Source organism: Thrips palmi, unplaced genomic scaffold, assembly GCF_012932325.1.
Source record: "Thrips palmi isolate BJ-2018 unplaced genomic scaffold, TpBJ-2018v1 HiC_scaffold_17, whole genome shotgun sequence".
Lineage (NCBI taxonomy): Eukaryota > Metazoa > Arthropoda > Insecta > Thysanoptera > Thripidae > Thrips > Thrips palmi.
The window spans coordinates 10123670-10193638 of NW_023144626.1; the positions used below are offsets into that span (position 1 = coordinate 10123670).

At 53.9% G+C, this 69969-nt stretch overlaps 3 protein-coding genes across 12 annotated transcripts in view; all 3 read left to right on the top strand.

Annotated features, from left to right (window-relative positions):
• Nucleotides 1-2184: 2184 nt before the first annotated feature.
• Nucleotides 2185-11737, top strand: LOC117643380. Its single transcript, XM_034382232.1, has 10 exons — nt 2185-2528; nt 2662-2865; nt 3019-3138; nt 3451-3492; nt 4492-4617; nt 4920-6442; nt 6991-7238; nt 7562-7790; nt 7873-7985; nt 8070-11737. The coding sequence occupies exons 1-10, from the start codon at nt 2391-2393 to the stop codon at nt 8558-8560; spliced, it is 3234 nt and encodes a 1077-aa protein (XP_034238123.1). The 5' UTR covers nt 2185-2390; the 3' UTR covers nt 8561-11737.
• A 7992-nt stretch (nt 11738-19729) lies between these two features.
• LOC117643745 (protein lin-28 homolog) lies at nt 19730-33703 on the top strand. Of its 3 annotated transcripts, none has more exons than XM_034382817.1 (4): nt 19730-19900; nt 26952-27094; nt 29709-29881; nt 31366-33703. In XM_034382817.1, exons 1-4 carry the CDS (start codon nt 19819-19821, stop codon nt 31871-31873), a joined length of 906 nt encoding a protein of 301 aa, XP_034238708.1. In that variant the 5' UTR covers nt 19730-19818; the 3' UTR covers nt 31874-33703. The 3 variants fall into 3 exon arrangements, with proteins under 3 accessions (XP_034238708.1, XP_034238707.1, XP_034238706.1); XM_034382816.1 differs by lacking the exon at nt 19730-19900 and adding an exon at nt 24669-25063 and having other exon boundaries at nt 31369-33703; XM_034382815.1 differs by lacking the exon at nt 19730-19900 and adding an exon at nt 24670-25063.
• A 9524-nt stretch (nt 33704-43227) lies between these two features.
• Nucleotides 43228-69969, top strand: part of LOC117643234 (protein still life, isoforms C/SIF type 2) — a 98594-nt gene continuing 71852 nt past the window's right edge. For 6 of the 8 annotated variants that reach the window (XM_034381970.1, XM_034381973.1, XM_034381974.1 and 3 more), the window contains exon 1: nt 47755-47989. The gene's annotated coding sequence lies outside the window, so the exon portion shown is untranslated. The other 2 variants (XM_034381971.1, XM_034381972.1) reach the window with 2 other exon arrangements.

Here is a 69969-nt window from a genome sequence, read left to right on the forward strand (position 1 = left end):
GCCAACATCGCCGTGACATAAGAGCGGGGGGGATTCGGCCGGCAAAACCAGTAAAAGTGTACACACGAGGTGGTGTACAACACCGCCTGCCTGCCGGCCGGCCCGCCGCGCGGCCTTGGGCCCTGCTGCTGCTGCTGCAGGTCCTCTGTCTCTCTCGCACCCCGACGGGCCGCCCCTAGAGTGCGAGAGGGACAGAGCGACGGCGGTTCGGGTTGGGGATCGGACGGGATAAGATAGGCCGCCTTGCAACGCGATGCACCTTCTTGCACACGGCCCGCGGATGCACCGGCTTAATTCGAGTGAGTGCTTTGCAGCTATTTCGAGGGGAGAGGGAGAGAGAAAGAAAGAGAAAGAGGAGGAATGGAGGAGAAGGAGAATCAGGCGTGAAGGAAAACTACAGCCGATAGAGAGGCTCTTTCCGCAAACCCATACGACGTGCTTTGTTTTGACTTTGTCCTGCTGGGTGCGGTTTACGAGTAGTTTCCAATCCGCACAAGTTTCCTCTGTCTTTGATTACGAACAGAACCGAAGGGAGGGGGAAGGGGAGGGGAGCCTCGCCCCGTCCGTCCCGACGGTGTGTACAGAATTTGAAGCACTCATTTAGAAAGTTCGAGAAGGGCGAGGTAGTTTCGATCTGCATTTTGAAGTAGCGGACCGTTGGAAATTCAGAATACCATCGTCGTTACGTAATAAATTGAAGTGAACGCGATGGCCGCCACGGCTCTCGGGGTGCCGCCCCTGCCGCCCTGCCGCCCCCCTCGGCCGACCTGATTGGCGCTTGACGCCAAGGCCGAGGCCCACGGCCCCACCCCCGCTCTCCACTCTCCGCCCCCCGCCCCCGCTGGCCCGTTTCCGCTCTCCGCCCTCCCAGCCCTCCAACCCCCTCCCCACCCCACCCCCGAAGTACGGGGCGCGGACTCCCCCAACAACAGCGCACCGTTCAGCTTACAGCGTAGTAGCCTACAGCCCCCATGTTCCTGCGTTTGCAGTGGCGGATCCAGAGACGACTTAAGATCGGTCAAAGCAGTACTTTTTGCCTACCCACCACAGGGGCAAAGTGTTGCTTTTTGCCTTCCTTTCAGGTGGCTCATAGGGGTCAGGGAGGGGCAATTGTTCTTTTGCCCCCCCCCCCCTCTGGATCCACACTTGTGCGTTTGCTTGTCGGACCAAATTTTCGCACTCATGGTGGGGGAGAGAGAGAGAGAGGGGGAGGGAGGGGAGAGAGGGAGAGAGAGGGAGAGAGAGGGAGAGAGAGGGAGAGAGAGGGAGAGAGAGGGAGAGAGAGAAGAGAGAGAGAGAAGAGAGAGAGACGCGGGGCGTCTGAAAGGTCATCGGTCGCAACCGGCGAACTCCTCAATTATTAGCCCGCTGGCGCTGCTCGCTCGATGCCCCCCGCGGGGGCTCTGCTCTGCTGACGAGCGAGAAAAACGGGGATCGAAAACTGAGAGCGAAAAAGAACGCAACGTCAAACGAACCGCTTGGCGTGCACGGCATGCGTGGCCCGATCTCGTGGCACCTTGTCCGCTCTGGCCGGGATAACACGTCCCTGGACAGCGGCCACCTGTTCTATCGCGCTGCGATCTGGCGGCGCGACCTCCAACCAGCGCAGCATGCAGCCATTCGGCGCATCCATTTTGCACGGCGTGTGACGCCGGTCGCGGGGGCCTGATGACTGACTAGGAAAATGGAAAACTTTTTTTTTGTCGTGAATGTGCGCTTGAACGCGACACACAGTGGGCCAGAAGCCGGTGGAGGCGGCCAAAACTCTAGACGCGTTTTGAGCTCCAGAGTCGCTAAATGGGACTCGAACCGAACGTGTGACACCACCAATGGATTCCTCGTTCGGAGAGCTATCCATTGGTGGGGTCACACGTTCGGTTCGAGTCCCATTTAGCGACTCTGGAGCTCAAAACGCGTCTAGAGTTTTGGCCGCCTCCACCGGTCTTCTGGCCCACTGTGCGCTATGCGCTTGCGCGCCGCGGCCCTGGCGGGTGTCACGCTGCGCTACGGTGCGCTAGTGGGGAAGGTCGTGCGTCTGATAACATCGCTGCAGACCGCCTCGGCTGTCTCTCTCGCACCGCCGCGGGACGCGCCGTGAGTGCGAGAGAGACGGGGCGACACAGACTGCCGTTCGGAGCGGGCCCGCGGCGCGGCGTGGCGCCCCCACTGCCAGGATGCACTCAGACTTGGACTTTCAGTTTGGCGGGCCGACTCATAGACTACGACTCGCGGTTCTAGCCGGTCTAGCCCGCAACACACAACTCTCGACCTACCGCATCCGACTGCACCGCCGCCGCGCACGCTCCACGCTCGGGCCGCGAGTTCGATACTCGATCGATCTGCTCCTTCTTTTTTCCTGCCGGTGTTTCGTCCGATGCGAACACCCAGCCATGCTCGCTCTGGGCAGCCAGCCGCGGCCCTGGTGCAGCGGCTCTGATGCGCGCCCCTGCAGGGCGCAGGCAAGGCCGCAGGCCCGCTGGCCGCGCGTCCGGGACACCCTCCAGGACGCCGTCGAGTGCGCCGTCGAGGTGGGCGGAGGAGACCGGCCGGCTGTCTCTCTCGCACCCATAGGGACGCCCCGTCAGTGCGAGAGAGAGAGCGACGAAAACGACTCTCGGAATCAGTCTGCAGTGCCTTGAACCTTGACCTTGCCTGTTCCAGGACACTGCCATGGACGAGGGCGGGGGCCACGGGGGCGGACGGCCCAGCAGCCCCGAGTGGGACCCGGCGCTGCTCCGCGAGGAGGACTTCGAGGACCAGGCCGTGTACCAGGTGCCCGACCAGCCCTGCGAAGGCCTGCAGCCCCGCGCACAAGCCTCGCTGCCCCGGAACCTCGTGCTCAAGCCCTCGCAAGCCCTCAGTGACGTGAGTACCTTTTGCCGGCTGCTGGCCGTAATTTATCAATAATCTGATGGCGCAGCCTCTCGCTAAAAAACATTTATATTTATTTGTCGATTTGACTTAACTTTTTTACGGTGGCTGTTCTCCAGAGTCTGTATTGTTCCCTCCGCGTTGCAGGTGCTTGGCGTGTGGAGCACGGGCTACATTCCCAGAGGCACCCGATTCGGGCCTCTCGTAGGTGACATTTATGCCAAAGATGCCGTCCCCGCGACGGCGAACAGAAAGTACTTTTGGAGGGTAAGTGTCTTCAAGCCTCTCTTCAAGTAACTTTGTGCGAAACAGAGTTTTAATTTGCAACGGTGGTGGCTAAGCGAAACTAAGATGACGTCACAGGCAAACTGGCGCCTAGCGATGCGCTGTTGGAGTAGGATAGGCCCCCGTGCAGCACCCCCTACAAAATAACCCATTACCTTTAGTTTAGGCCTCAGAAATGGGTACCCTCTTCCCCTCCAGTGTCGATCAGGTGACTGGTTTGGTGCCTCTTCTAAACCTACTTTCTGTTTTCTTCTCTTTATTTCATGTCGTCTTGTAAAACAACCACAATCACAGGTGCAATTGAAAGAAGAGCGGAAGACGGGGCGAATTCGCAAGGTACGGACACGAAACTCGCTTTCCCATGTTCATTTCTGTCCGCAAGCCAGAAAACTCCTTCCCCCTCGCCACCTTGGTCGACCTTGGTCCTGGGCTGGAACGGCTGGGACGGTGCATGTTAGCAGACAGGAACGGAAGCTTGGTCCTACTAGCGCCCAGAGCGGCACGAACCTCTTCTCTCTTCTCGCACGTCTCTGGGGTTTCAAAACCCACCCCTGTTTCCGCTTTTTTTGAAAATTCCGGAGAAAGAATTTTTTTTCTTTTTTGACTGCTACTCCACGCGAACGGACTCCAGTCGGAATGTGTGCTTCCTGCCTGCACTCTTTGTCAAAAGTTAAAGGAAAACGGCAAAGTAGGCCACCAACTCTACTGCGACACGAAAACTCAACTAAGCTTTCGAGCTGCAACGACCGTGAGGGCATGCGGTGGGGGCCGGCTACTCAGTGCTTATCTAGCTGATGAACTGAATCCTTTTTCTTTTGTTCCCTCCCTGCTTTTTAACGCTTTTGTTCTAACAACTTTGCCACTGTGGCGGGAAACCTTGAATATATATGTATAAAAAATACTGACAAACTTGGAACAAACTCCTTACTTCTCCCCTTTCTGAATAACAAACTGAATTGATATTATATTTTAGGTGAACAATGTTCCACACTTCTCGACGTAATTTCAAATCTCAATGCAAGAGTTTTTCAGTGTTCGTAGAAAAGAAACTATCCTCTGTCCAGTGACTTGGGGGACCATTTTTACAAACACTTGTTTGAAGTTCTTTTTCTGATTGTGTTTTGTTTTTCGTGTCGATGAAGTGTCCTATGAAGTGTCCAATTTTTGCATAGGCAGTTTCACTGTAAATACCCACCAATTTCTTAGCCTTCGGAACTATGGTGCTTCACCGACTGTCCATCTTTGCATGACCACGCTCGCCAGGATCTAGGGCCAAGCATTTTTGGGTCGTGACAACTTTGTAATTGGGGATGCTTTTTCTCTTTTTACTTGTAGATTTACAAGGAGGACGAGCTGTTCTACTACATTGACGGGTATGACGTCAACAAGTCCAATTGGATGCGATTCGTCAACCCCGCCTACTCCTCCGTCTCACAGAACCTGATAGCCTGCCAGTACAAGGTACAATAATTTTTAATTTTTAGTCAAATTTTGCGGTATTTTTTTTATAATTTTTTAATTTTTAGGGTGCAATCTTATTAAGAAAATTAGAAAAATATGACAGGACTTGACATTCTCGGATTATAACAAAATTTGGTGGGCATGTTGGGTCCCGAGGTGGGAGTTTAAAGCCAAATTTCGTCAGAATCCGACGATGCCAGGTCCTGACTTTTTAAAATAAAGCTGCTCTATCTATTTTTTTCTGTGGGATTTTCCAAAATATTACGGTTTTCCCTCACCTTTGCTATTTTCTCCCCCCGCAGATGAACATCTACTTCTACACCATCCGGCCGATCCTGCCGAACCAGGAGCTGCTGGTGTGGTACTGCCGCGAGTTCGCGGAGCGGCTCAACTACCCGCTGACGGGGGAGCTGATGCTGCAGCGGATACGCGAACAGGTGCAGCAGTCTGCACCGACGCCGACGGCCACGCCGACGCCGGCCCCCGCCCCCACCAGCGTCATCAGCCAGCCCGTGTCCGGGCCGACGGAGGTCGGGGCCGTGACCACGACGACGCACTCGCCGCCCGCGGCCAGCACGGCCAGCCCGCAGCCAGCCTCGAGCTCGTCGCCGGCCGCCGGCGAGGCCTCGCCGCACAAGGACAGCCAGGGCGGCGGCTGCGGCGGCTACGACGCGGCGGGCGCGCGCGAAGGGTCAGTGCGGTCCGACGAGGGCTACCACTCCAACGGCTGCCACGACGAGGTGCTGACGCCGCCGGAGGACTCGAGCGACTCGGACTCGGAGGGCAACTACGTGCTGGACTTCAGCAAGAAGCACGAGCGCCAGGAGCGGCACAAGCAACCCTCCGCCATCCGGATGGGCCCCGAGGCCGCGCAGCGGGGCGCCAACGAGTTCCGGAAGGTGAAGATCAAGATGACGCGCGCCTACCACTACAAGACGGCGGGCCGCGAGGGCGAGCCCGACGCGCCGGAGTGTCCGCGCAACTCGGCGGCCGCGGCGTCGCCCGCACACTCGCACTCCCCGGCGCACTCGCTGTCGCCCGCGCACTCGCACTCGCCAGTGCACTCCCACTCGCCAGTGCACTCCCACTCGCCGTCGCCGTCGCCCCTCGTGACGGCGCCCGCCAGCCCGGACGGCCCCGACGGCCGGGGGTCGCCGATGATGGTCATCATGGAGCACCCCGCGCGGCCGGAGTCCCCCGAGCGGCCGCCCTCCCCCGCCTCGTCCACGACGCCGTGCAAGCCGCACTACGAGGACCTGCCGCGGACGTCCATCCTGGAGAACATCCTGATGCGGAACCGCGACCGCGAGGCGGCGTCCGGCGACCAGAACAACAACAAGGAGGCGCCGAGGCACGCCACGCCGCCGCCCGCGTCGTCCTCGCCCACCGAGATGGCCTACTCGTACAAGAAGTCGCACCGGTACGGCGCCGTGCCCTGCAGCCCGGACTCGTCGTCGCACGCCGCGCCGCTGCCGCCCCTGGTGCCGCTGTCGCTGCCGCCGCACGTGCCGCTCTCGCACGTGCACGCCCTGCACGCGCTCAGGAGGTCGCCGCACACGCCGCCCATGTCGCCGCCCTGCCCCGCCGGGCCGCCCTACGCCGACATGGGGTACCCGTCGCAGGGCGCGCACAGCCCCAGCCCGCCGTCGGCGCACAGCGCGCACAGCGCGCACAGCCCGTCGCAGGGGCCGTACTCGCCCCCGCCGCCCTTCCACTACATGTACCCCGCGCCCCACAGCGCGGCGCACCCCCCGCAGCAGCTCGTCAGCCTGCGGCCGCCCTCGCCCACCGGCTCCCTGTCCCCCGACGACGGCTCCTGCACCAGGTAAGCATCAATTTATTTTTGTTGATTTATTTCTTGGAACGGTCCCCCAGGCTCGTGAAACAGGGCGGGGGTAACAAATGTTTTGGGAGTCTGTATTCTGTGTCGTTAGCAGTGGAAGCTAAGAGCATCTCTCATGGGTTCACTTGGTTTTAGAATTGAATTTCTGTGTTGACATAAGTAAGTTATAACGCGAGTCTCCACTGTCGTTATCGACGTAGTTCCCCGATGAAAGACCCTTTCACTCGTCGCCATGTGAGGAACAAAAGCAATCAAAAAGCCAGGAACCGCCAGCGTGCAACTGTCAAAAGCTGAACCCTGATTGGCCGCAGCAGCCGCAAGGTGGTGCCCTGCTGGTTCCTCCCTTCTGTTTACTTTTGTCCCTCACGTGGCCACAAGGGAAAGGGTCTGATGCCGCGAACGTCATTTCGTTACGGCCCCTGGGCCGAATTCCGAGACTCCAGTGGAGCCGGCTTCCCTGCGTTTCCCCCGGGTTTCCCCGGGTCTCCCCCTAAATCCTCTCAACTTACAAGACAACCTCTGTCTTGCAGGTCGGGATCGCCACTCAGTCCCAATAGCCACAACTCCCGCGGTTACAGATCGCTGCCGTACCCGCTGAAGAAGAAGGACGGTAAGATGCACTACGAATGCAACGTGTGCTTCAAGACGTTCGGCCAGCTGTCCAACCTCAAGGTGCACCTGCGCACCCACTCGGGCGAGCGACCATTCCAGTGCAACGTGTGCACCAAGAGCTTCACGCAGCTGGCGCACCTGCAGAAGCACCACCTGGTCCACACAGGTGAGTATCACAGTGTGGTTCCTCCCACCCGCTGCCACTAACCCGCCCCGCAGTGGGCCAGAGGACCGGTGGAAGCGATCAAAATCCCGAACGCGTTTTGAGTTCTAGAGTCGCTAAATGGGACTCGAACCGAACGTGCGGCACCAACGTGTGCTCTCCGGAGAGCAATCCATTGGTGGGTTCACACGTTCGGTTCGAGTCATGTTTAGCGACTCTGGAGCTCAAAACGCGTCTAGAGTTTTGGCCGCCGGCGCTGAGCTTCTGGCCAACTGTGCGCCCTCACCTCCAATGTCTAATTTGTGAACTTTTTTCTTCGATCCCAGGCGAGAAGCCCCATCAGTGTGATATCTGCAACAAACGGTTTAGCTCGACGTCGAACCTCAAAACCCACCTGAGGTTACACTCGGGCCAAAAGCCTTACGCCTGTGATCTGTGCCCCGCCAAGTTCACCCAGTTTGTCCACCTCAAGCTGCACAAGAGGCTGCACACCAACGAGCGCCCCTACACGTGCCAGGGCTGCAACAAGAAGTACATCAGCGCGTCCGGGTTACGGTAAGACTGCCTCATTTACCGACTCGATTTGCGTTCCTGTACACTAGACTTGTATTCAATCGATTTGTTTTTGGTGCCGCAGGACGCACTGGAAGACGACAAGCTGCCGCCCCCACAACATGGAGGAGGAGCTGGCCCTAGCGGCCGGGTCGCCGCCCGGCTACTACGAGTACGCCGGCTCGGACGCCAGTGTTGGTAAGCACGCCCAGCCTCCCACAGTGTCGCATCCTGGTTGCCTTTCTGGTGCCGTTTCCTCAACCCACTTTCCTCTATTTGCAGGGAGCATTGAAAAGGACCCCATGGACGACTCGAGAGACTCGTTCGAGGCCCACCACATCCCCCTGCAGCCTCTGCCGCCGCAACCGTCGCCCTCTCACCAGGCGCCACCCCCGCCCCCTCACCAGCCCCACCCCCACCCCCATCACCACCAGCTGCTGCAGCTTCACCAAAGTCATCCCGCGTCCCTGCCCCCTCACCACCAGGCCCTTCACCAGCCGCAGCATCACCTGCAGCAGCACCCGGCGGCTCCCTCAGGCCCTGGCCAGCCCACCAGTGTGCTGCAGAGTCACCAAAGTCACCACCAAGGCACCCACCACCACCTCCCCCAGGTAGTGCCTCAACACCTGCCCGGCAGCCACCACGTCCAAGGACATGGTCACCACCCCAGTCACCCCGCTCACCATGGACACAGTAACCATGGCCACCCCACGGACCAGCCCCGACCCTCGGTCATAGAAAGCTCCCAGCCGCACATCATTGAGTGCACTTAAAACTTTACGTACAAATGAAAATTTCTTTAGCTAGTGCTGTAGATGAGCCGCTTTGTTTTGTTTTTTCTTGTTCTTTTTCAAAATGAAGATTGGCGCCTATTTTTTTTATTTAGTGTGTAGTTAAGATGGTTATTTAAAAAAAAAAGAAGTGTGATATTGAGGGTGTGCTAGGGGCGGTCGGTGGCTGTAAAATGTGTAAATTGTGTAAAGTGACTGGACTGCTGCCTGCACACAACAGTTTTAGTCATTGTTCCTCTCCTTTTTTTTGTGCTCTGTGTTGTTGCTTTTTGTTGTTGTTTTGTTGTTTTGATGGTGAGAAAGACACTATAGTGTGCAATAATTTACTATTCAATTGCCGCCAGGATTTCATGCATGAATGTGCTAAATTTATACAATCTCATAGTTTCAATGTGCTAATGAGAGATTGCAATTTACGACAGGGTGCGAAAGCTTCACCCTGTTTGCTCCCAATAACGGTACTATCTAAGGCGCTTTTGCCAGTTCTTGTACATAATATTACTGGTAATTGATAAATTCTCAACTACCTTAAGACTTACTTCTTTTTCTTTTGAGAATGCTCTGAACTTTTTCATTTCGACTCTTGGCCCGTTGATCAAGTTGATGGACTTATTCTGCTGTATGCTGCTCATGTAAATTGCATATTTCTTACTACTTTGCTCATTTATAGTACAGTTCAATTCATCTCTTTAATAGTGCACAGGCTTTTGATGTGTTAAAACCAGATTGTAAATCCATTTCATGGATCTGTAATGAAGTAAAATATTGTGTAAGATTACAGTAAAAGGACATGTGCTTGGTCTATTTTTCATTCAAACTATTTCAATGGTATTTCCTTTTTAGGATGGTTCTTTCTTATTGCTGTCATATTTGTAGAAATTCATTGTATTTTAATATTTTAGCTGGTTCTTCATCCTACTTATGATGCTTGTCATAGACCATTTAGGAGTGTTTTTTTATTAAGAGTATACATCAACATTCTTTAAACTGTAAGTTTTTATGAATAAGTATAAAAGTACAATTTTCCAAAGGCAGAAGTATTTGCAGTTTGTTTCAAAATTGTCCTATATTTTTTTCATCAAGCCCCTTTTTCTGGGATCATTAATTTTATACAACTTTGTTACTGTGAGTCTACTCATTTCCCACTCATATTAAAACACAATGAAATGTCTGATCAATGTTAATTTTAATTTGGCTGACTATAAGATTGTTGTTCTTGAGGCAAAATTTTACTGGTTCTTGTAGAAGTTATGCATGTATTCCATTATATCAAAAAGTTGTACTGTCTACTGTTTAAGATCATTATCCTGGAGCCTTTGTTCTTTATGGTCTTTATTGTAGAATTTTTAAAGGAGGTTATTATGACATTGGTGTGTGAAGCTTTAAATGCTTGTAGTGCTGGTTTGCCTGTCTTTGGGTGAAAGGACCTCATATGTCAATGCCCACTTGCCAGGATTTAAGATTTCCTTTCATTTGAAAGGATTTCAAATCAGCAGGTAAGGTGACAGTATAGACTGGAATAGGTCCATATTTCCTGAGGGCTCATGTTCCTAGATTCATGTCAAGTGGACATGGAAATCACAACTGCACTCTATGATCTCAACCTTATAATTATGTAGTGTGTGAGATGAATTAATCCCAGTTCATTTGATATGAAACAATGTGAGAGTAGAAAATGTAGAATTTTACTGAATAATATAGTTAAGTGTGCTTTCAATTTATGTTCAAAATTTGTTGAACAGTTTAAGAAATTTAATGTTCAACAAAAGTAGATGTGCAACTGACATTTTATGTACAAACAAGCCACAGGCCGCAGATCAATTTGTGCGTTGCTCAAACCCTATTTCTTATTTTTGTACTGAGCCAGTTGGTGATATATGTTATCAACATCTGGACCGTTTCAAATGCTACATTGCAAATGACTAATTATTGCAGAAGGTGCCCAATTATAGTTGCTTTATTGTCACTTACATGCTACTTGGGTTTGAAATTTAACAAACCTGCCTAATGGGAAAATATTTTGACTTCTTTTCAAATCAATTATGCTGAAAACCTTGAAATTGCCAACGTTTAAAAATCCTGTTGAACTGTGGACTGCTAGAAATATTTCCTCTGCATTGTAATGAAATTAGCAAATACAAGAGTGACATCATAGATGTATGTATTTTCTAATAAGGCGCAACCATAATTCAGATATGCTTGAACTCTACGGGACAGAATTGACAGTGCCTTTACCAATATTATAAGCTAGAACTATGTACATGTAACTGGAACTGACTGTGTTAAATTTCGTTTCATCACTTGAAAATGTTTCATGGTTTTATCATTACCTTCTGCATTTTTACTTTAAAGCTGTGTGTATTTATGTAAGTAACTTTTCTCTTTGGAATGTTTATTTAAACATAAAGCTTAACTGATTGTATTTATTTTCAACAGAGATTTGTAATGGTGCAATGAGGTGCAAGAAGGATATTCCATATTCGTGTATTTTGGTCTTCCCATAGTACATTCTTTGCAACTTGCCGCCAATGGTTACAAAGCAATGCTTTGTATCAATCATATGTATTACTGTGTCTGAGATTCTTCAAACTTTGAAGTCTGTGGGTATCCTTGTACGCTTTCTTTTTCTGTCAGTACCGTCGTACCATAAATTAATGAATTGGCCCATGCCAGTATTTTTAAAGATTTTTGCCAACCCAACAGGTCTGATTTTTTTTAAGTTTCTGTACTGTTGAAAAATTGTGTATCTTTGCATTGTACAAACATTTGCTTTGTACAGTGTAAATTAATCTTGGATATTAGTAATGTATGCATAAATCATAATCCTCCAATTGTCTAGAACTCTGTTAGTATCGTTTGTGCTGGCACGTAGGCTTGTGTGGCTTGCCATTCCGATATACTTAGTGAAAGCTTTCAAAGACAAGAAAGATATGTTACGACGGAAGCTTAATCCTTCATCAAGTTTATACTGTTCAGTTTTGTCTTTATTGGCATATATTCTAGCTGATTTGCTGATTCCAAGCTTTTAAATGTGTTTAAAATATTTTTGTTTGGCTCAACATAGGCCACTCTTATGTTTCAATGTCAATGTTTCTGTATATAGCTTTAGAATCGTAATTTTTGAAATGCTGTGTGGTAAATATAAATATATTATATATATTTTTTTTGTTTGTATATGAAATGTATGAAAGATGGCACTACCTTTGCTGTGCTCGTCCACAGACCCATGACTGAAAGCCATAACAAATTCAAATATGAATAAACAGATTAAAAAATTATCCTTGCCATGTTATTTGTGCAAATGCCTGCCCCACCTGAAAAGTGCAAAAAGGATCGACATTCATTTTCCACCCCAATAGTGCCCCTGTGAGAGGCCAGAAGCCGCAGACATCATCCAGCAGTGGCATTGTTTGGGAACGCAGAGACTGGACGATGGGACTTGTGAGGCCACCACCGCTTGAATGGTTCCGGACGCGCTTCCGCTTCCGCTGCGTCACTGCCGTTCTCTCGCGGTGGTAGCGCCGCTCGCCGTTTTGACTAGTCTGTCAGCATGCAATTCTCTCGGTCGTACGTTACACGTTAGACCCTTTCGATGTCGATGTCTCTCTTGTCAGAGACCTTGGCTGCAGAAAACCTTCGGAAATCAAGTGCCTCTCGGTATTTGATCCCGTTGTCTGCTGGCCGCCGCAAGGTGGCGCTGCACTTATTTTTCAAACGGTCGCTCGCGGTGGCGACGCCTGTTGACAACTCAATAACCAATCACTATCGTGCTCCCGGTCCCTTCGCTCATTGGTCGTGCTAATGCCGTGCAGCCACGTTGGTCTAACCTACCCTACCAAAAATTTTTCGCGCCGGCCTGGCCGGCGGCTCGAAAACCGGTGAAATCGGCGAGAAAGGCGCTTTTCTGTGAAATGGAGGCCTCTGATTGGTCGAGATCTGTCACGTGACCAATCACGTGATCAAAAATTCAGATCCCCGACCAAACCGAGGGGGCCACCACTCTCATTTCAGGCGTACACAAGATTACGGGATTACGGGATATTTACCAGGGATTACGCGTGAAATTTTCGAAAATTGGTTCGAAAACGTTGAAATAGCTTGAAACGTTGGAAAATGACTCAAAACGTTGAAAAATGACAGAATTTTGTCAAGGATTACGTGATTACGCCATGGATTACCAGAGATTACCAGAAAACTTGTACACAGGATTACGGGGGTGGTGGCCCCCTCGGACCAAACTCATGGAGACGCTGCCAGGGAAGGCTCGACCAGGCACGATTGAAGATCATACGGAGGAGGAGCCTGAGTTTCAATTTAAACGTCACCGCCCAGCAGAAAAGGGATCGTCATTGACTAGTCAAATCAGTGAACGTGGCAGCCCCCGCGAGCGAACGGCAGCACACAGCGAGCAGCGCTCTCTCGCGGGTGAGGGTTCGAGATATTGCCGGCTTCTACTTCATTATTCCCCGCTACAGGCGCCGAGGTGCTAAGATTATCAGAAAATCTCAGATTAACTGGGCCTTCGCAGGCAACCGGCAATGGATCATGCTGACGGACTAGTCAAAGCGGCGATAGACACTGCCCGCGCGAGAGACTGTTCGGGCGGAGCTTCTCCAACACACTGTGAGATTGATTTGAGCACACTGCCCAGCAGCAGTGTGGATGGCAGTAAACAGGGTAGAGATGTCGGGCGATCTGAACTGTCTCTGCGTGCCACGCCACGCCCGGGATTGTTTGGTGTTTCTTTACTCCTACTGTAGCACAGCGCCCGGAAGGTAGACCACCGCTTCAACACCTCACAGGGAAGACGTGCAAAAACATGGCATCCGGCATCGGCGTGCGGCCAGGCCTGGGAATCAAACCAAGTCTTCTATCTAATGACTGCTGCTCAACCATTCAAGCCACAGGAGCACTTGCTTGAAAGGGGCCCCAACTCAGACTAAATTGCTCTGGGTTGCAGACTCTTCTTCTGTCACGCTGCTTGTGAGTTGCGGTGCGGCGAGGGGGCTGCGTACGATGGGTTGCCTGCCTTTCCGGCGCCTGTTCAGGTTGTGTCAGTTTACCGCCAGAGATAGACTGTTTAGGATATGTATGGGATATATTTGTGCTCTCTGGACCAGTGAATTTTGATGGGCGACCCTTTGGCGATACCCCGAGCGTCGAGCGACTCCAGCTCCAGCTCGTGGGGTATGGACGAGAGTCTCTGGCGCGGTGTGTATTGCCCCAGCCAGAAATGCTTCATCGAATCAACGTCGATTCGACGTCGAAAGGGTTGATCGATCGAATGTCGATTTGCTTGGTCGATTCGACCAGTATATGGTCCTCATATCGACGTATCATCGACCTCGACGTAAATTTCAGGGCGGCGGCAATTTTCAAAATATTGTCGCTCCTGGCAACTGTGGTGGAGTAGAGGCGACGGTGACGTAGCGAGAAACGCGCTCGGACCTCGCACTCCAGCGGGATTCGAACCCACTACCTTCCGCACGGCAGCCCTCGACGCTATCCGTTGCGCTGCGAGACTTGCTCCTTGGAAGAAGACAACTGATCCCTACAGGTGCAGCCGTTGCTGTCGTCTGCTCGCTGACGTTGGTCGGGCTATAAGTTTGGCTAATTCGAAATGCGGCGCACGGTGACAACAAATATGTTCACTTGTGCGTTTTAAAACGCAGAAACTAAACTCTAAATGGACCGTGAAATGGCACGTTTTTTTAACACACTACGATCACGCTACAAATATTTCTATGCTTTGAGCAATGTGAATTGATTTTTGTACAAAGTCGATATTGCGTCGAAATATCGTTGCCTTGATGTAAACAAAGTACCCGATCGAATCGACGTCGATTCGACGTTGATCCTTAGAAACTTACTTTCATGCGACAACTGATCGATTTTTTCGGTTTTTATCTATTTAGTACTAAACTATTATAGCCTCCTTGGCGTTTGGGTAATTCCCCGCGAAAGTCGAAATGACATCGAATCATCGACTAGCAGGCCATCGACGGGCTATCGATGGTTTCGACGTCGAATCGACGTTGACTCGATGAAGCATTTCTGGCTGGGTGCCTGTGGCCACGAAGCTCGTTGGTTTGAACTCATCCGCACTCTGCTCACACTGCTTTTGGGCTAAACGCGAACAAGGTTCCTTACCGTGGCGGCATAGATATTTCCTACCGATACCCGCAAGGTCTCACGCGTGCAATTAGCTACAGTATTTTTCTTCGTTGCTACGTTCAAACCTTACTTTACGCAGGGCTACGGGTAGGGACCTAGCTACTATGGGGCAGGTGCGGATTTATTTACAAGGGGCAGAAAACGTTTTAAGTCACCCCACGCACCCCATCTTGCCTCTAGAAAACGCCTGGAAGATAGGCAAAAGCCAGACGTGGACAGTGCAAGTGGGCAAAAGGCCCCTCTCCCCTCTCTGGATCCGGCACCACCCACACTGGACTGCACTTATACTACTGCACACAGCAGAATGGTCACCCGGTGTCTGCAATTAACTACTGTATCACACCAGACGAGTTATGCTTATACAGTGGAAGCGTTTGCCTGTAACGTTGTTTTTTTGTTGTAGTTTTTTTTTGCACTTATAGCTGCTTTTTTTCATACCGCGGAAGTTCAGAAAAGAGTGGGCGGGTTGGGCGGCCTTCCCTGTTCTGGGAACTGGACTCGGAACTTGTATTCTCCACCACGTGTGTGTACTTAGTAAACCGCGAGTCGAACCTCCTGATATTGATTCATCCCTGGTGGCCACATTCGCTGACGTCACAGCCAGTGCAGGAGCAGCGCGCTCGAGACGCGACAGCCCCGTCAACCAAGACTCCGGTCTCCGGTACAGTCACTGCCGCACAGCACGCAAAAAAATAAAAGTCAGTCCAGAGCTAACTTTCTTAGTTGGCGTTTTTTAGCACCACAGCTAAAAAAATTGCAACTCTGCTAGCGACCTCTGCTGAGTAGCGCTGCTCCTTTAGCTGAGGGTCTGCCGGAGATCGGCTTTCCCGGAACCTATATTTCTGGAGGATTCAGCTACTTCAGTTTGCTGCAGTGCTAATCAATCGCTGCAAAAATGGGATTTACAATGCAGCAAAAATGTTTAGGAGATAGGGCAAGGCTAGGTTCGTTCCGTGGCGCTTCGCTCGCGCTGATGGCTAGCAGTGAGAGATGGGTTAGTCGGGGAACGGATGCTCCCCACGTTCTCACCGTGACATCACCCATGGTCAGCAATTTTTAAAGTCTCTTGAGACACCACTGTCCCGGAGGAGCCTTACGCCTCAGGACGACTGGTCCGTCTTAGATAGAAAATCCCGCACCTTCTAATAAATATCATAATCATGATGAATTCTACAATGCTAATGCAGCTAGAGTTGCCACTAATCTCCGTTTTCTCCATAGCTAAATTTACCCAGCTAATAATTTTTAGCTGTGCAGCTAAAAATTTTGCTGGGCCTACAGAGCTAGATAAATTAGCACTGGTGCTAACTTTTTAGCTCTGAATCGATTTATTTTTTTGCCCGCACAGTGGGTCAGAAGATCGGTGGAGGCGGTCAAAATCTCGGACGCTAAATGGGATTCGAACCGAACGAGTGACCCCAACAATGGATTCCTCGCTCGATGAACAATCTGTTGATGGGGTCACACGTTCGGTTCGAGTCCAGTTTAGCAACTCTGGAGCTCAAAACGCGTAGAATTTTAGCCGCCTCCACCGGTCTTCTCGCCTACTGAGTGCCTGCGTGCCTGCTGTTACCACAGTTGTAGAACGATCCCGCTGCCTCGCTGCGTCTCTCTCGCACCTCGTCTCGCACTCATAGAGTGTGCCGTAAGGGTGCGAGAGAGACGGAGTCATGTCGCCGAGCCGATTATCAAGCTTCACACCGATCGAATCTTCACTGGTTTTACAGTATGCATGCCACATCAAGTAGCGCGCCAAGCACCACTGTCGCCCACCGTGAAACCTTCCCTTCCCAAGCGTGGATCCAAGGTGGTTTTACAGTATGCATGCCACATCAAGTAGCGCGCCAAGCACCACTGTCGCCCACCGTGAAACCTTCCCTTCCCAAGCATGGATCCAAGGTGGAGGAGGAGGGGGGGGGCAATTCCCCCCCCCTTCTTTTTGACCGATCGCCGCATGAAAGGTTGGCAAAAAGCAACACTTTCCCTCTGGACGAAGGCGAAAAGAGCTGCTTTGCACTCCGCCCCGCTCCGCCCCCCCCCCTGCCGGCTCTGGATCCGCCACTGTGCCCACCCCCTTACCTGTTGGGTAAGGCGAAGGCGACCCCGTCACCACACCACTGAAATGGTAAGCATCGATACGGCAAGGAGTACTCGAACCCGCTTCCTCCGAACAGCGCTCTGTCTCTCTCGCACGCCTGAAGGACCCTCATGAGTGCGAGAGAGACGGAGCAGGTCGGGGTCGCACAGTGGGCCCGAAGACCGGTGGAGGCGGCCAAAACTCTGGACGCGTTTTGAGCTCTAGAGTCGCTAAATGGGACAGGAACCAAACGTGTGACCCCACCAATGGATTGCTCTCCAAACGAGGAATCCATTGGTGGGGTCACACGTTCGGTTCAAGTTCCATTCGGCGACTCTGGAGCTCAAAGCGCGTCTAGAGTTTTGTCCGCCTCCACCGGTCTTCTGGCCCACTGTGGGTCGGATGGATGCTGCGGAAATCAGAAAGCTGCCTCCAGAAAGGCGGTCCGATTTCTCGACTCGAGCGCAATCACGCAATGCTCGCGCGAAGATCAAATCCGCACCCCGCCGGCCGGGGCCTCGGCGTGCCTCCCTTGGTGCCTCCGGCCACGACCCTCGAAAAAACAAAAGGGATTTGGAAGTCGCTCTCGTTCGTTATCCCTTTTCCGCGAATCCGAGAGAGCAGTACAGTGTACGTGGCACGAAGAAAGCGGAGCGACGGAACCGGTGGGCAGGAGCGCGACTTACGTACGTACGCACCTACACCGTAACAACGGTATCTCCCATCCCCGGGATGAGCTGGGGGCTGCCGGGTCTGCCTCCAGCCGATGGTAACTGACAGTAACCAGCAGGTGTAAGTGGGGGCGTCGATCGGCTTCTGGAGACACTTGGGGTCGACCCGGGCACCGGGCACAGTGCAATTATACCTGCACTGTGAAAAAAAAAAGTCTTTGGAAAAAGAAAAAAGTTGCCCAAGGAATTCCTTTTTAAACTCACGAAGATGTAATTTACAGTGAATGTTCGTGGCTTTACGAAGAGGAATCTTTTTCATGATCTTGAAGGTCTTCACGACCAAGAATTTTCGTACGTACACAAATTTGCGGCAAAAAAAATTCCCTCCACTTTGCAAAAGGGTACACACTTTACAAAAGTGTTCACACTTTTGCGAAGTCCGGCGATTCACTTTTGCAGTGTGTGACCCGGTGTGGAACATACTACTTGCTTTGTTCGTCATGTGTACTTGGTACTGCAGCGAGCCGTGTGTGCCCTGCTCGGCCCTGTCCTGCTTGGATGGGGGGGAAGGGGGGGAGGGAGCGTCACAGGATACTAGCTTGTCTCGTCCCTTGGTGGGGCGGTCCTCGGGCATCGAACCCGAGTTTCTCACTTTTAATTTTTATCCAAAATAACGATCGCCCGCCACATCAAATATTCGTGGCGACGCAAGCGATTCTTCGCCTGCTCCGCATATTCTTCCGTGTCGTGCGGTGCGCTGGCGGTGCCGCTTCCACGAAGAGTCGATGCCCTTATTGTTTTAATTAGTCTCTCCGCCCTCGTCGCTTCGGAAACGCCCCGGTTCCGTATATCGGCCATCAATAATGCCGTGCTCAAGCCCCGAGATGTCCGTGTCTCTGATTTTAAAAATCAAAAAAAAAAATATTGAAGAAAAAAATGAGTTTGTCGATAACTCGGCACTAGGATAATCGTAGCAGAGGCGGGGAGAGAGAGAGAGAGAGAGAGAGAGAGAGAGAGAGAGAGAGAGAGAGAGAGAGAGAGAGAGAGAGAGAGAGAAACTCTTCTTTAATTTCGCTCTTTTTGTTGAGTGATTGCTGAAATTTTTTCTCCGGAGATTCGAGCGAGACTAGATTCCGACGGAAGCCACCCCTTCGACCTTCCTGGGGAGCGAGCAAAAAGTCAAGCAGGCGGATGGAGTCGAGCGGAGAATCTTTCGCGTCGTCGCAGACTCGCAGACGACGGTGGACCGGATGGCCGGGCACACCGTTGTAATAGGGCCCCTTCTGAAAGTTCTGAGGGAACCGTGAAGGAAGCATGAAGTCCAGAACGGCGGAAAACAGCAAGGGGGGTGAGGGAGGGGGTGACCTTGAATCAGATCGCTACGTGCGACTTGGCATCGCTCTGCCAGCGCGTCGGTCCAGTTCGCGAAACATGCGAAACAGTGCAGCTGCCCCCTCCCCCCCCCCCACCCGCCGCTCCCCTCCCCGCCGCCCCCTCTCCCGCGCGGCCGCGCGTGGCCTTGGTCCCCGGCTCTGCTCTTCTTCCGCGGCCTCGCCACCGCGTGGCCAAATCTTGAGCGGGGGTAGTGGTTGTGTTTCTGCGTTGTGTTGCGCTGAAGACGCGCGGACTGCGGCCCGCGCCTCGCGGACTGTGCCTCGCGGGGAGCGGTGCCGTCGGCGCCGCGGACTCCGCGTCAGCGTGCTGATTCCGTCGCTCTGTCTCTCTCGCACCCTTAGGGGCCGCCCCGTGAGTGCGACAGAGACGGAGCGACGAAAGCGTAGCAGGCGGACGCGATCGTTCCGATTGAAATGTTTGGGTGCTGCAGCGCCTCGCTCGCGGCACGGAGCGCGGCCACCTCTCCGCGGGGCGGCGGCCTGGAGGCGGCCTCGCCGAGGGCCTCGGCGAATCGGTCTCGGGTCGCGGCGTGGTTGCGCGTCGCCGTCCTGGTTCCTGGTCCACGCCATCCTCGCCCGGATCGGCTCCAATTCGGGGGTTGGGCGAGCGGACAGGACCGCCACTTTGCAGCAGGCGGACAGACCGGCGGGCCGGCGAAAGAAAGGTCGGGTCTATGAGCCTGGGCATGTCCTAGGGTCGCCCCGCGCCGCCGGGCTAGGGTCGGGCGGGGAGGAGCGGGCGGCGGCGGGGCGAGGCGGGGAGGGGAGGGCGGGCGCGAGTGAGGTTCGGAGGTCTAGCCGCGCCGGCTGCGTGCTGCATCAGTGTGCAACGGAGTGCAGTAAGAAACGCATGCCGTGACGAGGTTTCGGTGACTTGATTTGAACTACACCAGGGTGGTACTCGCGACCGTCGTGACCGTCGCCATGGCTGATACCCAGACTCCCGTCGTCGTGGCGGAGAACGAACAGAAGGACACCAGCGCGGAGATCCGCGCCAAGGAAAATGGTAGCGTCATCTTTTTCTTTTTCGTCCTATTGAGTGTGTTTTGTTGGGGCCGTGTGTGCGGGTGCGTTCGAAGTGGTGGTAGGCGCGGGCGGGCGCACTGGGTGCCTGCGGCCGCACGGAGGGCGTGCTTCACGTCCTCGGCGTCCTGGAAAGTCCAGGCGGGCCCTGGAGAATCCTGGAGCCGACGCGTCGCGTGTTCTGTCGGAGCCGTGCGGCGCGTCCCCGAGCCGGCCGGCCTGGAGCGCCGAGGACGCCGGCCCGGGGGACGCCCGTCGACGGCGACCTGGAGGCCTGGCCGCCGGCCGGGTACCCGGGGCCGCTTCCGGGTGCCTCCAGGCTGCTTTCCGCGCCCTCCTGGAGGCGACCGCGTGTTTAGTTTGCCTGGAAATCGTCGCCGAGAGGATTGTTTACAAACGCGGCCCTTCAGTAATGGCTGCCGGCCGCTTCGAAAAGCCCGCTGCCAACCGTGCGGGGGCCCGCGTTGGGGGCGCCGCGTTCGAACGCGCGTTTCTAGTGCCGGTGCGAACGGCGGGGGCGGCCGATCGGGGTCCAAAGTGGAGTCCCCTTGTTTCTAGTGTGCCGAATAAGGCAACTCCGGGAAATAGTGTAGCGTCAGAGGCCGTCACCTCCACGCCGTGGTTGGCGGCCCTGATCCATCATGGCGGCAAGCAAGCACCACTCCCGTGCGGCCGCTATCTCCTCTTGCATTATCGCTCGCGTCACAATCACTTTCGATGCAGTGCATTTCGATTTTCACTTTTTTTTTGTGGGGATAAACGCAGAAAATTTCACAAATTTTCGACTTTTTCGAAATTTTTTTTGACGCGAAAGATGATGGCCCGGCCCTTGCTGTTTCAACCGCGCATTTCCCGCATTCTCCGAATATTTTTTTTTGTTGACTTCATCTTTTGAACAGTACGCTCCGATGTGGAGGCAGTGCTGCTTCAAATAACTGAAACAGAAATCTCTAGTTGTTTTTGTAAATTGTTTTTCGCTGCCCCCTTTTTTTTGTGGTGGGGGAATTGTTTCTGAGGGGTGCGATCGGCGAATGCGAGCCATATTCCCCCCCCCCCTCCTCACCTTTTCTTGGTCTGTGTTGTCACAATGCATCTGTACAGATTAATTTTGCCCCCCCCCTCCTTTTTCTGCACATCCCATCCCGGGGCTGAGCCGCTGCCGCTGCGATGCTCTTGTTTGCGGCCTGGAATCCGCTTGGCCCCGATGCTGCTGTTGTTGTTGTTGTTGTTGTGCTGCTCGTGCACCGCTCGCGGTTTGAACGCGTCCAGGGTGCATCTGCCCTAGTTCTGGGCCTCGAGGGACAGACTCGGCGCGTCTCTCCGCATCGCCGCGTCGCCCTCCAAAGCGAGGAGGGGAAAAAATGCCGATGTTCCCACTTCTCTGTCTCTCTTTCTCTCTCTCTGTCTGTCTCTCTCTCTCTCTCTCTCTCTCTCTCTCTCTCTCTCTCTCTCTCTCTCTCTCTCTCTCTCTCCTGCTCTCATTACGCTCCGTGCAGTGAGTGCGACGAGGACGGGGCATCTGCAGGTGCAGTCCGGGCCTCTGGGCCTCCACTGCGTGTCTCCGGGCCGGCCTCTTGCTAACAAGCCGAGCGAGCGCGCAGCGCCGCGGACTGATGCCGAGGGTCCTTTTGGTCACTCTGTCTCTCTCGCACTCATGGGGCGTCTCGTGCAGGAGCGAGCGAGACGGAGCGCCGAAAAGGACTCTCGGAATCGGCCTGCAGCGACAAAGGCCAGGTAAAGCGCCCTGCACTGTAAGCGAGCGTGGCGCGGCGTGGCGGGGCAACGTGGACAGAAAGGAATTGGCACCGAGACGAGCGTCCAACGAGGCTGTTGCTCGCTGTCGGCACACTGCCGGCGCGTCCAGGACCGTCCAGGTAGAGCAGGAAGAAGCAGCATTGTCCTGTACACTGTCAAAGTTCGTGTTGTCAGAGTTTCCTGCCTGGGCGCGAGTCTCGGTTTCAGGGGCGAAGGTGGAGCAGTGTTGCCACATAAGTAGGCAAAAACTCCCGCGAGACGCCAGTACACTGCAAAGCCGGTGGTAAGTTTGCTTGCCACAAAATTGGCACGCCGTTTTGAATGCCAAAATTTGGCAAGCTTTGGTCGGAAATCTTCATAAGCTTGCCAAATTTCGGCAAGCTGGGGGGTATTTCCGGGCCAAGCTTGCCAATTTTTGGCATTGATCAAAACGGCTCGGCAATTTTGTGGCAAGCAAACTTACCGCCGGCTTTGCAGTGTAGTGTCAGGGTTGCCACCCTCAATCTTGAATTTGAGAGGCTGGACCACTGAGCTTTGATCTCAGGATGTTGCCTGGTTGGCAGGCTGAGGTTGGCAACCCTTCTGACTCACCAGTGCTCCGTGTTTTGCCTTCTTTACTTGGGGGTGCGGGTGAAAATCTTGGCCTGCTTCCTGAAATACTGTTGCATCTGGCCAGCCCGTCGGAACCGCATAATTTCTCAGCGGCAACACCTAGTCCACCCCCTGACAATGGGCCAGAAGACCGGCGGAGGCGGCCAAAACTCTAGACGCGTTTTGAGCTGCAGAGTGTCTAAACAGGTCTCGAATCGAACGTGTGACCCCACCAATGGATTGCTCTCCGAACGAGGAATCCATTGGTGCGGTCACACGTTCCATTTGAGTCCTGCCTAGCGACTCTGGATCTCAAAACGCGTCTAGAGTTTTGGCCGCCTCCACCGGTCTTCTGGGCCACTGTGGGACGCCGCCGCGTCTCTCTCGCACCCCTGCGGCGCGCCCCGCGAGTGCGAGAGAGACAGCGCGACGTGTGACGCCCCACGCTCGAACGCCTTTACGTAACCCGGGGTGCGGGCGGGCTTCGCGGTTCCAGGCAGATCGCGTAATCAGTGTGGGTGTAAGCGACTGGACGTAAAGCCAGTCTAATCGGATCGAAAGGGTGGCGGCGCGTTCTGGTTTTCCACGGTTTCCCGGGCCGCGCCGGCAGGGTTTTCCGACAGGTTTCCCCGGGCGCGGGAAAGCCGGGCGCGCGGATTATCCAAGGCCGGGGGCTGCCAGCTCTGCCAGGCCGGCCGCTCCGGCCGGGTCGTTGGCCTTTGCGCCGCACAGAGGGCCGCTACCGAAAAGCGCGCTTCGTCGCTCCGTCTCTCTCGCACCGGCGCGGGACGCACAGTGGGCCAGAAGACCGGTGGAGCGGCCAAAACTCTAGACGCGTTTTGAGCTCCAGAGTCGCTAAATAGGACTCGAACCGAACATGTGACCCCACCAATGGGTTCCTCGTTCGGAGAGCAATCCATTGGTGGGGTCGCACGTTCGGTTCGAGTCCCATTTAGCGACTCTGGAGCTGAAAACGCTTCTATAGTTTTGGCCGCCTCCACCGGTCTTCTGGCCCACTGTGGGACGCCCCGTGAGTGCGAGAGAGACAGCGACCGCCGGAATCGGCTCTGCTGCGCTAATTTGGCAAGGTCGTCGACACGGCGGGGAGGCCTCATTATTCCGGGGCGCGGCCTCCGGATTAAAAATTGATTAAAATGATTTTGTGCGTTAGGTAGTTTTGTGGCGCGCTGTGAACGCGTCACCCTGTGCTTGCACTCTGCAGTATGTTCCGGAAAGGACACGTTGCATTTCCGCGCTATCTTTGTCGTTTTCTTCATTTTGCGACCTCTGCGCTCTTCCGTCGGCCCGGTCGGTGAAATCTCCGGTCCATCGCCGAGCTCGCCCAGTCCCCCCACCCCGCCCTGCACTTTTTGGGCGCGCCCTCCCTGGCGCGAAGATGGGGCAGTGGGCGCCGAGCGGGGGGCGGCGGCAGGGAGGGCTGGGGGCGGCTGGGGGCTGCGGCCGCGCCACCCCCTCAAAGCCCTTCCCGGGCGGGGTGAGGTAGGGCATGGAGGAGCTGTTTTGGCGACACCCCCACCCACAACCACCCGCTGGTACTCGCCCCCTTCCCCCACGCCCCCCGCACTCGCTCCGCTCTCGAACGGCAGAGTCGACCCAGCGCGTTCGATGTTGGCGCTGGTTCCCGGGCAGGGGGCCCGCTGCGCTCATTGGCTGCACGGGGGGCGCTGGCGCGCGCTGGCGGCGCAAGGGCCTCCACGGGGCCGTGGCGGCCGGCCCAGGGCGCGAGGCGCGCGAGGGGTGTGGAGAGGGCTGTGGCCGGGGCCAGGCCGGGGCCCAGCGCCGCGCTAGCAGCGCTCCCATTGGACGAGCCTGATGAATGTCTTGTTTACAATCGATAGCAAGATGGCTTCCACAAGTGTCCGGCCAGGCTGCAGCAGCGCCAGCAGCGCTCGCGTCGAGTGGGTCGAGGCGTTCGAGTCCCAGGGCCGGGCAGCCCAGCGCAGGGCAGCCAGGCAAACGCAGGCAAGCCGCCAGGCCAGACAAATCTGGTACGTTACCGGCCGCGCGCGCGGAGCACGCGAAGCACGCGACGAGGAACCACAGCGCGTCCCCGCCGTCACTGGGCCCTTTGCGCGCGGCGTGGCGAGGCGTGGTGTGGCGCGGCGAGGCGTGGCGTGGCGCCCGCGCTTTTTCCAGGGTCGGGGGTGGCGTGGAGTGGCTAGGGAGCGCAGTACCGAGCTGGCGGGCTGAAGGGGCTGAAGGGCGAGCTGTACCATGGGTCGGGCGGCCCCTCCGTGCCCTCCGTGACGCCGCGCCAACGCCAGCCTGCGCGGCCTGCGCGCTGCCTAGGCCCGCCTAGGTCCGCCGAGGCGCGCCCGGAGGCTGCAAGGCCCACCTGCGTCAAGGCCCGCGCCAAGGTCCGCTAGGCCACCGGGTCGCCGTTGTCCAGCGCAGCCCGAGCGGCCTAGCGGCGCAGCCAAGCGCGGCCCGCACCCAGTGGTGACGCCTACCGAGGGCGTCGACGCAGCGAAAGTGCCGAGCGGCGACATGGACAAGGCGGAGAAGGCGGCCAAGGACAAGATGACCGACGAGAAGGCCAAAAAGAAGGCGGGCGACGGCGACCCCCCGGTCGGCGACGACCTGGCCGCGGCCGACGTGGACATGGCCCACCTCGACGGCGGCGACATGGACGTCGACGACCTGGACGGCGGCATCGGCCTGCACGGCCTGGGCGCCGGCGACGACGCCGATCTGGAGGGCGACTTCGCCAGCTTCCTGATGGACGCCGTCGACGCCGAGGACGAGAAGCAGGAGCGGAACGTGGAGTGGGGAGGAAAGCGTAAGTGATGCTGGGCAAGGGGTGCGTGGCGTGGAGAGGCGTGGAGTGGCGTGCTGCCGCGTCGCGCTCGCGGCTCCACCTTTCCCCCCGTGGGCCCCGTGGGGCGGCGACGCGGCGACCCCCCCGCGACCCCCCCGCGCCGCCATGCCCGGCCATGCCGTGGCCATCCGATTCCCCCCGCGTGTTTACCAGTCGCTGATAGGCAGCGTCTTGCCGGGGAACGCCGCGTCTGCCACAATTACGTCCTGGTCCGGGCAGGCTGGCCTGGCGCAGTGCGCGCGTGAGTCAAGCCAACCTGCCAGCCAGCTGCCTGCCCGCCAGCGGCGCCAGCCCGGGCCGCCCGCCGCCGCCATGGCTACAGGCGCCCCGCGGCCCGCCATGAGCCCGCCGCTCAGCCTCATCCACAGCCACCTCGCCAAGTGTGAGCAGCATGTGTTGTTTTGGGTTTGCGGCGTCGCGCTTTTTGAGCAGGCCACTGGAAACCAGGTTGGCGAGGCCGACGGGCACCGCGCGACGGGCCTCCGCTTTCGCGTTTCCACGGTGTGGGCACGCGGTTTGGGCCTTTGACTTCATGGCTGGAGTGGACTCCAAAGCCTGTGGGGGCGGTTTGTGAAGTCAGCCTTGTGTTCGCGCCAGCCGACCCCCGTCGCGCCTCCACCAGTCACTTGCCCGCCATTGCCGTTATGTTGCTCTTTTTGCTTCTTCGCGTCCCTTTGAGACGACGGTGTTGACGAGGGCAGCGCGTGGCCTGGTGTGGGCCTGGTGTGGGTTCACTGTGGGCTTTGCGTGGGCTTGGTGTGGGCCGCAGAGCCCCTGTCGTGCTGTGGGTGGCCAGGCCTGCCAGGCCCGGTGGGGCAGGCAGCGCTCACAACAAAGGGTTGAGCAGGTTGTCTATTTTTCACGCGTTCGACAGCCGCGGACTCACGCCAGGTGGCCCTTTCCCGGTGGGAAAAAAGAATAGGCACCCGGAAAACATTGAAAATATGACAGTGTGTGCTCTATCTAAGTTTCTCGATTTTCTGATGTCGGTGACCTAGCGACGAAAAGTGCTGGTGCGTCAAAACAATTAGTGGCTGCACTGAATCATCCACGTAGTTGTCAAAATGGCGCCCGGCAGTGGGACCGTGAGTGTGCCGTACGTGAGTGTGCCAGGGGTGTGAATCTGTCCAAACCGTGGCGGTTTTTCTTGTTTCTCGGCAAGAGCAAACCTTAGCCAGGAAACCGGTGGAGGCGGCCAAAATTCTAGACGCGTTTTGAGCTCTAGAGACGCTGAACAGGACTCGAACCGAACGTGTGACCCCACCAATGAATTGCTCTCCGAACGAGGAATCCATTGATGGGGTCACACGTTCGGTTCGAGTTCTGTTTAGCGACTCTGGAGCTCAAAAACGCGTCTAGAATTCTGGCCGCCTCCACCGGTCTTCTGGCCCACTGCGCGCCGTGTTGTTGTCTCGAACCCGACGGCAAAGACACTCGAAGTCGCGGGCGACATGAGGCGCCACCTGTACACTGTACAAACCGCGCCAAAAGCCGCGAAGCAGCAGCCACCGGTTGCCGCTTGGCCGCGGCCCTCCGCGCTTCCGCCTTACAAGGCGCCCAGACCAGCAGACTCATTCCGAGAGTCGTTTTCGTCGCTCTGTCTCTCTCGCACCTATACGGGACGCCCCATGAGTGCGAGAGAGACAGAGCGACGCAGACGACTCTCGGAATCGGTCTGCTGAGTCGGATGTAGAGGGGCACTTGCACTTATATCCTACTTGCAGGGACGTGTGGCTTGCTGGTGGACATCTGGGGGTCCAGGGGGGTCAATAATTGACCTTTTGAACCCCAACTGGCGACGGCTGCAACCCAAACGCTGTGTACTAACGGTGTGGTGACTTTGTTCCAGGGTCCCCCGGGGCGGTGTCGGTGGGCGCGGACGAGGGCGTCGGCGCGGAGAAGCGGCGCGGCCGCTGCAAGTGGTTCAACGTCGCCAAGGGCTGGGGCTTCATCTCCCCCGACGACGGCGGCCAGGACATCTTCGTGCACCAGGTGAGTGTCACCGTCGCCGACCTCGGCGCCAGCTCCTGCGCAGGGAAATACACTGGAAGTTTTCTTACCATTCCAGTGGCGATCCCTTTTGCATGCCGAAATCTGCCCTTTCGGGTCTGGATCGCCCTCTGGGAATGCCATGGTTTGGCCCCCTTCACAGTGGGCCAGAAGACCGCCGTGGAGGTGGCCAAAATTCTAGACGCGTTTTGAGCTCCAGAGTCGCTGAATGGGACTCGAACCGAACGTTTGACCCCACCAATGGATTCCTCGTTCGGAGAGCAATCCATTAGTGGGGTCAAACTTGTTCACTTCAAGTCCCATTTAGCGACTCTGGAGCTCAAAACGCGTCCGAGATTTTGACCGCCTCCATCGGTCCTCTGGCCCACTGTGCCCTGGGCCTGAATCACCCCTCTGAACAGGCCAAGCTTTGGCGGTCAAAACGCCAAAACGCGGCATTCTCAGAGGCCAAATCTTGGCATTCAAAACGGAGCGCCACTGGAGTGGCGAGGAAACTTACTACACACTAAATTCTTATGGACTTTTTAAATGCATAATGACGCATAATTTATGCATAGTTATGCATGCGCAGAAACGTCCATAAGGTATGAATAAAATTATGCATCATTGTGTACATTTTATGCCCTTCCTGCATAAAATGTACACAGTGATGCATAATTTTATACATAACATATGGACGTATCTGTGCATGCATAACTATGCATAAAAAAGTCCATAAGAATTTAGTGTGTAAAAGGACAGTAATGCGTGAGTGAACAATTCCGGTCGACTAGTCTTTTGTTTCCCCGGCCGCGAACATTGGTCACTGTCTGGAACGAAACTTTCATCATTGATCTGGTCTGATTGCTTTCCACAAGTATGAGAGGGGGAAAGGGGGGGGGGGGGGGGGGGGGAGCCCGGCTGCTCGGATTATTCCGTCGAGATCAACCATCAGACAGACTACAGCCCCTGATCTGTCTGATCAGTGGGCGGAGCGGAATGGCTCAGTGTCTGCTCGGCGATTCCGAACGCCGCTTTTCTTTCTCTCTCGCACCCTTACGGAGCACCCGGCGAGTGCGAGAGAGACAGAGCGAAGCACTGCTCAGAGGCAGCCTGCAAGCCTTGGAGGCGGCACACAGTGGGCCAGAAGGCGCTCAAAATCCCGGACGTGTTTTGAGCCACAGCGTCGCTAAATGGGACTCAAAGCGAACGTGTGACCCCACCAATGGATTGCTTTCCAAACGGTGAATCCATTAGGGGGTCACACGTTCGGTTCGTGCCCTTTTTAGCGACTCTGGATCTCAAAACGCTTCTAGAGTTTTGGCCGCCTGCACCGGTCTTCTGGCCCACTGTGCGTCAGGCCGCGCCACCGGATGACGCCGCGTCGTATCGCACCTCGTCGATTTCTCGATTTCTGTTCGGAGACTCTTCTCTTGGCACTTCAGAATCCCAGAACTCAAACAAAACCTCGTCTGAAAAATTTCCTCCGTCAGAAATTCTCTTTCCCTCCCGGTAGAGCCGGGTCATGACAGGCAAATGCAATTTGCCAACCTCGTCAACGTGGCCGCGTTTCGAACTTGGCGCTACGCTGGGAAAACAGAAAACTGGGGGAGGGAGGCGGGTCGTTCTCGAGTTCACCACCAGGGGCGCTGCCGTGGCCAGGGGGGGGGGGGGGCAGCGGCCCCCCGGAAGGGGTGGGTGGCGGGGCGCCCCGCTCGCCGGGAGGTGGGCGCAAGCTTCGCGGGCTGCGCAGGCTTCGCAGGTGGCCCCCTGGCGGGGTGGGGCTGGTGGGTGCCCTGCCTCGCTGGGCTCCCTGCCAGGGGGCGCCACCGTGCCAACCCTTCCGAGTGGATCCACTAGGCCGTGAAAGGGGAGGGGCGGGTGGGGCGTGTGATATGGGGGTTGGGGGGCGGGCGGTGGGGGTTCGGGGGTGGGGTTGGTGGTGTGCAGGTGGGGGTGCGGGGGTCCAGGGGTGCGGGGGTGGGGGTGTGGTTCCGGGGGTGCGGGGGTAGGGTGCGCGAGCTGGGCGCTGCGGGGGTGGGTGGGCGGTGGTGGTCTGGCGGCCTCTTCCACAGGCGCCACGCCCGGCCGCATAGGCCGGCAGCACCATTATCATTTTCCAAATAAATAAAACACTCCATGCTTCCCACACTCACGCGACCGCCGCGGTGGAGTTCTCGATTGGATGATTGGAGTCTGGCGGACAGACGATACACTCTGCACATTTTTTTGTGTGCATGGAGGGCGCAGCTGCCGCGCGGCGGGGCAGCCTATCTAGGGGCCTCACACCACACTGTGAGGCCCGTACTCGTAGTGAGCGTTGATTTGAGAGTGAATGCCGGGCACACAGTCAAATTGCCAGAAGACCGGAGGAGGCGGCCAAAGCCCTTAACGTGTTTTCAGCTCCAGAGTCGCCAAATAGGACTCGAACCGAGCGTGTGACCCCACCAATGGATTCCTCGTTCGGAGAGCAATCATTGGTGGGGTCATACGTTTGGTGCGAGTCTCATTCAGCGACTCTGGAGATCAAAACGCGCCTTGAATTTTGACCCTTCCGGCCCACTCGGGCGGGCGTTCACAGCGACAGTGTTTGACCGGGCGCCATCTTGTGTTGCAGAGCGTGGTCCAGATGTCCGGCTTCCGGTCGCTGGGTGACGACGAGGAGGTCGAGTTCGAGTGCAAGGTGTCCGACAAGGGCCTGGAGGCCACCGTGGTGACCGGCCCCGACGGCACCGACTGCCAGGGTTCCCACCGCCGGCCCGCCGCCAAGAAAAGGTTCAGGAAGATCAGGTGAGTTGCTTTACCGGTTGGCAGCGGACTCATTCCGAGAGTCGTGCTCGTCGCTCTGTCTCTCTCGCACTCATGGGGCGTCTCGCTTAGGTGGGAGAGAGAGAGACAGAGTCACGGAAACGACGACTATCGGAATCTGTCTGCAGTCCATTCGCCCGAAGGCGTCCAGGGTGCGCGTGCCGACTGCTGCAGAGTGGACCAGGACTTACACTGTGGAGTGAAGTGTGTAAAATCGTTATGTGAACTCACTTTGGTGAACGCAGAGCGAGTGCACTCTTAAATTCACAGTGCTTTTTGGGCGGACAAAACTTCTAACAGGCGTGCTGAGAGCTAACGTTTTCAAACCGTACTGGACGAATCAAACACGTCAAATCAACGGATTGTCCAGTCAAAGGGAAAACCGTTGTTTTCCACCATGAGTTTTGATTCGAGGCCGGTTTGAATGAGGACATTACTAAATTGTTTTGAGCTCAAAGCGAGTGTAGAGTTTCGTCCGCCTGATCCGGTACTCTGGTTCGCTGCTCTTTTCTGCCCCTTGGGATCTCGTCACCGAAGCTTGGCGGGAATCGTCGCATCGGGTGAAAGGTGGGGGCCTGCGCGTTTCCCAGCCCTTCCCCGGACGCGCCGACGCCAAGCCGTTCTGCAGACTGATTTCGAGAGTCGTTTCCGTCGCTCTGTCTCTCTCGCAATCACGGGGCGTCCCGTATAGGTGCGAGAGAGACAGAGCGACGAGAACGGCTCTCGGAATCGGTCTGCTGGCGGGATTCCAAGGCGGAAGGAAAGGCCAGTCGGCACGCTGTTCTGGACACCTCTCGAGGCCCTGGACGGGGTGTTTTCGTTCCGATAAACCTGGATGGTCAAGAACAAAGATTTGTTCTTCGTGGAGATATTTTGAGACTTGTAGGACTCACTAAAATGCAATGACCTTCACTTTAAAAATGATAACAAACAAATCGTCGAAGAATTTTTTGTTGATTTTCTTGTTGTTGTGAGAGTGGTACAGTGGTTGTTCAGTCAACACAAAGTAAATTCTGAGCAACTGGAACTTCAGTTAATTTACTTTTAGGACTCTCTTGTATGTCTCAAAATATATTCCAATGGACTAATTTTTGTTCTCCTTTTTCATCCTCTGCATGGTAGAACAATCTCCTGGCATCTCCTGGCGTGAAAATTTTGTCAGAAAGTCAGAAACATGTCTGAAACCCTGATCAAAATTCACGCACCTCTGAAAGCTGAGATTCTGAAAACGCATTTTGATGTTGATGGCCTGACCTCTACAAATGTCAGAGTAAGTTTCAGAGGAGCGCGAATTATCAGGATTTCAGACAGGTTTCTGACATTCTGACAAAATTTACACGAGTGGGGATGGTGTTACCATGCGTCAGGCTTATCGAAATGGCGAAACCCCGTCGAGTGAAATTACCAGTGCTCCCCCGCCGTTCCGAGAACAGTGCCAATAATGATAACCCGTCCTATACTCACTGCAGGTGCTACAATTGCGGCGAGTTCGCCAACCACATCGCGGCCAAGTGCACCATGGGCCCGCAGCCCAAGCGGTGCCACCACTGCAAGTCCGAGGACCACCTGATCGCCGACTGTCCGACCCGCAAGGAGAAGAAGGAGGGCGAGAAGGAGGAGGGCAAGGAGGGCGAGAAGAAGGCCGAGACGGAGATCAAGGAGGAGAAGGCGACGAGAAGAAGGAGGACAAGAAGGACGACAAGAAGGCCAAGACGCCCAAGAAGGGCGACGACGGCAAGGATGCCAAAGCACCAGCGCCGGCCGCTCAGTAGCAGAGGCAACCCGCCGATCCATTCCGAGAGTGTGTGTGTGTATGTGTGTATCTGTGTCTGTCTCTCTACCTGTCGCTTGGAAGGCAAACCCTTGCGTGTACGAGTCTTAGTCTTGTGTTCCGTTGACCCCCGTAGCCTCGCTGCAGTGCGGCGCGACCCATTAGTTCAAATTGTTGACACGAATCAAAAAGAATGTAATTGAAGCTCCTCACGGACCGCTCGGTTTGGCCGAGGTGTGTGTGTGTGTGGCGTAGCTCCTTAGCCAATTGTTCTTCTGTATGTGCCATTCTGTACGTGCACCGGCCCCCCGGGCCACCCCTACCCCTTCCCCTCGCTGGATGTGCAGGGGACACTAGACCTGGAGTGAACAAAACATCGGAGGATATTAACTACAATTTTTTTTTCTTTTTCGTTGAAGAGTACTTATGACAACAAATTTAAAATTTCATTTTGAGGCATGTGCTGGGTGCCAAAGTCAAATCAATCAGTAAAACTAAAGGACCAGACTGTTTTTTTCTTTTCAGAATGGTGTTATGAGTTTATTTATAGTGTTCTGAGTGAATCACTCGTGTAGATCTGGAAACTGTAATGACCTGAATAATTCACTGCCAATCTTGAAAATCGTGGCACCTCTATACTCAGCCTGAAAATGATCTTACTGTCGGCTGTCAACAACACAACTTCGCCAACAGTGGTGCAAATTGTCGTGAAACGAGTTGACCTTCACTTAACCTAGTGATCCTTGTTTTGAAAACAAATAGTATTATTATTTTAAAGAATGTTTATATTTATTATTTTAATGCCTTTTTCATGTTTAAAAAACTATTTTCGATGTTTTGATACGAAAGGCCAACGCCTTCTGTAATCTCACCTCCGAATGCTGTAGGCTTTGGGTCTCTGGCAGAGGGTTATAAAAATTAACTCAAAACATATTTCATCCCAGTGTCGCGAATGGCGTTTGGGAGTTTGATTTCCGGTGAAAATAAAGCTTAAAAGCATACGACTGAATTCGAGTTTTTTTTTTTTTTGTTCCATTTCGTACATTCCTATTCAAAACGTCCCGTTCTCTGAGCCGAGAGTCGTTCCAAGTTGCTTCCCAGCTGATGGCCAGCTCGGCCACGACCCCGGGAGCCTCCGAACCACAGACATCCAGACTGTCCCGGGTACCCGAGTGCTTGTCACTCAGCCCTGTCGGAGGCAATCACAAAATACGTACCCTGAGGGACCAACAGTGTCACCCTTATTCACTGCAGAATTTTCTCTTCTCTAGTTATCATTGAACGCCGTGGTCACATGCTGGAAGTTACACGTGTAAAGTGGGTGGTTCGCTCGTTGTAGAACACATACCGTCTACCATGGAGCGCCTCTCGCAAGCCAGCCACCCTGTACCTCACTCATGTGGTAGCTTTCACCTGATGGCCAGTAATTTTCTTTTTGGCGTGTGTTCGTTATTTGTATTTCTTGCTGTGTGGGAAAGGGCCGAGGAGGGAAAAATGTTTTCAAATGCTTAATCGCCGCATTTAAAAGCTTTCCGTTGCGTCCGGTTTGTTTTCCTATTTCGGAGGGGGGAGGGTGAAATGACCTAGCAAAGCTATGATCTCACTAAGTTTGTTATTTTTATTTACTTTTGTAATAAAAACTGTAAATAATGTGAAATAACAGGACAGCAGCTCGTGTGGCTCCCGCACTTCGCGTGTGGCTCCACAGGAAAGTTTCCGACTTTCAGCAAAAAAAGATATGATTTATTTTCGCAGTCATTTTGCTGTCTCCATTCTGTTTGTTTCGCGCAAATTTTTCCTTCTTTGGCGTCGAATGTATCAAATGAAGGTGTTTTGGCTCGGTTGTGATTCCTGCCAGCAGGTTCCGTTTGTTGCTGAACAAGGGCCGCAAAGCACGAAGCGGTCCCCCCTTCTATAAAAATAATAAAAATAAATGAATTCTTGGCGTGTTGGGATGGGGCACACATCTGTCGGCTTCAGCGTATGATCGCTGTCCATTGTGTTTTGTAGGCAAATAAATTATGTCTTGTGCACATCGGCTTTCATTCGTTGCCCTTTCACCAAATCAACTCACAGTGAATGGCGGACAGAAATGGGACAATGATGCTTCACAATGCGACCCACGTGACACATCAGACCGGAGGGAATGATGGTGGGGCCATTGTTATTTGGCAGAATGCCAGTTAATTAAATTGGAACCCCGCCAAAGGACAATTATCACACTTTTAAAGTATCGTTTCCCACCTTACGGGTTTGTTTACACATTTCATTTCATTCTCTCACATCACTGTAATTCAACCTGCAATGCTGACTGATATTTTGCTATAAAAATGTTGCACTGTTTTGCTACGAGTCTTACTTTAATTTTTTTTAAAATGAAGGCAAAATTTTGCGACAAAAGTACTGCGGAGCTCTCCTTGAACGCAAATATCAAGGGTAGGTTATAGCAAATTATTGCGATAGCCATAAATTGCAGGGAGTTATAACATAAATCGTGGGCATTTCAACATCGGTTTTATTGCAAAGAAATTGTGGTAAAAGTATCGCGGTATGAATGACGGTGTAGGGATCGCCTTTACAGTGTGCGAGACGCGCAGAAACAGGCAGGTTAGGGCGGGCGGCGGAGCGCGGAGCGAAAGGGGTGGGGCTCCATATGGGTGATTGAATTTTGTCTCCTCGAGTCACCGCGGGCCGGGCAGGCCGGGGCAGGCTGGACACACCTGTGGGCCTCGCCTCCACTTGGAGCGAGCGAGGGACCAAAGTGGGAAAGAAAGCGAGGCGTACGTAACGCACCGCAGGGGCGTACCGCGCCGTACACCCAGATCAATAGAGGCTGCGGGACCAGAGAGGGGGGGGGGCACACCACCAGGGCGTGGCACGAGCTTCATTCATACCCGCCGCCGGCAACGACGCAGACAACGAGTTCGTAGCGCACGACGAGCGGCCGACTCCATTCCGCCATGTTTCGGCTACGGTTCCACCCACTGCGGGCCAGAAGACCCGTGGAGGCGGTCAAAATTCCGGACGCGTTTTGAGCTCCAGAGTCGCTAATTAGGACTCGAACCGAAAGTGTGACCCCACCAATAGATTGGTCGCCGAGCGAGGAATTCATTGGTGGGGTCGCATGTCCTGTTTTCTAGGGCTCAAAACGCGTCCAGAGTTTTGGCCGCCGGCGCCCACTGGGCACCGTTAGGGCGTGGCAGGGCACGGAGCTGAACGCAGAACGAGGGAAGGTGAAACCAAAATGAGACTGACAACTGAAATGGAGAGCTGGTCCTACTATAACGGTCACAAACAAAAATAACACTCGTAAAAACAATTAAATAAATTATTGAGTTACCCAGCTATTTCCGAGACATGCTTGTGGAAAACTTTGTGGTTCCTGGCTTCTCCCCACCACACCCACAGCAACACCACAATTTTCAGATTTTTATTTTTTTCGAGGGGTGCACGGTTTACTTGACTCGAGTCGAGAGCGATGCCGGTGCACTGGAAGTCACCTCGCCGCGGCATCGCCCTGGGCGAGGCCCTGGGCCTTCCCTAATGCCTCGCCATTACCGCCTCGGCGCTACCCCGCACTGTAAAAATGGGGACGCGGGGTAGCGACGCGGGCCCGCCGGAGTGCAGCAACCCGCCGCGTAGGTGGAGCGGGGGAGGGAACGCCCGCCGGGGAAAGGCGGGGTGGGGCGGGGCGGGGCGGGGCGAGGCGGGGCGAGGACAAGGCGGGGCAACAACTGGTCCAGGCTGAATGGGAAGAAGCACCAGGACGCGATCCGCTGCAAAAACCTCGCCCGCACAAAAGAGCCACTACTGTTCACAACGCCACAGAGTTATCGCACCAAGCCTGGAGCCTGGAAACAATGTTCCGAGCGATTGACCGATTGGACCGTACGGCGGGCCGGGCCGTCCACCCTGCTGCCGAGCGCAGCCCTGTCTCTCTCGCACCGCCGCGGGACGCGCCGTGAGAGCGAGAGAGACAGGGCGAGTCGGTTCGGAGAGTGCCTGCTGCTGCAGCCAGCCGCACCCAGGATTATTCTGCGCAGAGGGTTTTTCGGCGGATGCGGGGCGGGCTGCAGCGAAAGGGTGGCCGAGGGGGAGGGGGAGGAGGGAGTCGTTGGAGACCAGGACACGCCCAAACCACCGACATGTGAATCAGGTCAGACTCCCGGGGCGGGGCGGGGCGGGGCGGGGCGACGCGAGGCGTGGCCGCGAGGACGCGGGAAGTGGGCCGGGCGGGGGCGGGCGGTGGCCGGGCGGGGTGGCCGGGCGGGGCGGCCGGGCGGGGCGGCCGGGCGGGGCGCCGCACCCCGTTCCGCCCTTCACAAACACACGCGCGATCGCACAATGTCGCCAACCCCATCAAAGCCGAGTACAGCGACAATTAACCGGGGTGCATTTCGGTCTGGCCGCCTCGACTACCCCCGCCGGGCCACTCCCCCGCCGTCGCCGCGAAGCTGGGCCCCTTTGTGTGTCCCGGGGCACGGCGACCAGGCACCGCCGCCCCGCCAGGCAGACGGGACGCGAACAACGAAAACACGGCCAAGACAAAAGATGGGTCGGGCAGAGACAGGACTCTGAGGCTCCAGGAGCCAGCACGCCGCCGGGCCAGAGGCAGAGCAAGGCACCGCCAGCCAGGCACAGCCAGCCAGGCACAGCCAGCCAGGCAGCGCCGCCGCGACCCCTTAAGTTCTTTTACTCCGAGAGATGAACCGCCCCCGCCATGCGAGGGGCGAGCGCGGAGGCAGTGGCCTCTCAGGCGGTGGCCCCAGCGGCCCCGCCCCGCCCCGCAATGCTTTTCGTTCGTTTTTCGGTGCGTGCCCCGCGAGATCCACGGCGGCACTGCGTTCTTTGACCCAGAGGAGCCGAGCCGCCGCCGCGGTGCCACGCCCGCCTGGGCGCTCGGCCGCCCACCACGCCCACGGGCCAGCGCCCCGCCCGCCAAGCACCCCGCCCGCCAAGCGCCCCGCCCGCCAGCGCCCCGCCCGCCCGCCAAGCGCCCCGCCCGCCAGCAGCCCACCACGCGGAGCTACTTCTCGCCCCTCAATTTCCTACATGGCTCTTTATTACTCTGCTTTTACCTAGACCGGCCTTTTTCGGGCTACCAACCCCCGCCCCGCCCCGTCCTGCCCTGCCCCGCCCCGCCCCGCCCTCGCCGCCCCCTCGCTGCAGCATGCCCGGGCCTTGCAGTGGCCCGAGGGGGCCGGCGGGGCGGGGCGGGGTGGCGGGGCCTCGGAGGGCCGTGGAGCGCGGAGGGGGCTCAGTCGCACCCCAGACAGCAGCCCGCCCACAACGCCCCCGCAGCCCAGCAGCGCGACCGGGCACCGCGCGGTCCGGGGGTTGCAGCAGCGCGCGGCGCCACGCGAAGCTCGTCGCGAAGGTCCCCGCGAAGCGTCGACGCGGCGAGCGGGACAGGCCGCCTTGGCCGCGGGGCCGCGGCGCCCACGACCGCGGGGCCAACACCGGCACGGCCCGGCCAGGGCCCGGCCAGCAGACGGTAGGGCAGTGAGGCCGCGGATGTAAACCGCCGTAGTCGCGCCACCGCCCAGCCTGTGTTTGTGTGTGTGTGTGTGTGTGTGCGTGTCTGTGTGTGTGTCTTTGTGGACGAGGGAGCGGGTGTGTGTACACCGTATCGCTCCAGCTGATTGGCTGGCACTCGGCTTGCCTTGGCTTGCCTTGGCTTGCCTTGCCGCCCCCGAGCGGCAGGTTCAACAACCCTTTGACGCAGGCGACCCTCTCTTCGCCCTACACGGCCAAAAACAATTTACAGCCAATTAATCCCGTCGGTTTCGCGGTTTCAGTGAGTTCTGAACCATGGGCAAAATTTTGCTATGGGGAAGTCCGTGACCGAGGTATACCTCGTTATATACTCTCAATTCTGTGACCTCTATTACGCTCTATTACCCCTAAAAATAATCGGGATTTAGCAAAACAAACACCCCAAATAGGCCCAAAGACAGGCAAATATTGGAGAATTTCGGCTAATACGCTACTATTTCGCCAACTTACGCGTCCTTTTACTGACAGAGCGACCCAACTTTTACGCGAGTGCATACCCCCCACAACTCTCTTAACTTTGCGAGCCAATATTTTGTTACTCCTTGAAGGAATAAAAGTTTTTACTGCGGTTACAAACTATCCCAAGCACTCTCTCACCCGCGTCCTCCATCCCAAGTATACAGGATCCGTTTGTTGCCCCAGCAAACTCTTTTGCTAAAAGAGACAAACTGTTTGTTGTTTTTGCTGTTCCATTATGCAGTGGTCTGTTTAGTGCTCACTGAAACATGCGCAAGACCGACAATTTTTTTCTCTTCCTCTTTTTTTTGCGTGCATCTGGCCGGTACTCTAGCGGAGTATCTCCTCCACGCAGCCTCCCCCTCCCCCTTCCCTCCCCCACCCCAGCCTCCCCGCTCCGCCCTGTGCCCCACCATGTCAATATTGCAGAGTGCACTATAACATCGCACTGGACTGATGTCCGTACAAAAGGCAGAAAGAGGGAGAAAAACCCAGCCGGATAATCCACGTCCATTTTTCATGAGACTCCCCTGGCCACCCTTTAGACATTATGACTGGGAGAGTAACGGAGAGTAAACGGTACAGGCAATCGGTCGGCAATCCAGTCTGAATCCCGAACGACCAGTCCAATATTTCCATACAGACTTGCCGTATACGGCATATATTTCCAGAAAAAGAAAATCCGTTTCTGCGAGACTTTTGGTCCGTTTTCCAATTGATTTCTGAGCCGCCGCGCGCCGCGCACAGTGGGCCAGAAGACCAGTGGAAGCGGTCAAAATTCCGGGCGCATTTTGAGCTCCACAGTAGCTGAATGGGACTAGAATCGAAAGTGTGACCCTACCAATGGATCCCTCTCCGAACGAGGAATCCACTGGTGGGGTCACACGTTCGGTTCGAATCCTGCTTAGCGACTCTGGAGCTCATAACGCGTCTAAGTTTTGGCCGCTGGCGCCGGTCTTCTGGCCCACAGTGCCATGGGATGTGCCCCGCGTCCACGGGTACATAAGCGGCCATAAGTCCCTTCAGCCGATTCCCCATGGGGATCGGCCTCGGCTTCGACCTGCCCTGGCCGCCCATGGGACTTGCCCCGGCCCATGAGTAATGGCTCCATCGCCGAGACGTTCCCTTGTCTGAGCGTCTAAATCTCCGGAATGGTTAGGACCCCAACAATCAACAGCTTCCTATTCCCCTTTCCCTCCGAGCGGGAAGGGTCGCTGCGGGTTTGTTGTTGTCCGTCAGGGAATCTTTGCTGGGGTATCGTGAGACCGCGCGTTCGCGGCTGGCGGAGCGGTGCCCAGTGGCGGATCCAGACCAGGCCCAGAGCGGCAAAGTAGCACTTTTTGCCTACAGGTGAAACAGTGGTTGTCCTGCCTCTCAGGTGCCAAGAGAGGTTCAATAATTGTCCTTCTGCCCCCCACACTCTGGATCCACCCCGGCAGAGTGATGCCGAGAGTCGTTTCCGTCGCTCTGTCTCTCTCGCACCCAAACGGAGCACCCATGAGTGCGAGAGAGACAGAGCGACGGAAACGACTACGCTGCTTGCGCGGGGCCGCGGGTTCGCTGCCGGTGCCGCGGCGCCGCGCCGCGCCCCGTCAGCAAGCAGCAAGCAACACGTGCTTAATCTGATTGGTCGACAAGCGTGCCATAATTATTGGGTCCACCTGCCGGAGCGGCGGAATGCCGCGGAACGCCGCCAGGGGGCCGATTATCCGAATGGAGAGCCTTCGTCGCTCCCTCTCTCTCGCTCTCATGGAGCGCCCCGTAGGGCCCTAGGGGTGCGAGAGAGACAGAGCGACGGACAGGGGATATGCACTCTCATTCCAGGAACGTGACATCACGTTGAAACGAACGTGACAAAGTGTCACGTTCGTTTGAGCATTGTGTCACGTTCGTTTGAATGTGAACGAGCTGATTTTCGGCCAATTCACACCCAAACGAATGTGACACAATGCTCAAACGAACGTGACAGTTTGTCACGTTCGTTTCAACGTGATGTCACGTTCCTGGAATGAGAGTGATGGTTCCGAACAGAATAGTCCCGTCGCTCTGTGTCCCTCACTCTTTCGGATCACCTTGCAGGGGTCTGAGAGAGACCGCAAGGGATTCCGAAAAGAGTCCTTTCATTCGCTCTGTCTCCCTCGCTCTCATGGAGCACCCCTTGGAGGAGCAAGAGGGGTGTGATTCCAAACAGTGTATTTTCAACGCCGCTCTGTCTCTCTCACTCTCATGGACCACACCGTAGGAGTGCGAGGGAGACAGACTCTGCCGCTAATGATGCGTTGCGATCGTGTCGTTACTTCGTTACCCGGCGTTAGCCGCGGCCCGGTGTGCAAGGGCACAGCCACTCTTGGGCGAGGCCTAGAGGGAGCCGTCGAGGACCTGGAAAGGGGGAGGGGAGGGGGGGCACCGAGTGAAGGGCCCTTCGCGGAACGTCTGCCTACCTCAGCCTGCCTACTAGACAACTTCTTGAAGCCGAGACTTCTTTTCTGCCGCCTCGGCGCTTTTTGACACCACGTGCCGTCATCGGCTTGTCCCCCCCCCCTCTCCCCCTCCTCCACTCGATTATTTGCAGTCGGAAAAAAATTGTGCCCGGTATATAGATATATCGGATAAAGCGGATAGCGAGGAGTCCCACTCTCCCACGGAAAAAGAAAGAACGCGTCAACCCAACGCAAAAAGTCGGCGATCCCGTGATAACGCTTAAAAGAGATTTTGTTCGCGTGACGAGTAATTTTTGTGGGTACGAGAAACAATCTGTTTGCGGAACAGTAACAAAAACCACTCTTTCGAGGGACAAAATCGAAACATTTTTCCCTGCACGAATTATTTGTTGCACTGCACTAGATTTCTCGTGGTACCACCACGAAATTATTCGTTACGAGAACAAGTTTTTATTTTCTTATGACGGAACTAACGAATTTTTTCGTTGGATGAAGGCATTCTTCGTATACAACGCAGTTTCTGCAGGCAACTACCACACGCAGAAACGGACAGACAGGCAGACGGGCAGAAAAGGCAGTGCGGTACCACCATAATCTCTTTCTTCCAAATAAGCGGAATAGAAAGTAATGCGGAAGGTGGGGGCGAAGTTCACTGGGAGTTGGTTAGGGCTACACGAGATTTTACGCGTTGCGGTAGGATGGTCTAATTTCCTCAGAAACGGGGACAGAAAAGCAGCAAGTTCACTGTTCTCGACAGTGCTCAATAATGCGCTAATGAAAAAGCTGAAAATATTGAGCATCCCTCTATGTGCGAGTAGAGTTTGAAACACAAGTCCCTTAGAATGAGAGTCTGCCTTTCGCGAGTACTGAACGCCTGCGTGATGCAGGATAGGCAATGCAACGTACCGACGTGCGGCGTGTTGCCTACACTGAAAAACCAAACGTGGTCGCGTGGTCACCACTGGTGTGGTCAAATGGGTGCCATCAGTTGGTGTCGTCTAGACCACGTTTGGTTTTTCAGTGTACTCCGACGGCGCGCAGCCGGTCAGCGCAATGCGACGCAACTGCGTGTTGCCTGCACGGAAACGCCACACGTAGAGAACTCCGCACGAAATAGGGTGGACAAAGTTCGGACGTTTGACGGGCACCACTTAATGCTGTGGAGAGTTCAGGCGCCTGTAGATCGAGGGATAGGCAATGCAACGTACCGACGTGCGGCGGGTTGCCTACCTTGACGGCACGAGCTCAAGCGCCTGCGGATCGGAGGATACGCAATACAAAGCTTTGATATGAGAAGGGTTGCCTACCTCGCCCACACGAGTTGAAGCGCCTGTGAAACTGAGGATAGGCAATACAGCGCACAGATGTGCGGAGGGTTGCCTACCTCGAACGCATGAGCTCAAGCGCCTGCGGATCGGAGGATAGGCAATACAACGCACAGATGTGCGGCGGGTTGCATATCACACCAGCTCAAGCGCCTGTGAAGCTGAGGATAGGCAATACGGTGCACCGAAGTGCAACGGGTTGCCTACCGCGACGGCGCGCTGCCTGTCCGCCTGTAGGCGTTCGGACGCGCTGGTGTCCATCGGGTTGCCTACCAGACGAGCTCTAGAGACGCCTATCTCCCCTTCGGAAACCACACGGTAAAAACGGACCCTGGTTTTCCCAGGAAGCCAATGGTGAAGGTATAGGCGATTTCCAGGGTGTTCCTGGGAAAACCAGGAACCGTTTTTACCGTGCACTCACGAAGTAATGTAGGGCCCCAACGAGCTCAAGCGCCTGTGGATCTACGGATAGGCAATACCGTGCCACCGGTGCGCAGCGCGTTGCCTACGCCGACGGCGCGCTGCTGGAGCCTGGCTGGAGCCTGGCTGGAGCGATGGATCGGGCTTCCCACCTGCATCTGCAGGCGGCGCTAAGCGGCGCGCGGTCCTCATCGAATCGAAGGGCTCTCCAAGTTCAAGGCCACGGGGGCCACTCTGCCGTCTCTTGTTCCTGCCTCCTCCAAGTCCCCCCACCGCCGCCCCGTCTGCCTCTTCAATTTCCATGACGCCCCGCGACGTATGCAGCGGCACTGAGAAAAAGTGCCTTCCTATAGAATTCGGCAAAAAAGGGGGGAAGGTCGAGAGGGGCTGGCTTCTTTCTGGGGCCGGCTGGGACACTGGAAATCCAATCGTGAAATTGAGGGCTCGTCGGCGATCGGGTTCGAAGATCTCTTATCATCAGTCCCTTGCCCTCAAAATGGGCGTGAGACTCTTCGCAGAGGAGTCGAGCGAAAATTCGTCAACTCGAGACCAAAAATGCTCGTAGGAGTTTTTGATCACACTACATTTTTTAGTCGAATCCTTGAGACCATAGTGATCAAATTTGACTAAAATCGATTTCTTTGACCTTTCAAAAAAATTGAAATATTTTTTTTTTTGCGGAAAACTTTATTTTTTGACTGTACACTGGTAAAACTAGAGCGTAGTTGTATGCTTCATTCAAGCATACAACTACGCTTGAAGACTTTACGCTTGAAGTCAAGCATAGAGAAGAAATTCTCCCATGCATTTAGATAGGCGGGAAAGAGGTGAAATGGAGAACTACGCTTGAAGCCGAGCGTAGATCTACTACGCTTGAAGAAAGGCGTAAAAGTACGCTTGAGTTCTACCAGTGTATACTCGAATGTGCGGCAACACATCAAAACGCAGCTCAAGACCAGCTTCCCCCTTCCCCCCTCTCCCTTCCGGACCACGTACGACCTAATATTCCAGTCATGAAACATGACGCTATCGCCACCTGCATGTATTAGTATATACTTCGCTTTACATTTATTATTTATGGAGTATTATGATGTATACATACATATGTAGGACACACCAAAACGCCAAGGGCGGAGTGGGTGGCAGACAGACGGCCTGGGCAAACCCCCCCCCCCCTCTCCCTTCCCCGCTCCCCCACTCCACCACCACTCCGATTCCTATCTTTTATCCGCGATTTTTCCTCTCCCCGTGTCACCAAAACTTCTCCCCGACCCCGTTTTCCGCGCGGGACCTTGCCTTCATCTTTTCGCTCCTTTCCAGGCAGCCCACGTCGCGGAACCGTTCTTGCAGTGTTGTTGCGTCGCGACGACGCTAGCGCCGTCACGGCCAGTCCGTGAACCGCGCACCCACACACCGACACGGCGACACCGGCGACGACGGCGACGTGTCCATCTCGACGGCCTTCTGCGAGTGTCTGGCGACGGCGCAGTCTGGAACACGCGTGGTGAGTGATTCGACTGGCCCTCTCACACCTACACTGTGAGAAAAAAGTACGGACGGAAAAAGTACGGAACATCACTGTTATTCAACGAATGTGACGTCACATTCGTTAGAATGTGAATTTTGTCACATTCGTTTCAATATGATGTCACATTCGTTTGAATGTTGATCCACGCTTAAACGAATGTGACACCCGCATCAGACGGCCGCATGATGACCGTGTCACGTTCAAACGAATGTGACATCGTATTCAAACGAACGTGACAAAATTCACATTCGAACGAATGTGATGTCACATTCGTTGTATAACAGTGATGTCTGGTCAATAATTTGCCTGAAACGTCCGTACTTGCCAACTACGGAACGTTCCGTACTTTTTTCCCGTACCCATTTACATGGGTTCACATGGAGCAAGTACGGACCGTACCGTACTTTTCTCCGTACCATATTTTTCTGTGCCATTTCCGTACAAAAGTACGGATTTTTTACAGTGTATGGACCACCCCATAGGGGTGCGAAAGAAACAGAGACGAAATACTTTCAAAGATTGGACAACTGACTTAAACTTCAAACGTGCCGGTGCCCAAGGTCCATTAAGAGAAACGCATCGGGCTCACGACATGTTCAAAGTCTTGCAAACGACCGGCTGTCCACTGCAAAACCAGTGGTAATTGCCACAAAATTGGCAAGCCATTCTGAATGCCAAAAATTGATCCGGAAATAGTCCCAAGCTTAAGCTTCATGAAGAATTCAAGTCAAAGCTTGCCAAATTTGTGGCAAGCAGACTTACCGCTGGCTTTGCAGTGTCGCTGTTATTCAACGAATCGAATCTGAATTTTGTCACATTCGTTGGAACGTGGACCAAAATTCAAACGAATGGGACATCATATTCAAACGAGCGTGACAAAACTGACATTCCAATGATACATGACGTCACTCGTTAAATGTGTGACATTCGTCTATAACAGCATATCTACCGTGAAGATACGTTGTCCTATCAGATGGTCACTCAAATAACATTTCGAACGTCCGGCTGAAGGTTCACTGTTGCTGGAGTCCAATGATTGATTGCCGCTACCCCGCGGCCGAGGGACTCCTGTGCTATCCTTAAGGACACTCCGCGCGCAGGGGGTATCGGCAAGGAAGCCGTGGCTGTTCTTAGAACATGAAAGTAATTTTTTCCCATTTCAGTACAAAGCACACTGTAAACACACCAAATAATAACAACGTTATAATGTTAAACATTTGTTTATCTATTTCTGGGAATCAACAGCTCGGAGTGGAAAGTATATCAACGCGAAATGCGGGGTAAATATTAATGTAAAGTACTCCCTGCGGCAGCGACCCAGCCCGGACGCGGCCACAGCAGTGGCATGGCAGTGGCGCGCTGACGTAGAGGTTTCAGAGTTCAGGACCACTGGCCGAGCCACTGGCGCAGAGTCCGCCGCCATTCCCTGTTCCAGCTGACTCCAGACCGAACAGTGCACTCGTGGCGTCGGTCTCTCTCGCACTCATGCGGCGGCTTCAATAGGTGCGAGAGAGAGAGAGAGAGAGAGAGAGAGAGAGAGAGAGAGAGAGGAGAGAGGGGGGGAGAGAGGGAGAGAGGGAGAGGGGAGAGAGGGGGAGAGAGAGAGAGGGAGAGAGAGAGGAGAGAGAGAGAGAGAGAGAGAGAGAGAGAGAGAGGAAGAGAGAGGAAGAGAGAGAGAGAGAGAGGTGTCTATGGCATTGAACTACAGAGACGTAGCATGATAGGCATAAAAGGACCAAAATGTCCCACGCCCACAGATATTGGACTGCTGCCTCGCACTTGGACTTGCAGTGTACTCGCGCCGTCTCCAGGACCACAACGAGGGCAGTGGCACTACCCCACGCGCCGGAGACCCCCAATGCCGGCCTTATGGACAGACTCCGCGCGCGGAGTATCGGCGGCAGCGGCCGGGACACTCCCCGCCCCCGTCCCCAAGGCCGCGGTGATCTCCGCAGACTGATTCCGAAAGTCGTTCTCGTCGCTCTGTCTCTCTCGCACTCACCGGGCGTCCCGTGCAGGTGCGAGAGGGACAAAGCGACGGAAACGATCCTCGGAATCAGTCTGCCGGTGGAGGCGACGGGCGTCGTCGTCACGCCGCGTGGCGGCGCTGACAGTGCCGATTGGGTTGCCTACCCTCGGGCGCCAATTTAAATTGATCTGAAGTGACGGGTGGCGCGGCGCGGCCAGAGCGACTCGCCACGGCACGGCGCTTTAATTGTGTCAGTCGGAAGCCCCACGCGTCGCCACCGCCACATGCCGGCGTCGCGGTGCATCGCCGGCCAGCCCTCTTCCGGTGTCGCGGTTCGAGATATCGAATGCGGCTCACGCTGTCTCCCACGTGCTCATCCTCGCTTCCCCTGCAGACTGATTCCGAGAGTCGTTTTCGTCGCTCTGTCCCTCTCGCACTTGTACGGGACGCCCCTTGAGTGCGAGAGAGACAGAGCGACGAAAACGACTCTCGGAATCAGTCTGATGTGTGCATGACCTGTCCCCGGTGCAGTCCGCGCAGGGAGGGTATCGAGGATTGTACTGGCGCGGCGGGGGCGGCGGGGGCGGCGGGGGCGGCGGGGGCGGCGGGGCGAGGGTGGAGCGTCGGCCTGGTTTAGTGCTGGGTGGCGGCCCAGGGGGTGGCAGGCGGTGGCATGCTCAGCAGAGGTGCGGCGAGGGCGAGGGGCAGGTCCGAGCGGTCGGCGAGGAGGGGCCGGGATCCACGATCCGAGCCAGAGCGCAGCGCGCGCAGCGTCTCGGAGTAGGTGCATGGAGGCTTGGCCGGAGCCTGGCGGAAAGCGGAAAAGCGGAGAAAGAAAGCGGGGAGGGCGGCCACAGTGGGCCAGAAGACCGGCGCAGGCGGCCCAAACTCAAGACGCGTTTTGAGCTCCAGAGTCGCTAAGCGGGACTCGCACCGTGCGTGTGACCCCACCAATGGATTCCTCATTCGGAGAGCAATCCATTGGAGTCACACGTTCGGTTCGAGTCCCATTTAGCGACTCTGGAGCTCAAAACGCGTCTGGAATTTTGGCCACCTCCACTGGCCTTCTGGCCCACTGTGTTGTGGTGGTCTTTACTATCAATTTCTTGAAATGGAATTGGAAATTGCAGTGCATTGGGCGCAATTTCTCTTCATGTTGTGATTTATTTTTGTGTTGTTATTAAAAACTGCGAAGATGAACATTCTTAGTACGAAGACAAAGTGACGTTCGGAAAATACTTGAGCCATTTCTTTGCAAGACGTTTAGAGTGTTTAAGAAACGTCGGACTTTTGGTCGGTTTGGACCACTCTAAAATGAGGTGCATGCACGATGAGCCGGAATGAATGCACAATCTCTGTTGTAGCCTTGATTATAATCAGGCGAGGAGAGATGCAGAGATGCAGAGAGGGAGAGAGAGAGAGAGAGGGGAGAGAGAGAGAGAGAGAGAGAGAGAGAGAGAGAGAGAGAGAGAGAGAGAGAGAGAGAGAGAGAGAGAGAGAGAGAGAGAGAGAGACTAATTCCCCGCCCGAAAAGGTTATGCGCGCAAACAAGACCAAGGGGGAAGTGAAATAACGTCAAAACTGTCAGTGTTAAATCTGGCAATAAACGTCAGTGTTCAAAAAACGCGCGCGCGGCTCCCTTTTCATCTTTATTATGAGAAAAGTTTGATGGGTTTAATGTGCGTGTTTTGGGCCGGTCCGCGCGGGGCACCGTGCGGGCACACATGGCGAGGCGTTAACAAGTGAGGACACGGGCGCTGGGCGGCGCTGGGCGGTGCTGGGCGGGGGCGCGCAAGGGCTGCTGCTGCTGCTTGCAAGGCCAGGGGAGAAATTTTGGGTGCGGCGCGGGGGCGGAGGGGGTAGGGAGCTGGGTGGGGTCGCGGGGAGTGGAGGGGGGAGTGGGGGGGGGGGGAGCCCCTTTGGAAGGACCCGGCCCGTCGATCGGTGCGCGACGCCAACGCTATCTGTGTACGGAACGGCGCACTTCCGCGGCAGGGCGTGGCAGGGCGCGGCAGGGCGTGGCAGGGCGTGGCAGGGTGTGGCAGGGCGTGGCAGGGCGTGGCAGGGCTTGGCAGGGCGTGGCAGGGCGTGGCAGGGCGTGGTAGCGCGCAGGGCTCGGCACGACGGGCCTAGCTCAGCCCAACCTCGCTTCGCCCGCTTCGGCCCGCGGAGGGCGCCGCCTCACCCCCCGCCCCCCCGCCCCGCCACGCCCCGAGCCATGCTTGCTGCGCCGCACTGCGTCTGCGTCTCGACGCCGGTCGGAGGGAGCGGGGAGGGGGGCGTGGCGGGGCGTGCGGGCGGGCGGGCGAGGGGGGTGGGCGGGGTGGGGCGGTGCAGGCGGGGCGGAGCGCGCGGCGGGGCGCGGCGAGGCCTTCAGTTGTCGCCCCCAGCGCGCCTCGCTCGGTCGCCGTGTCCGCCGCGTCGCTCCTGTGCTTCGCCGCCCAGTTGTTCAGTGTGCCCTGCAGCTTGGTGTGCTCGGTGTGCTCCACGAGGCGCGTGGCGCTTGGGACTGCTCTGCTCCGCGGCTTGTTGACTTGCAAGGCCACACGATGGGCGCCAAGGAGAGCATGTTGATGGAGCGCAGGCACCCCCAGCGCCAGTCCCTTAACCAAGACCGCCAGCAGGTAGGACTCCGTTCTGGATCCGCCCTCGGCCAGGCCGTCGGCGCCTCCTTGACGTCGCCGGGCTCCGGCCTCGCCCCGAACTGTCAGGTGCGCATCAAGACCCCCGTACGACGGGCCGACTAGTGCGGCCCGTAGGTCCCGCATCCAGTATCAGCCGCCAGAACCCCCGTAGTGACAGCAGCTAGCCGCCGCAGTAGCAGCGACCCGCTGAACCCGCAGTAGCCGCCGCTACCCGCCACTGACTCCCCCACCTGTCAGCAGCATCTACCCGCTCAACCCTCCCGCACTGTTGTCAGCGTGTACCCGCTGAACGCACACCAGTGCGTCAGCGTTCACCCGCCGGATCCTGCACTGAAACCCACCCTTTGAACCGTCGTCGGCGTTAGCGACCGAGTGCCACTTCCAGTGTGCCCGCTGATCTCGCCGGTCAGCCTCCCTCCTGCTGGGCTGCCAGTCAGCCGTCGCCTCCTCCAGGGGCTGCACTTAGAGCACCACTCCCCCAGCATGCTGCACTCGAGAGGAGATGGAAGGCGCATGTGAGCGGCAGAGGCTGCAGACTGATTCCGAGAGTCGTTTTCGTCGCTCTGTCTCTCTCGCACGTAAACGGGGCGCCCGGTGAGTACGGGAGAGGCAGAGCGACGAAAACGACTCTCGGGATCAGTCTGCTGTCCGGATCGGCCGACTGCGAATAGTGAACTGGCGGTGACTGCGAGTACACTGGCGGTGACTACGAGTACACTGGCGGTGCGAATAGTGAACTGACGGCGAGTTCACAGGCAGTGACTGCGAATAGTAAACTAGCAGTGACTGCGAGTACACTGGCGGTGACTGCGAATAAGCCCGCCGAAGGTTAGTGGGCGTGAGTGGGCGGCGGGCTGGGCTGGGGCACAGCCGCTGGGCGCAAGTTGGATATGATGAGCAGACATGGCGCATGTCGCCCCTGCTGGCTTGATGACAGTATGCCAGCCTCCCCCGCCTTGATCAGGGTCGCCGCTCCCCCTCCCCCAGCCACCCCCTTCGCTCGCTCCCTGCGCGCCCCTGCCGCCGATCCAATGTTAATGAAGCAGGCGCCATACCGCGCGTGGAGCAGTGCGAGCAGTGCAGCCCCGCTCCGGGTACGCCCCGGCCGCCCCGGTGTGGTGGGGCATACATGCTCAGGCACTTAGCTAATATACAGCCAGCACACTGATTCCGAGGAGCCGTTTCGCCGCTCCGTCGCACTCTCGGCGCGTTGGGGTGAGAGAGAGACAGAGCGAAGTTGGGCCGAAAGCGAACACTGAAAAACCAAACGCACGGTAAGAACGGTTCCTTGTTTTCCCAGGAACACCCTGGAAATCGCCTATACCTTCACCATTGACTTCCTGGGAAAACCAGGTTCCGTTTTTACCACTGGTGTGGTCAGATGGGTGCCATTTTGACCACATCAGTTGGTGTGGTCTAGACCACGTTTGACCACGTTTGGTGCGGTCTAGACCACGTTTGGTGCAGTCTAGACCACGTTTGGTGTTTCAGTGAAGAGCTCGCGGGAAAATGCGGCTCGGCAGTCGAAGGCGCGCACCGCGGCACCGCGGGGCCGAGTTGTTGAGGTCGGGCGGACCACTGGAAGTCAACTGTTTGCTTTAATTTAAGTCGAGTTTGTTTTAGGTTGCTGGAAATTTTCATGGTGGCGCGCAAAACGTCTTATTAAGAGGCGACCGAGTCATAAAAAGGAACAACGCGGTTTCGACAGTATTTCAACATTTCACTCAGAGAGCTGATTCTGGCCCTTGGAGTAACTTTTGCGACTGGTCTTGAGTCTGACGAATTTGTATTCAACCATAGAATTTACTGAGATCGTGATAAGAGCATCTGTCTCTATGGCCCAGATCACACGTTTCTTTTTAATGCTAGTCCTATACACTTTTGTCTTTTAAAACGGCGCCACACGATAAAAGCTTTTAAGAAGAACTTTGGCGAAGCTCCCTGTCATCTAAATTTGTCAGCGACTCTTTTGTCTGAAAAGTCAACAACAGAGCGACCTAAATTTAGACAAAGAATTCTCGGAGGGCGGGAAACCCATTCCCAAAGCGTTGACCCATCTGATCTGCCTTTGTAATGCTGTAGGCGCGCTAGCGACTCGGACAGCCTAACCTCACTTTGAACCAGCCAGACTCGGAGGAGAAAAACTCAACTGCTTGCCTGCTGACCTGGAGGAGCTAGCGAGTTAGCCTTTCCCAGCAAACTCACAGGGAATTAAGACTTGCCAGGGTTTTTTTGGCAAAAAAAAATTATTTTAGGTAAAAATGTAAGTTAGACAAAGCTGAACCCAAACAGCTCGTGGGAGGCTGGGCAGGCACTGCAGGCAAGCAAGGATTTCAAGCACCGTAATTTACTGTGAATAAGAGCAACGCAGCTCCCTTTTCGCATCTATTTAACCTGAAACTCTCAATTAGACCAGCACGACATCACAGCGTCACAGTCGCTCTGTCTATCGGAATGAACGCCAGAGTTAGGGAGTGGTGTATTGTGTGTGTGTGTGTGTGTGTGTGTGAGAGAGAGAGAGAGAGAGAGAGAGAGAGAGAGAGAGAGAGAGAGAGAGAGAGAGTACGCTGTGTTACAGGTTACTAGCGAGAGGTACCCGATCCTCTGGGTAAAGTGGGCCACAACCAGGTAGATTATCCTCCAAGATAAGGCGGCTGCACTGGGCGTGTCTAGCCTATCTTGCCACATGGAACAAGGATTGGACAGCAGCACTGTGCAGATGACCAACAACTTTGCAAAGCTTTGCCAATTATTTAGTTGCGGTTCGTTCGCACTAGCGAAAGATTTTATTTGCATTACAAAGGGATGACATGTGACATGATATTCAAGAACGTGACGCAGTTCACGGCTGACACTCTAAGAGACAAGACGTCACATGCATTGCGCGGAGGTACATCGAATAAAGGTGAATACGGCTCTATCGGGTCGCTGGCCAGGGCAAGGACGGGGCTTGGCGAAGGAGAGGAAAAGAGGGGGGAAGGGCGCACAGTGGGCCAGAAACCGGCGGAGGCGGCCAAAATTCTAGACGCGTTTTGAGCTCCAGAGTCGTCAAACAGGACTCGAACCGAACGTGTGACCCCACCAATGGATTCCTCGTCCGGAGAGCAATGCATTGGTGGGGTCACACGGTCGGTTCGAGCCCCATTTAGCGACTCTGGAGCTTAAAACGCGTCTAGAATTTTGGCCGCCTCCACCGGTTATTTCTGGCCCACTGTGGGGCGTGTGTTGCCCTGCCACCCCTTCGGATCGGCGCTTGCACTGACTTATCCGGAAAACGTCACTGCTGCCACGGCGACCCTCAAAGAGTAATGACTTTGTCTCCGAATGACAGGTAATCGTGAGAAAACACGGACCTGGCCACGATCGAATGCCGCTCCACCGCGAAACAAGTCAATCGGAATGAGATTTCTTCGGATTTCTTCTCTTGTTTTGCCACTGGTCGCCGTGGTTTGCGTGGCAGTTCAAGATACAGGCTGGATTTGTGCGCCACCAGAGAAAACTTTGATGATCTCAAAGGAAATTTCGTTTATCTCAAAGAAAATCTCGTCGGTTCCCCCCGAAAAATTCCCTGATATCAAAGAAAATTTGATGATCTCCGAGACAGGGATCCTTAACTTAACTTAACATTTAACTAACACTGCTTTCATAACGTAACATAAGACAATGTTCGCTAAAGGTTAAGGGTACGGACTTATGAAAGTACTTGCAAAAGTATATCCGCACAAATTCGAGACATAAAAAAATAACCTACCCTTTTGAAAAGATGTTAGAAGTTAAGGGTAATAACTTTAACTCTTATCAAAACGTTATGATGCCCTTATGAGGTAAGTTAAGGATCCCTGTCCGAGAAAATTTGGTTGATCTCAAAGAAAATCGGAAAGAAAATTTGGTTGATCCCAAAGAAAATCTTCGTACTAACCGGAAAGAAAATTTCTTTGATCTCATGGAAAGTTTCGTTGATCTCTAAGATAATTTCGTCGATCTCAAAAGAAAAGAAAACGGTCCTGAGCGAGTCACGTCATCGCACCAAATCAAGTGAAGCAAGCCGCGGCACAGTGGGCCAGAAGACCGGTGGAGGCGGACAAAACTCTAGACGCGTTTTGAGCTCAAGAGTCGCTAAATGGGACTTGAACCGAACGCGTGACCCCACCAATGGATTGCTCTCAGAACGAGGTCACACGTTCGGTTCGAGTCCCTTTTAGCGACTCTGCAGCTCAAAACGCGTCTCTAGAGTTTTGGCCGCTCCGCCGGTCTTCCGGCCCACTGTGCGCGGGGGCCTTGATCGAAAACTGCTGCAGAAGTTCCTTCCGTCCTTGTCGCTCTCACGGCGCGGATGAGACAGAGACGGCCACGGCGGGCCGGGCGGGCCTTCAAGACAAAGGCAAGTGGCGCTCCCCGACGGGCGGCTGGCCGGGGCCGGTATATATTGACAGCGCGGTCCGTCCGTACCGCGCGGCCAGTGTGGTGGACCTCGCCTGGCCGGCCGAGGCCAATGAGAGACGACCCAGGGGGCCCTGCTAGACAAACAGGCACTACTTTCTGTGATCTGGAGGCGGGCGGGGGCGGGCAGATCTCTCATTCCCTTTTGTGTGCTGTGGCTTGAGGGGCCCGCTCAGTGTGCACAGCGGCTGCCCCCCCCCCCCCCCTCTTCCCGCCCCCCCCGCCACGCCTTGCGCACCCCATTCGCGCTGTCTTGTTGCGTGTTGTGCATCGCGTGGTCCGCACCGCACTGCAAGCCGATACCGGCCTCCGCGATGACTCTGTCCCTCTCGCACCCCTGCGGGACGCCCCTGAGCGCGACAGGAGACGTAAGCGACGGACGCTTCAGAGACAGTCTCGTCGCTGCACTGCACCCCGAACCCCCCTCGGCGCGCGACACACGGTCCCTTTGCCAATCCAGCCGGGCGTCGATGATACGGCTGTCCTGATGGCAACGCTCTGCCACGCTCTGCTCCGCAGACTGATTCCGAGAGTCGTTTCCGTCGCTCTGTCTCTCTGGCACCAACACACGGGGACGCCCTATGAGTGCGAGAGACGCACAGAGCGACGAAAACGACTCTCGGATTCAGTCTGCCGCCACGCTCTGCTTGCCAGCGATTTTCATCAAGTCATTCCGACCGGGCTGTTTGTAGGCACGGGCCCGGCACGGCCAGGCCGGAAACTGCGATAACACGCGCATTAGCGCGCGCACGGATGAACACCGTCAACACGAGGGGCGTGGCGGCGCGGCCCCGGCACTATGAGAACAGTAACCCTCAGACAGAGTGCAGTGGAGCTGGTTGCGGGCCAACGTAAACTAGGAAAAGCTACCGCTTCAGGCTGAGCCTAAGGGCTCCTACTTTTCAATTTGAATTTTATTTTTAAAATTTTTTTTTTTCCTCTATGTCGCTAAGAAAGTGAAAATTTTTTAAGCATTTGTTTAATTTATTAAGGATGTTTCTGGTTTAAATTTTAACAGTGCTGTCAATTTTACTATGACGTCGCACCGTATCCAGGTTGAAAAAAATTCTATTGTGTTCCGGAAAGTGGGTCTGTGACGATCATTGATGTCTTTGACGCTAGGTGGGCTCGGCTGGAACAGGAATCAGCCCAGTGGGTAGGCAACCCATCGTGCCTCGTGAAGCGTGCGGCGATACCCCGTGCCGCTAGGATTTTAGCTCTGTACATTTATTTAATTTATGACCTTGTACTGCAAAGGCCACCTAACATCTCTAGATTAAGGAGGCTGTCAAGTGAAACTAGAATGTCCTAAAAGTATTTGTCACAGAAAGACATTTTTGGTCAAAATTCAACACTACTAGGTGAATTATTTCTGAAGTGGGAGCCCATCATGTTTCTGAGTTATGGATTACGTCAACTTTAGTCGTCCCAAATTCTCATAACAAATGATTTGCTACCCGTGTAGATCGGACAGAATCAATGCCGCTCCACCGCGAAACAAGTCAATCGGAATGAGATTTCTTCGGATTTCTTCTCTGTTTTGCCACTGGCGCCGTGGTTTGCGTGGCAGTTCAAGATACAGGCTGGATTTGTGCGCCACCAGAGAAAACTTTGATGATCTCAAAGGAAATTTCGTTTATCCAAAGAAAATCTCGTCGGTTCCCCCCGAAAAATTCCCTGATATCAAAGAAAATTTGATGATCTCCGAGACAGGGATCCTTAAATTAACATTTAACTAACACTGCTTTCATAACGTAACATAAGACAATGTTCGCTAAAGGTTAAGGGTACGGACTTATGAAGTTTTGAAATATATCCGCACAAATTCGAGACATAAAAAATTAACCTACCTTTTGAAAAGATGTTAGAAGTTAAGGGTAATAACTTTAACTCTTCTCAAAACGTTATGATGCCCTTATGAGGTAAGTTAAGGATCCCTGTCCGAGAAAATTTGGTTGATCTCAAAGAAAATCGGAAAGAAAATTTGGTTGATCCCAAAGAAAATCTTCGTACTAACCGAAAAAATTTTTTGTATCTCATGGAAAGTTTCGTTGATCTCTAAGATAATTTCGTCGATCTCAAACAAAGTAAAGGTCCTGAGCGAGTCACGTCATCGCACCAAATCAAGTGAAGCAAGCCGCGGCACAGTGGGCCAGAAGACCGGTGGAGGGAACACTTTGACGCGTTTTGAGCTCAAGAGTCGCTAAATGGGACTTGAACCGAACGCGTGACCCCACCAATGGATTCCTAAAAGGGATCCCTCTTTTGGTTAAGTTCGGATCCGTTTTAGCGATCCAGCTCAAAACGCGTCTAGAGTTTTGGCCGCTCCGCCGGTCTTCCGGCCCACTGTGCGCGGGGGCCTTGATCGAAAACTGCTGCAGAAGTTCCTTCCGTCCTTGTCGCTCTCACGGCGCGGATGAGACAGAGACGGCCACGGCGGGCCGGGCGGGCCTTCAAGACAAAGGCAAGTGGCGCTCCCCGACGGGCGGCTGGCCGGGGCCGGTATATATTGACAGCGCGGTCCGTCCGTACCGCGCGGCCAGTGTGGTGGACCTCGCCTGGCCGGCCGAGGCCAATGAGAGACGAGCCACGGGGCCTGCTAGACAAACAGGCACTACTTCTCTGTGATCTGGAGGCGGGCGGGCGGACGGGCAGATCTCTTCATTGCCGTTTGTGTGCTGCTGGCTTGAGGGGACCGCTCAGTGTGCACAGCGGTCTGCCCCTCCCCCCCCCCCTCTCTTCCCGCCCCTTCCCCGCCACGCCTTGCGCACCCCATTCGCGCTGTCTTGTTGCGTGTTGTGCATCGCGTGGTCCGCACCGCACTGCAAGCCGATACCGGCCTCCGCGATGACTCTGTCCCTCTCGCACCCCTGCGGGACGCCCCTGAGCGCGACAGGAGACGTAAGCGACGGACGCTTCAGAGACAGTCTCGTCGCTGCACTGCACACCCCGACACACCCCTCGGCGCGCGACACACGGTGCCTTGCCAATCCAGCCGTGGCGTCGATGATACGGCTGTCCTGATGGCAACGCTCTGCCACGCTCTGCTCCGCAGACTGATTCCGAGAGTCGTTTCCGTCGCTCTGTCTCTCTGGCACCAACACACGAGGACCCCTTAGCGGGACTCCATATGCACGAAAAGATCTTTCGGATTCAGTCTGCCGCCACGCTCTGCTTGCCAGCGATTTTCATCAAGTCATTCCGACCGGGCTGTTTGTAGGCACGGGCCCGGCACGGCCAGGCCGGAAACTGCGATAACACGCGCATTAGCGCGCGCACGGATGAACACCGTCAACACGAGGGGCGTGGCGGCGCGTGGCGGCGCGGCCCCGGCACTATGAGAACAGTAACCCTCAGACAGAGTGGAGTGGAGCTGGTTGCGGGCCAACGTAAACAAACCGGCCAACTGAGCGCGCCATTTCTCATAGGTGCTTATAGATCGGTCATAAAAAGGGACCGGCTACTGTGAAAGCACGTTTTCTCTCGTGCCTGTAACAAACGTAAACAAACCGGCTAAATGAATGAAAGGGCAATTCCTCACAGATTCTTAAAAGTCGGAAAACAAACCCGCTAATGAAATGAAAATTTCACATAGATGCTCATAGATAGGTAGCGACCGGCTACTTGAAAGCACTTGATAATAGGCCGGCCGGTCGTAAACAAACCTGGCTCAAGTTTTCATAGATGCTTAATCCGGAGTATAGCGCTCTACAGGTCTAGAGGAGAAATTTTCAAATCATGCATTTCCTTTCATTAGCAGCACGGAGTGCAAGTGGCGCCTAACCGAAAGTCATGTACGGCATAAGCAGGTGACCGACTTGCTGGTAAAGGTTTCCGGTCCAGGGTACACCTTAATTTGAATTTTACACATTTGTAGGACACGAGTAAGGTTGAGGAACGACAGTATTCTGTACACATTTAGTCTACCGCGATTGTGCGTTACGAAAATGTCCGGACCAGAATTCTGTGCAGTTTCTACGAGGATTTGTAGAGAAAGAAAAGTTCTGGGGAAAAATAACAGTGCATTTCGTACAAATTTGTGACAAATTGAATTTAGGTGAGATTTTCTGCAGCAAAGTACGCGTTTCGAAGAAGTTCATTGAGCTGTGCACGCTCAACACAATTTGAATCCCTGACAAAATGCATTTACCCACCAAATTGGGGCGGAATGTACAATTTTTTTGTCACGGAAATGGGATTCCAAACGCTACGTAACAATCGAACAAGAACTGTTGAAAGCGTAGTCTGGAAGCCTCCCTAACGAAACATCGTATTTTTGCAGCGTTGACTCGAAATAGTCGGCAGGAAACGGAAACACTCAAAGCACGTTATGCCGCGATAAAAAAATTTCACAGATTGTAAATGCATTGAGGGATGTAAGCGCGTCCAAATCAAACCACGTAGTTTATGAGTAATTGAGCAGCCGTTGCAGTCGTGAATCTGCACTGCTCGCATTGTCCTCAACAGCAAGTACTCCAACCACGTGCTCGCGTCACTGCATGACAGCAGAGTGACAGCCGACCTGCAGAAAGAGAGGTTATGCCGACTTGCCAGGGTACACACTTAATGTTTTTGTACAAATTTTGTACGAGACATCGCAGTTTTTTGTGCACACGAAATTTCTGTACAAATTTGTACGCGATTGTGCACGAAAATGGGGAAAATACGTGCAGTTTTTCGTACAAAATTTGAACGAAAAGTTCGTGTGGATAAAAAACTGTGATGTCTCGTACAAAATTGTGCACAACATTTAGTGTGTAGAGTTTACGCGACGACGGTTTCGATCGAATGTTCCAAGAGAAGGCTGTGGCCCCGCTCAAACACTTTGGCGGTCGTGACAAAAATGTCATCAATAGTTTTGATAAATGACATTTTTGTAGGGAAAATCAGCTAGAAATGGTCAAAACGTGTCAACGCAGTCTGACTCCGTTTTGCGCATCGTATTTCTTGCAGCGTTGACTCGAAATAGCTCGGGCCGCGAACGGAATCACTCAAAGCCGTTTTGCCGCGATACACAGCGATTGTAAATCAGGGGATGCGGCGTCCCATTCAAACCACGTTCATTTGAGTATTGAGTCACGTCCGTTGCAATGTGAATCGTGCACTGCTCGCCTGGCCGCGCCACGCTCAGGCAAAGTACTCAAACCAACGTGATGCTTTCCATGGCCAAAGTTCGTGAAAAATAAATCAGGAGAGACCATTTTTGTGCCAAAACCGTTCGGAAATGAAATCTCCGGAAATCTCTTGTTTCAAAACACTACAAATTCGAAGGCCAGACTTCTCACCATCCCAGAGGCGAGACAAGAACTCTTTTCAAAGTTTTGGTCAGACCTGCCAGAAAGTCTCACCAAAATTTGGTCACACTAAATACCGCAAAAGGATAAGATATTTTTTGTCTGTTTTAGGGACAAATTTTCCGTTTAATTCTCAGGGTAATGTTCGGACGAAACTTGACGAAAGCGTTGTAACTAACGACCCTTTCTTTCATGTTTTCCAGGTACGTGGTGGCCTGCAGCGGAGCAACTCAGTCCCGAGACGGAAACCGGTATGTACCTTCCCATCCTTCCTTTCCTACAACCCGCCCAAAATCATTCCATAGCCGCCCACCAATAACTTTGTCCGTCCGCGGCGCGGGCAACACAGCGCTAATGCGCCAAGCTGGGGAGCCACTCTGCGGAGAATAACGCTGTGGACGTTCTAAAAAACACTTCCCCCAAAACCGTGTTGCTGGCGCGGCGTGGGTGGGGCGGTGGTTGTGCAAGCGGGGTATGGCGGGGCGTGGCGGGGCGTGGCGGGGCGGGGCGTGGCGGGGCGCGGCGTGGCGACAGCTGTGCGGTGGCGGCGGACGGCGTACCGACCGATCAATGTCTCGTCTCTTCTTCGCGGTAATTGTGTTGCACCTTTTTGCGCTAATCACGTCGCACCGCGTCGCGCGGACCGGAACGGCCGATCGTCGCCCCGAAGCAGCGAGGCAGCCAAACGTACTAGGCTGCCGGGCCGACACGCTGTGGGCCAGAAGACCGCTGGTGGCGGCCAAAACTAGACGCGTTTTGAGCTCCAGATTCGCTGAACAGGACTCGAACCAAGCGTGTGACCCCACCAATGGATTGCGCGTTTAGAGAGCAATCCATTGGTGGGGTCATGCGTTCGGTTCGAGGCCCATTTAGCGATTTTGCAGCTCAAAACGCGTTTAGAGTTTTAGCCGCCTGCGCCGGCCTTCTGACCTACTGTGCGACACCGACCGGATGCAAGGCGACGACCCTGCCACCGCCCCGCGCCCCAACCCGCCCTGGCACCAAGCCGCGCGGTTACGCAAGACGTGCATCTCGCGTTCAGGGAAACGCTATTTCGCTTCTGCGCGCGTCTGTGAGCGTGTGTGTGCGTGTGTGTGTGTGTGAGAGAGAGGGGGGGGGAGGGAGAGAGGGGGGAGGGAGGGAGAGGTGAGAGAGCGTGTGTTGGCCCAACATTAAAGCCGATCAAAAATGCCATGGCTTAAATACGGTGCTCACTCTGCAGCAACTCGGCAGCAGCCTCGATAACCGGAAGCAAAGAAATCCAAAACGGATTTTAGAATCGATCTCTCGACTCCACTGAGCCGTTAGTCGGTTCTGAAGAAGAAGAAGGAGGAAGGAGTTGTGAGTTTAACAGACGGTGCCCGGTTTTAACACACTGCTCCATAGCTCAAATCAAGTTAAAAGGGCGACTGCTTGGGTCTTAAAAAAAGCTTACGTGCCAAAGGTTACATCCTGGCCCAGCATGTCATGCAATTTTAATGGAATTCCCTTAAGAGAAGAAAAGGTATTCTTTTCACCTGACATGAAAGTTGATGGGTGCAGATAAATAAAATTAAAAAAAAAATGAAATTAATTTGGTTGTTGAACGTCTTGTGCCAAACTCTGCCCAGTAATCCAACAATTGGAAATTAGAACCTCAGGCTTTCTGATTGGCCAAAAAAAGGAGTGCTGTGGGAGGGGGGGAGTGTGTGTGTGTGTGTGTGTGCGTGTGAGTGAGTGAAAAGGTGAGGTGAGGCGTTGGATTAGGAATCCAAAATTTTGTGCCGCTTTGCAATTACTTAGGCAGCTTGTCTGTCACTCTCCCTGACCTGGACGTGCACACACCGCAGGGGCCACAGGGCGTGGTCCTTATGTTTGGCGCGCATATTTTAACGCTCACGAACGCCAGGCACGCAAACGTAAAGGGGAAGTGTTAAATTAACCTCCCTCGGGGTAATTTTGTGCACCGGGCACGCACCAAAAAATGATTAAGCCGTAATCCCAGTATACTGCGACAGTACTGGCGGTCGATGGACCCATCGGACGAAGGACCCAATTTTGGCAAAACACAAATCCTGCGCCAATAAACAGACGGCATGCCAACAAATTCAAACAGTGAAGGTCTGGCTTCGTAAAACAAACTGAATAGGTTGTATCTTACATAGCTCAAAATACTTCGTAAGGTTTCAGTGGGCGGTGCGGTCCCGTTTTTCGAGAGTGAATTCCACCTGGCTTTTGGCTCATGACTGAGAAAACCTTACAAACTATTTTAGGCCTTATAAAAAAAAGCAGTTTGTTATAGCAATGTATTTTGAGCATACATAAGCTTACAAAGAAAATACTTCGTAATTTATGAACTATTTCTTCGCATAACAAAGTAAATTAGTTTGTACTAAGTATGCTCAAAATACTTCTTAAGGTTTGCAGCGTGTACACTCTAAATGTCGCAATGAAATTTGAGCTGTGTTGAATTAGGTGGAAGCATAATACGAAGAAATGTTCCTTCGTAATACTAATCTTTTGTGTATTTTCATTGTAAGATACAAAGAAAAACCTCCATAAAACGAAGAAAATATACCTTTGAATTATGCTTGCGCCATTTTCTTCGTACTTTGGGAAACTTCTTCATGAAACGTTAAGAGTGTACAGCAAAACAGCACCGAGGAATCATGATTCCGTGCACGTGCCCGCGTGGCCCATCCCCTTCTGAAAGAGAAGGCACGCCTTGTTCCGTGAATCAAGTCTCCACGAATCTTCTAACTTTCCTCCAGTCAGTATCCTTTTGAGGAGGGGCAGGGAGTAACACTTTTGGCCTACTTACAGGCACAAAGTGGCTTTTTTCGTTCCATTCAGGTGCCCTCTCGGTGCCCATACCACTTCCTACTCGATGTCGACTCGATGCCTCCTCGGTCGAGACGAGCGAGACGTTTTGTTTTCGCAAAACAGGAGGGGGCGGGGATTCTGACTAGGAGCACGTCCCTGCCTTAAGGGGGCAGTAGCGTCTTTTGCACGTGTTTTGACGATTTTTGAACCTCCTGTTTAGACGTTAATATAAAGATAAGTATGAATGCCAGAGACAAACGGCAGGCACCATTTGAAAGATAAAAGTTTTTACAACATTTTCAAAAAAAAAATATTTTGTTTTAGCATTGAATTAGGATGTTTTGTGTTCTATGCAAAAATGGTCTGCAAAATTACATGGTGTCACTGCGCGCACGATTGCAGCCAAAGTTTTTAACTTTTTACCAATCGGTAAAATGCATCTGAAAAAGCACGAAATTGCCCATAAAATGACTCTTGGGTTTCAATATTGGACAAGAAAAACTATTGAAACGCTCATCTTCAACTTAAGATGGAAACAAACCACATTTTTTCTGGCCCAATATTAAAACCCAAGGGTCATTTTATGGGCAATTTCATGCTTTTTCAGATGCATTTTACCGATTGGTAAAAAGTTAAAAACTTTGGCTGCAATCGTGCGCGCAGTGACACCATGTAATTTTGCAGACCATTTTTGCATAGAACACAAAACATCCTAATTCAATGCTAAAACAAAATATTTTTTTTTTGAAAATGTTGTAAAAACTTTTATCTTTCAAATGGTGCCTGCCGTTTGTCTCTGGCATTCATACTTATCTTTATATTAACGTCTAAACAGGAGGTTCGAAAATCGTCAAAACACGTGCAAATGACGCTACTGCCCCCTTAACGCATGGACGTGATAGGTCAGCCCGGCCGACCGCCGAGGGAGGAGAGGAGAGAGGAGGGTGAGGTGAAAGTAAACCCGAAGTGAGCAGCCGCTCCCTTTTCGGTTGTCCGCAGCGTTAGCTGGAGAGTGGAGAGGCACCCTTCTATCGCGAGTGATAGCTATCCCAGTGAGAAATGGGAGGTCGAAACTGTGCCAGAGGCGTAGCAGATCCAGGGGTAAAGGAGGGCGCGGTGATGTCGCCATTTTTTGACCTACACTGATAAAAATTTTGTAGTAACTTAGCGACACATTTGTCGCTAATTTTTTTAACGACAAGATTTGTTGTGGAACGAATAGCTTGTTAAACCATAGTCGTACAGGAACTAAAGGATAATTTTACAACGACAAACTTGTAATAACACATCAACAGTCCACTTTCGAAAACAAGTCGTTGACCAACAACAAATGTTGTAAGTCATCAACAAGTATTGTAAGTCGAAAAAGATTGGCGAACAAAATAGATGAATTTTCATAATTCGCTTTAATTGAGCAGATAATTGCAAAAGATGTTGTTTCCACACAAATTGTATCATTAAGGGTGATAACAAGAATATTGTTCTTCAACGACAAATTGTCGCTGACATGAGTCAACGACATTTGTTTCGCTTTGGTTCATGATAAAATTCTAAGTTTTGGAACGACTAAATTTTCACACATCTGATTGTTTCTGTACAACCATTTTTTAACAGTGTACACTCTGAATGTCTCATGCGGTGAAAGGCTCCACCAACGTGCTATTTTCTCCATAGGGTCAGTTGGGGTAATTATGGGACACGGGGTAAAAATGGGACAGCTAATTCTTAGTCGAGAATCGAAATTTTAGAACTTCTGCCGTAGCAAATGTTATTTTCTCTATAAAAACATCACATATGGTTTGTCATGCGTTCAAAAATGTCAAATCTTGACTAAGAATCAGCTGTCCCATTTTTACCCCGTGTCCCATAATTACCCCAACTGGCCCTAATACGAGAGAAATTTGACGAAATGAGGGACATAGAATGTACAGAGGTTAGAAAGTAAGCTTGTTCCACCATAATAAGCTCAGTAAATAAGTGTAATCACTAATAAGCTTAATTTTGGGTGATTTCATTTTGGGTAAAAAGAGGACGCCTAGCCTCTAACAACGTTCCCCTCTTGTTCCTCGCCGGTCAGCCGATCGACCCGCGTAGGACCCAGTAGGACGGGGTGGCTGCAGTGTGGTGGCCCCGGCCCGCCGCGCCACCACGCCATGCCCTCTCCTCTCCTTCGCGATGCAACGAATCCGCCGCGCTGTTTACGCCCGCCCGCCTGATGCAGAACTGATCTTTCAGTGCGGCTTTGTTGACGTCACTATGACGTCAAATCACGCGGGCAGGGCGAATGACAGGGGCAGAAAAAGAGAAAGGGGGGGGGGGGAAGAAACTAGGTTTTATCTTCAAACGGAGTGGGGTGCGCAGTGGCGGCAGGAGTTCCAGTCGCGGTTATCATCGGTAGAGTGATTGAACAACCCCTTTCACCTTTCATTTCCGATGTCTTCTGAGATGAATGCTACTTTTAAAATCTTTATTATGGCGTGGCTTGCCCATCTGCTATCTGGTTTTAAGTCGGTTTCTTGACAAAAAGAATCGTTAGTACTATGGGACTATCAACTATCACACCTGAGGGTGCTAGAAGGCCTACTCAGTCTCTGTTTTGAATAAAATTACTCCCCGTTGAAGTCAGCGTCCATGCACTTTCATGGTGAATAAGGCTGGCAGAGCAGGTGAGCGAGCTGAGTCATGCCGATTCATGGATGTACTGTAGAATTTTGGCTATGGCTGCAGCCTTTTTAAAATCCTTTCGATTCGGTTGTCCGAAACAACTTTTGCTCATTAAACGGGAAGCACCCTTCGGCGAGGCCTTGCCAGTCCCACTACACTCTCACACCTTCACCCATTTTCCCACTTCCAGTGTCGCCCAAGCTTCTCGCTTCCGATGCCGACAAAAGACTGCCTCATTCTATGGAATGCACAAAAAGGCGGAAGGGATCCCCAATCTTCGCCTACTGCTTGAGTGAAAGGAAAGAGAGAGCACTGTGAGGTGCTGTTTGTGGGAAAGAAAAGTGCTGAGGGGCAGAGCTCAAACGCAATTCAGTGGTCATCGAATGCCACGGCCCGCACGTGCCCCACATAGACGGCATCGTGACCTGTGCAATGCGGTAACCGTTACGGGGTTCCGCACAATTTTAAACGGGCACACCGCGAAATGAACTTATCAGTGGTAAAACGAAAGCGGAACTGTATTCTAGAGTCAAGCGTGAAGTTGCGTCGTTCAGAAAGGCACTGATACGCTTCACCGAAGGCTGACCAAAGTGTGCATACACCAGCCGCTGACGGCCCAAGATCATTTTCCCAGGCCAAACGCATCTCTTTGACGCCAGGAGCATTTCTTCAGGTCAAGAACGTTCTGAGACACCTTTACTTCGGCTGTGGGGTCGCGATAATCAGGGGGTGGAAACGGGGCTGATTTTCGAAAACCGGTGGCATATGCAGTCGCTCAAAGTAACACTGCACTCTCAGACCTATATGGACTTTTTTCTCCCTTGCCTATAGCGTTTTTGTGAGCAAACGTAAAATGTACTATTTTATCCTTAACTATGCACAATTTAGATCGTTATAAGATAAAATTGCCAATAGATCATGTAGAAATTGAAAAGTACATTGCAAATGACAAAAAGTCTGGTTTAATGGACTAAATACATTGTAAAATGAACAAAATAGTGCATATCTAATGAGAAAATAGTACATATTACGTTTGCACAAAAACCTTAATTGCAAGAGATAAAAAGTCAATACGAGTCTGAGAGTGTGCGTAAGAAGGGGTGCCCAACCGGCACGCGTTGAAAGCTAGGTGGCCGCGGAACTGAGCGTGCCGTGACTTCGACTTCCCCCTCGTCTCGAACGAGGCGTCCCGATTCAGCAGAGAGGGTCACTGCTTTGCCGCTTTGCCGCTTTGCCCCAGTTGCCGCGACTGCAGCCCCACTTGAGCGGCACTCCACGAACAGATTGCCGCTCTCGCCAGAACTCTCCGGATCTCCTGACTGCGTCGCTGCCGCATTTCCAGCGGCTGCAGAATGCCTTTGCCGCTCCACCTGATTCCGAGAATCGTTTTCGCCGTTCTGTCTCTCTCACACTCACGGGCGGCTTCCCAGGTGCCGAGAGAGACAGAGCGACGAAAACAACTCTCGGAAGGAGTCTGCTTACTCGCGATGCGCGGGGCGCCTCGGCGCCGAGTGTGGAGAGCGATTGCTCACAGCCATTCCAGGAGTCGAATTAGTTCCAGGCCACCCCCCTCCAGAGGCATTTATTCGGACGAGGAAGTTGGTTAGCCTGCTCTGACTTTATTCGTGTCAGATCGGTCTCGGGGTAGTCATTTATTTACGTCATGCCAACTGCTAGACACGCCAAACAATGATTTCAGACAGCTCGATTTGTTAGCTGGGGAATACGGACAAGCTTATCTTACCCAACTAGTGCACCTACAGTGCGCTGTTATGTAGACTTCCCACACGCCATTATTCTACTATGTGCCTTGGCAGTAACCATTTCTGGCAGTCCAAATTTCTTTAAAAATCGTTATCACTGATCAGAACATAACTTTTTTTGTGCAGTTACTTTTTAGACATGTCCAGGAATGAATGATGACGGGGAACTGTGGTGGGGAACCCAATTTTTTTTTTTCAGGGGTGGCGGGATCCAAATGGCCAGTAGAGCAATCGATTGAAATTGTTATATGCAACAGACATTGAAAACGTACCACAAGGGTCGCTAGAAATCGGCAGTCGGCAGTCCAAATGCTGGCTACGACCTGGTCATGATCCAAACGAAGAAGTAAATTTGCGACAAGCAAACTCTATCCATGCTGTGTGCTTGCGTGTAAGCGAATATGTCCGGTGACATCAAAGACCGCAAAAGTTGTTTAGCTTTAGGTTTGCAGCTCCGCTACTGGGAGGTATTTTTGCCTCACCACAGGAAGGGACCAGGAGACTCACTGACTCCAAACGGCGCTTGTATCGCAGACTCCTTTGCATCCGTACGGGCGAAGACGTAAAAGGCATTGTCCGGAATCGCACTGAAATCTAAGAAAGTGTAGGACACTTTGTCCGAAGCTCACAAAAGCCTGGGACATTTTAGCAGTGCAGCCCACAACTGCTTTTTTTGGGCCGTACTCTGGGCACAGTCCGTCGGTGCGGTCGCACACCAGACCGGGGGACGTGTTGGCGGTTGTGGTCGCCGGACAATATTATTATTCAGTGATTTGGTTTTGCCTGACCACAATAAAGAGCCAGAGCCATAATTGCTCGGGAGGATGTCTGCTCGCGTCGCGGCTTACGTGCTTTTGGACATATGCAGGGTGCAGTAACGTGTATCGCCGGTTGTAAAATGTGAAGTTTCAAAAATTTAATACCTATTTTTAATGCCTTTTATTTTGCCTTCATCATTCAATTGTCACGGAAGTATTTTAACCATGTTACCACCGTAGCTGATAGAATTTCGTTACTAACCGTGAATTTTTTTCATATTCAAATGATGGCACTATCATTTTCCATAAAAAGCGCCCCTACATTAAATTCGAAAGGTGTCTTAGAGCTCTTCCACAGTTGCCATGTTTTACTGGGAGCCAGGAACGTAGAGGCACTCTCCCTGCCTGCATTTTGCACATGATCGTCCTAGAAATGCACCTTATCTCAGCCATACTGAACCTTTCACCCCCTCAAAGCATCTTCTACACTCTTAGATCCCTACAAAGAACTGATCGTTGGAATACAATGAAAACGAAGGCTTCGCAGCCTACGAGGGAAATTGTTTGCAACGAAGGATTTTTTTCTTTGCATTACAAGCAAAACTATTTGTATTACAAACGATTTCCTTCGAAGGCTGCGAAGCCTTCGTTTTCTTTGTACACAACGAGCAGTTCTTTGTAGGAATTTATCTGAGTAAAGATCATTTCTGTTTTTAGCTCCCCATTCCCTCCCCTTTTTAGCCAACTAGACAGGCCTCCCCTTCCCCCTGTCTGGCCTCTTGGAATTTCTAGTGGTCTGTGCCGCTATCGGATGCTGCCGTCCAGTGACCCAGCCTCACCTGCAGCGAGCTAAAATTACCCGTTCCCAGTGTGGAGCAGTGCGGAGCACCACACTGGCAGCCCAGTTTCTTACTGATTAGGCGTGCCGTCAAGGCCGGGGGGCCCAAATCTCACCTGCATCCTGAGGACCATCGCCGGGGCACGGCCGGGCACGGCGCGGGTGTGGCGCTGAGCCACGCTGGGACTACGCTACGACGCGCTACGCCGCGCCACGCCACGGACCGGGCTGCTGTGGGGAGTGGGTGGGGGAGTTGAAAATCAATGAAGGGGGAGGGGCGCGGAAGGGCGGCTCCGGCTCGAGGGAAGGGAAAAAATAGGGGGTTAAGGGCACACCACGGTGTGTGTGTGTGTGTGTGCACAGTTTGAGCTGAAAAGCATGCGAAAGCGTTGCTCAGAGTCCATCTTTAATCAAAGTATGGCTTTAAGAGTGACGCGAATAATTGGTCCAGCAGAATAAAACAGCAGCGAAATGCGTGGGCAAGCGGGAAAACGGAGAGAGACAAACGAGAAACGGGGAAGCCACTGTTGCGCGTGGGCCAATTACTTGCGTGCAATATTCGGGATTGCAAACGGCCCCGAGCAAGGGCTTAACCCTAACCTAACCGTCGCATCGAACGAGGGAACGATGACCCGCAGGATTTCCACCCGTTCCCCACCCCTTCGCCCGTCCGTATAGGCGGTCCCTTAAGAATGCTCGACACTGATGAGGCAGCCAGACGGTGGGCCGTGCTGTGGGCCGCGGGCAGGGCCAGGCACAGGCGGGGCCAGGCACAGCCACAGGCAGGGCCAGGCATAGTAACAGGCAAGGCCAGTCACAGGCGGGGCCAGGCACAGTCACAGGAGAAGCCAGGCACAGGCAGGGCCAGGCACAGTCACAGGAGAAGCCAGGCACAGGCAGGGCCAGGCACAGTCACAGGCAGGGCCAGGCACAGTCACAGGCAAGGCCAGGCATAGTAGGCAAGAGTCGTCACAGGCAGGGCCACGCAAGTCCAGGCATAAGTTGGCAAGGACATCGTCACAGGCAAGGGCAGGCACAGTCACAGGCAAGGCCAGTCACAGGCGGGGCCAGGCACAGTCACAGGCAAGGCCAGTCACATGCAGGGCTAGTCACAGGGAAGGCCAGGCAGGGCAAGGCACGGCTGACATCGCGGCATTCCCAAACTGGCACGCGGCCTACGCGACACCATAACAACCTTCCCGTCGTATCAGGGCGGTGGCATCCTGACGGGCAGGCTGGACCACAGCAGTGACATCGTCGCTCTGCCTTCCTCGCACCCTTACGGGAGGTCACACGGGTGCGAGAGAGACAGAGCCACGAGTTGCCAGTTTGGAACGGGCCTGCAGACTGACTGGTGCAGCGGCTGGTCCCAGGGCTGGTCCCGGGGCTGGTGCCACCCGCCACCGCTCTGCTCTCTGCTCGCTTTACCGGCCGTGCTCCGGCGTAGCTCCGGCGTGGCGCAGTGGGCCAGAAGACCGGCGGAGTGGCCAAAACTCTAGACGCGTTTTGAGCTGCAGAGTCGCTAAAAGGGACTCGAACCGAACGTGTGACCCCACCAATGGATTCCTCGTTCTGAGAGCAATCCATTGGTGGGGTCACACGTTCGGTTCGAGTCCCGTTTAGCGACTCTGGAGCTCAAAACGCGTCTAGAGTTTTGTCCGCCTTCACCGGTCTTCTGGCCCACTGTGCGTGGCTCCGCCGTGCCCGCCGCCAACATGGACTCGCCCCACCTAATCTGCGGTGTGGACTATGCGGTGTGTTCATGGGCCCAAAGCTCGGGCTGGCTCGGCGCGGCGGACACCGAATGCAGTGCAAATGAAACAAAATGGCGTCAACGTCTTGCGTTAAAAGGCCAGCCGCCAAGCCTGCCCTTCTGGGACGAATGAAAAACCTCACATACCGTGCATCTCGTTAGCGGAGTGCGTTTTCAAGCTGGATAGACCCTTTCAGTCGTCGCCGAGTGCAGAACGAAAGTAATCAAAAGAAGCCAGGAACAATTAGGAACGTACCTACTGGTTCCTGGCTTTTTGATTACATTTGTTCTTTGCTCGGCGACGACTGGAACTGATGTTGAACTGTAAACAGCGATTTAAAATCTGGTTCCAGTTTTGTCAAAGCTTGTGCACGTGTCGCATGCCTGCGACGCTCCTTTCACTGTTAACGTTAGCATCTCGTTGCGGTTACTTGCAGGAGATCAGCGAGAAAGCGAGAGAAAAGATACTCGACTCATACCCTCGCTCATACCACCGTTAGTAACCTCGACTAAATCAGCTTTTCACATCCTTGAGTTTGTCCAACCTTACTCATCAGCTCTCCCCTTTCGTCGCACACCTAACTTTAACAATTTTCATACGAAGTATCTCACAAATTCGTGCATACGGGCCATTCGTATAAATTTGGAAGAATTTGCAGTAAAATTGTACGACAGATTTCTGCGCGTAAAAGTCGTTGCACTTCGTGCGATCTCCGTTCCGAGCCTTGAAGCTGCCTGTCCACTGCAGGAAATAACCACAACAAAAGTACACAAATTTCTGTCAAGAATTTTGTGTACTTTTCAAGTACAACAATTGTTGTACAAAGTACAATTGAACCGGCATGACGAGTGCTGTGCAGTCGAGGGCTCGTTGTGGTTTGTACAATTCTCGTTGCACTTTCCACAATCCCTGTTGTACTTTTATTGTACAGTTTTTGTTGTACTTTTGTTGTACTATCCACACTTTTTCTTGCAGTGTCGGCAGAGCCCCTTCCCAAGGTGCAGCTCTTGCACGACGGATGCCTTTGGATTCCTTTATTAGAAACGTTCAGCAGGCTGTCAAAAATTCCAATGCTATCGCATTGCACGGTGTTCCGGTTGTGGAAATCAATTTGGAGTCTGTCGTCTAAACGTTAATTACGTTAATTTTACCGTTGTTTACGTAACTTTGAATCCTACCGGTATTTTTACATCCCAAACCTGATTCAGTTAACACAATGGCCATCTCAGGCCATCTCGCGATCTCGCGACTTACAGTGCTCATGTTCGCCAAACGAAAGTCATGTGCGTTCCGAGTTTATATAATTTGTCAAACCAACCGTCGTGCTGATTACAGAATTGAGGAAAACATCACAAGAGAACCGCAACCTTTAAAAGCAAGCCAAACAATCCAACCTCAGCAACAATGGAAGGGCAGTTTCAATGCGCGACTACTCGTTTTTTCAGCCCCGCGATTTTCGAAAGGGCGCAGACGCCGACAAAATTGTTGCCAACCCCCGAAAATTAATTTATTGCGTCTTTTCTGCTACGAACTTTTTACTGACAGACTTCAAAGATGTTCCAATGTCGCGACACGGTGCAATGCGTTAGCATTGGCATTTTCGAATTTGACGGCGTTTCGATTTCTTTTTATCAGCGACTTTAAAT

Coding starts and splice junctions, on each gene's coding strand:
- LOC117643380 (XM_034382232.1), top strand. CDS start 2,391: ATGCTCGCTCTGGGCAGCCAGCCGCGGCCCTGGTGCAGCGGCTCTGAT. Junction 3,493..4,491: donor AGACGGGGCGAATTCGCAAG/GTACGGACACGA, acceptor TTTTACTTGTAG/ATTTACAAGGAGGACGAGCT. Junction 7,986..8,069: donor CGGCTCGGACGCCAGTGTTG/GTAAGCACGCCC, acceptor CTCTATTTGCAG/GGAGCATTGAAAAGGACCCC.
- LOC117643745 (XM_034382815.1), top strand. CDS start 24,772: ATGGACAAGGCGGAGAAGGCGGCCAAGGACAAGATGACCGACGAGAAG. Junction 25,064..26,951: donor CGTGGAGTGGGGAGGAAAGC/GTAAGTGATGCT, acceptor ACTTTGTTCCAG/GGTCCCCCGGGGCGGTGTCG. Junction 27,095..29,708: donor AGGACATCTTCGTGCACCAG/GTGAGTGTCACC, acceptor CTTGTGTTGCAG/AGCGTGGTCCAGATGTCCGG.